General features: G+C 36.6%; 2 protein-coding genes and 1 pseudogene across 3 annotated transcripts in view; 2 read left to right on the top strand and 1 right to left on the bottom strand.

Moving 5' to 3' along the window:
* CPNE4 (copine 4) overlaps positions 1–6023 on the top strand; it is a 412001-nt gene extending 405978 nt beyond the window's left edge. Inside the window, exon 17 of one of the 2 annotated variants that reach the window (XM_039837137.1) lies at positions 4272–6023. In XM_039837137.1, coding sequence (XP_039693071.1) covers positions 4272–4406 — 135 coding nt within the window. In that variant the 3' untranslated portion in view covers positions 4407–6023. The remainder of the gene's footprint in view (positions 1–4271) is intronic. The other variant, XM_039837136.1, reaches the window with a different exon arrangement.
* A 12620-nt stretch (positions 6024–18643) lies between these two features.
* LOC120582482 (uncharacterized) lies at positions 18644–18762 on the bottom strand (annotated as a pseudogene).
* A 5669-nt stretch (positions 18763–24431) lies between these two features.
* On the top strand, positions 24432–61257 carry MRPL3 (mitochondrial ribosomal protein L3). Its single transcript, XM_039837135.1, has 10 exons — positions 24432–24664; positions 25685–25872; positions 26875–26966; positions 28887–28985; positions 35631–35730; positions 37804–37864; positions 48740–48848; positions 56444–56521; positions 56758–56835; positions 60552–61257. Exons 1-10 carry the CDS (start codon positions 24573–24575, stop codon positions 60702–60704), a joined length of 1050 nt encoding a protein of 349 aa, XP_039693069.1. The 5' UTR covers positions 24432–24572; the 3' UTR covers positions 60705–61257.
* The last annotated feature ends 10832 nt before the right edge of the window (positions 61258–72089 follow it).

Below are 72089 nucleotides of genomic sequence, written 5' to 3'. Positions count from 1 at the left end.
GTTTATACAGATAGATAAGCCCCAGGGCCTGCATCAGAGCCTTTGACCTGTGCTTTTCCTGAATTGCCATTTGTTCTGCTGCCTACTTGGGACAGGCTTTAAAGCCAGTATTCAAATAAATCCTGAGCCCTAGATCTCATGACCGTGTAGGGAGGTCATTCACACTCCAGGGCTCCTTGAACGATGAGCTATTGCTCATAACTGTACTGCCACACAATTTTGATTCTCCTCTTAAGGAGTGCTTCACTGTAATTAGAATCATTAAAGAAGCATAAAGTCAATTCTTGGCTACCGAGTTGACTGCAGAGGGAGTTCCAAGTAACGGAAGCAACACCTAATCCCCCTACAGACTCATGGGCAGTGAGCATGTGTGAGGGGTGACTCACCACCATAGCCCACCTTCCACTTGCCCAAGGAGGAGGTTTCCAAATGAAACCACCCATCAGATGAAAGAGATTCACCAAGTCCTCAGATTGTCTACATGTGGACAGCAAGGAGTGGCGTCCTCTAATAACAGTCCCCAACCTTTTTTGGCACCAGGGAACAGTGCTCCTATGAGAATCTAATGTCTGATGGTCTGAGGTGGAGCTGAGGCGGTGATGCTGGCGCTGGCGAGCAGCTGCAAATACTGATGAAGTTTCACTCCCTCGCCCGCCACTCACTTCTTGCTGTGCAGCCCAGTTCCTAACAGGCCACTGACCAGTACCAGTCTGCAGCCCAGGGGTTGGGGACTCCTACTCTATAAGGAAGGAGGTGCTAGGGCAGGCTGAATGCACTGCAGTTGTGTTCATCAATGAATCTTAGTTGCCTGATGTCCAAAGTGGAGAGAAGGGTGTTCTTCCAGATTTTTATGTCCTATCTCATTTTATCAACCAGATGGAAGTAATTACAGACCACCATCCATAACTTTGCCTGTGTAAAGAGGAATCAAAGAACTCACTCCCTAGGAGAATTATGCACTTCCCCAAACCACCCCTTTTCTGCCCCCTACATACCACACACACACACACACACACACACACACACACACACACACACACACATCTATGTGATAAAACAAAGCCACTGAGCCATGCAAGATTCCAGCCTCTACCCCAGGCCTCTTCCTCTTTCCCAAACACTCATGGAGTGCCTTCTCTGTGCAAGGTATGTGCTAGCCCTGGGACCCCAATGAGATAATAAAGCCATGGGTCCAGGCCTCGAGGAATTTACCGGAGAATTGCATGGTTGGGACATAGGTGTCAACAGAAAAATCCCATGCTAAGCAGTCTGTGGGTGGTTGAAAAGGGCTAAAATGTTGCTACAGGACTTCAGAGCAGGCAGAAATAGCCATGAGGAAAACCTCACTGCTTGAGCTGGATATACTAGAAAGGACAGAGCCTTGGTAAGCAAGGAGTTAAGGGGCATTGGCAAAAAGGAAAGTTCGCTTATCAGGGCAAAGGGAGTAGGCCATCGCTCCCTGCCTCTGTGCTACGCAGAGGCTCTAGCTGTTCTGTGGGGGATAAAGCAGAATGCCAGGAGCATATCGTCCACCTTATCTTCATGGATTTCAAATTAGATTTTGACAACCATTTCATTATCCAGACTAATCCGTACTAAATTCAATAAGCCATAGATAAAACGAAAGGTGAGGAACCGATACAGTTCATATAACCTCATAACTCATGAGTTCTCTCTCTTTTTCTGCTCTGCATGATAACTAAGAGATTTTAAGTGAACAGGGCAAAGGCTCTGAGCTATGTGACTCTGGGCAAGTTATTTAACCTCTCTGTGCCACAGATTTTCATCTGTAAAATGGGACAAATGACACACATTGGAAGATTAAAGATGGTGTCTACATAAAGTTTAGCACAGAGCCTGGGCCATGTAGGTGGTTAATAAATACAGCTATCATTATCAGCTGCTTTCACATTTTTGGCCTTTTCCTAACCAACTGATGTCCCCAAGACCTATTTGCTCACCACGACCATGAGCACAGGCATGCAAAGGGATGGGAGAATCGCTTACGAGTGCTATCCAAATTTAATTTAAAAAATTAAATTTATTAACATTTCAAGTTTTAGTTGCACTAGCCACACTTCAAGGGTTCACTAATTGCATGTGTCTAGTGGCCACCATGTTGGACAGCACAGGTGTAGAGAATTTCCATCACTGCAGCAAGTTCTATTTGACAGCACTGATTGGGAACGTTTTCATCTCCAAAAAGCAGCAAATCCATCTTACAGTGGATCACATGACTGGTTCTTAACTAAGAGTGACTTTGCTCCAAAGGGGACATTTAGCAATGTTTGAACACATTTTTCAGTTGGTTTCAGTTGCGGAGTACCTAACTCACATCTAGTGGATAGAGGCCAGGGATGTTGGTAAACATCCTACAATGCACAGGAGAGTCCCCCACGCTAAGAATTATTTGGCCCAAAGTAGCAAGAGAACCAAAGATGAGAAACCATGGATGACATAGGTACAAATATGTTTTTCTCATGTAACTAGTAGTTAGGGGCTGGAGGCTGCTGACATTCCTTTTTGTTTGTTTGTTTGTTTTCAGTGATTTAGGAGTGTCAAGGCCAGCACTTGATTATTCCCTTTGCCATTTACTCACAATGATAAAACAGTTGCCATAGCTCCAGCAATCATATTCTAGTTCAAGGAAGGAAGAGGGAAGGAAAACAAAGCCAACTGTGTCTGTCTTCTTTAACCAGAAAAGAAAAACTTTCCAAGAAGCACCTTCCAAGAAATTTCCACTTATATCTCAAATAATGAAACTGGGTCAAATGAATATCCCAAGATGCAAGGGTGGCTGGGAACTCAAGTATTTGGCTTTCTAACCTCTATATGAGAGATTGCCAGAGAGAAAAGGTGGGAATGACTTCTGTATCTACCTCAACCCTGAGCAGTTATTTGTGCAAGAGCATTAATGGATGCCCAATGTCCAACGTGCTATCACAACTTCAAAATATGAGGGATCACTTCAGAAAAACTCACAGTATTTTCAGTGTCTCTTAGCCTCCTAAAAATCCTGCGAAATGCAATGAATTCTTATTTTTTCCTATTTTGTCTCTAATAACACCAGGACTTAGCAAAGTTGAATGGCTGAGTGACAAGCCACAGAGAAAGGAAAGAGCTAGAAACCAGGTCATCTGGCATTTAGTCCATCTTCTTTCCTTCTGGTTCTTCCTTGAGGAATCTCAAACACTTTTTAACTGGTCACTCTGCTTCAAGTTTTAAAACATTTCAGTATTTATAATGAGGCTCATAGTGAGGCTCGGGCAGTTTTGCTTGTCCAGGGGTTGAGCAGTTAGTACTGAATACCAGAGTCAGAAGACAGCTCTGCATGACTCCAGAGTCCATGCAGAATATCAATCCCTACCTTCCTCTGCCTCAAATCATACAGTGGGGCCAAAATGCTGATAGAATAAGCACTACATTAATTAGCGTAGCGATATTCAAGCCCCTCCATCACCTGGCATGAAGTTAATTTTCCAATTGAATGCCCTGCCAATCCTGCATCCTCAACACACACACACACACACACACACACACACACACAATACCCTTCAGCCCCATCAGATGACTCACTGTCCCTAAAATGATCAAATGCCAATCCCCTCCTCTACATTTTAAAACATGCCCAACCTAAATGCGATCTCCTCCTGGGAGCCTGCTCTGATTTCCTCCAAGATGACTTAGTCTTCTTTGCTCTGGTCACACAATGCGACTCTGGAGCAGTGCTTCTCAAATTTCATATGTATAGAAATCACACAGGCATCAAGTTAAAATGCAGATTCTGATTTAGTAGCTCTGGAATGAGTCCAAGTTTCTTCATTTCTAATTAGCTCTCATGTGATGTGATGCTGCTGGTCTGTGTCATGTTCTACCTCATAGCAGGGTTAATTTTGGCTACACCAGGTTCCTCGTACAATTGTAACTTCCCTAATAGCAAGAACCATAGACCCCATAGACCATAGTGCCTTGAATAAAATTGTCTGGAATTGAATATAAATCAGAAACAAAATTGCAAGACAATTCATTTCACCATCCAACTTTCACCAATATTCAGATGTGAGTAGTTTTATGTTTTGAGACAGGAATGAAAAATATATAATTAGGAAATTAATGATTCATTTTCCAAGGATCTGACACCTCATGCTTGGAGTAGACCCTCGACACATAATGATTGAATGAATGAGAGAGGCTAACTGCTCAGGACAGGACTCTTGATCAGACTGCTGTGGCTAGGTGCCAAAGTCACGGTGATTTCTTCTTCCCTGCAGGCATCTCCAGCTGCCCTGGCAAAGAGCGTGTTGGCTGAAGTCCCAAACCAAGTTGTGGACTATTACAACGGCAAAGGGATTAAGCCAAAATGTTCATCAGAAATGTATGAGTCTTCCAGGACACTAGCACCATGAACTCCACTCACTTTTACAGAGTTCTGAAATACTATTCCTCCTAATATTTAATACTTCTACTACTCCAGTACTTTAAAAAAATACACATTTAAAAATAGCACGTTTTGGTGATTTTTAACTAACCAGCAATTTTTTTTGCATGTGTAGCCCTGAAGCCTGGATCTGTTAAGCCCTTGTATTGTTAAAGACTTTTTACAAACACACACGAATAATTATAATATACTCTTTACATTACAGCATGTCGCCTTGAAATAAAATGGTATCTGTATCCGTTTTTTATACAGGTTTGTTGAAATTTTGCTAAATTTCTTATTATCTTTACACTGTAAAGCATTTTGAAACATTTATTGAACGTTGATAGCCAAAACTTATTTGGTTTTATCTGCTATAGGATGAGAGACTTTTCAAAATGGCAGATGCATGGACTGTATTTTGCATGTTTAAAATAATAATAAAAAAAACACTCACACTGTTTTTTGCAGTTGTTATCTATAATTCACCCCTGCTGAGAATGGTTTCTCTACGGAAGAAGAGGTTTGTCCACCTAGAGGTCGTCTTCTTGACGTGGATCTGGGGCACTTAGCCCAGCACGTCTAACTCTACTGTGCATACAGATCAACTGAGGATTTTGTTAAAAATTCAGACTGTGATGCAATAGGTCTGCATGGGCCCAAAGTTCTACAGCCCTAAGAAGATCCCAGGTGATGCAATGTAGTCCTCAGACCACACTGAGTACTGAGGTTCTAGATTTTAGGGTGTGTTCATAAAGATCATCCAAAACAGGGCAGCACCTAATCTGCTTGAGTATGGCACTTCTTCCCTGCCAGTAGCACAAAGGTCCTGCCTGTCTCTGAGGTGGGAATAGAAAGTAATGAAACTGATTCCGGAAGCTGGATACCCCACATCAGTCTCACTGCTTTACAGTCACACCTCCTCTTTAAACAGACAAGGGAGTGTGCCTCCTAGCCGGCCCCTGCCTTCTCAAAGGAAGCATCTTACACCTTGCATGAATGGTTCCATGTTTATGTCAATCCTCAGGAATGACCTCAAAAAGTCTTCAGTAGAACCACAACAGTGGAGACTTGTCCATAGCAAATGGCCATGCAGTGTGGCTTCCCAGAAATGTAGCCCACCAAGTTGATTTTCCAGATTACTGTGGGGCTTCTTTTTGCCTCTTTTTATCACTTCCAAGGGCAAACTCCATCAGTAGAAATGCCTGGAATTATCATTTTAGGTGGAGGTGTTTTGTTTCTAAATAAACTAGCCAATCTTGAACCAGAAGGATGAATGTTTCACTTGTATAATCTTCTCATGGAGAATGGACAAGTGTTTGCAGGCATAAAATACACAAGGTGGAACTTACTTTTAATCAGAGAGATGGGGAAGTAAATCACAGAGCAAAATAGATCTATTTGTTGTTTGTTGAGGAGGGTGGTATTAACAAGCAAATCAAATGCCTTGCATAATTTCCATGTTACAATTATAGATCCTAACCTTGCAAATACATGTCAGCCAAATGCACAACATTTTGGGAATGATGGTAAAAATGTATGACTGAAAAAAAATCATAAATATTTAAACTGTATTGTTTTATGAATAAATTGGGTACTTACAGAATTTTTTCTAAGAGTTATAGTCTTGTTTCTCTTTTCAAGGCAATTTCCTAGCAGTGATTTATTTCATGTAAGTGACATGGCCTCAGATTAGAACTGGCTTTTCACAGTCCCACGGAAACATGGATCATTGTTTTTAACAAACAAGGAATTAAAATATTTAGGTAGGTTCTGTCCTACAGAAATATCTGGTGATTGTTTCTAGCCCCAAACCTGGACAAGAGTTTCTTCATTTGTGTGCCTAGAACATAGTAAGCACTGAATAGATATTTAATGAATAAGGAGATAACTAATCAAAATGAATAAATGTACGAATGAATGAATGCATGAATGAATGAATACTTGTTAATATACTTCATGTTTGGTCTCAAAGTTATCGTAGATTTAACAGTTAAGTGGCTGTGGCCATCAATCAAAACGATGCACCATGTCACCCTCAAATATCTGTTGAGATGTATTACATTCATGTCAGGACTCCTGGAATCTGTGAGATGAAGTGACAAAGACAGAGTTCAGTTTGCCTGGCAGAACCTATAACTAAAGCCAGACTGAAGCACAGCTCAAAAAGAATAATAAAAATAATAACTGATAATTATTGAGGGCTTATTGTATGCCAACCACTCTTTTAAGTGCTTGTCACATACTATCTCATTTAATTCTCCCAACAACCCTATAAGTTTGGTGGTATTATTAGTCTCATTTTGCAGATAAGGAAACTGAGACACAGAAAGTTTGAGTAACTAACCCAAGGTCACAGAGCTATTAAAAGGCATAGCCAGGATTTGAACACACTCTGGCTCCTGGGCTCAAACTCATATCATCCCCGTTTCAGCCACCATCCTAGCACTATACCTGTGCCCTTGCCATATTAAGCAACAGATTATTAAGAGATTTGAGAGAACGAGCCTTAAAACATGAACTTTGCCTCTATTTCGAAAATTTCTTCTCATCTCATGATAGCTTTTTATTGTGGGTGCTTGGCATCTTGTGATGTACGACATCCCCCTGGGAACAGTGGAGGAGTCTCAGGATACAACCAGGTCTTCCTAACTTCTTGTCATTGAGAAGACCAAGTAGATTGGACACTGCAAATGCAGATGCTCCCAGGAGCTAAGCCATATGAACCACTGAGGAGGAACAAGTTCAAACACAGGAACACAAAGAGTAGAGTGTGGTGAGAGTGGAGGGAAACTGAAAAGTATGTGTCTAAAAGAGGGTGGCTACCACCCAGCTCCAGGGGGCACGCGCGAATGTGAACTCAATGCAGGCAGTCCATCCGGTTTTTCAAGAGAATTGAAAAATCTGGTATTTCACATAAAACTACCAATTTATAAATATGGAAGATGCATTCAAAGTAAACAGTTGTTTTAGACACTACAAGGACCAAACTTTGAGTTGAATGAGAACTATCTCTGGGCTTACGTTGGCTCTGACATCCAAATTCAGAACCACTGCCATATCCATGGCCTACCTTCCATTGGGCCTCAGTGGGCCTATAGACTCTTAAAAATTCTTAAAGACACCAAAGAGATGTTATTTCTGTGGTATATATGTCTATCGATATTTGAGGGATTAGAAATTGAAACTGCAAATATAATGTATTTAGTAATTCATTTAAACAACGTTAAACCATTATATATTATCATAAATAAAATATTTTTATTTGAAAAACCTATATTTTCAAAACAAAAAAAAATAGTGAGACAAGCAGCACTGTGTCTTGCTTACTTGGATTCTCATAGTTGCTTCTTCATTCAATCTGTTGTTATGAAATGATGTTTTGGTTAAAGTATAATGAGAATCTAGCCTCACATGGCAACATAGTTGATAAGGAATATTTTTGGCTTTCTCAGAAAGCTGTGCTTATTCTTTTTACCAAAACTCAACAAAGGGTAGTTTCTTAAAGGTTAGTTGCTATGTGATATACAAAATCATATCAATAAACCTTTCCTGGCATTTTCAATGATTCTTTTACCCATGCATGATTTTGTAACATTATCCATTGGACATTTGGGGAATATTAAACCACCAGTTATTCAGATGTTCCAAATGCTTACATAATTTATTTTACCATATTAAGAAAATCACATTCTTTTGCTATCTACTATCACTGCCAATCTCCTCACACAGTCTTTAAGTGTTGAGAATCTGCCAAATTATGGCGGAAGAATCCAGTTTTCTAAAACTCTAATCTTTACTAGAAAGCTCAAATGTTATCACTGGCAACAAGTGCTGTCAGATGTTTTTCTTGAAGTGACAGACTCAGCTTTATTAGTTTTTCAAGAAAATATCTCCCAAATACACATGTCTGAATAACTCTAGTTTATGTCAGTCTTTCAGGTAAAAGTGGTGTTCCATGAAAGGAAAAAAGAAGAAGAAGCTAGCTAGTTTAGGTCAGGACACAATGGCACATTTGCTTTTCATTGAGGCAATTATTTCAGACTGGAATCCACCAGAAGCACTTTCTAGGGGCTTCGCATTTTGTCACCTAACATATGAAGAGGACCTGAAAATCAAAACTTAATAAAATTAATAATTTCTGTGCTCCATCAAGAACACCTATAAGTGAAACCACAAGCTCTTTCCTGCAAGGGTGTGAGGGAGGAAAATAAAAGCCCACTGGTACACTATGGTGTCCACCTTCTTAAAGTGAGCTGAGACTCCAGTGCCTTTGCACCATCAGCGTGAATGTCAACGCCGTGAAAAAGTCAAACATCTTCGTGTTCTTATGAAAACAGTTTATACCTCACAGACTCCCTGAAAGAGTCTCGGGGACGCTTCAGAAACCACCCTTGAAACTGCTTACTCTAGACCACTTGACAAAGGGCGTATTCGTTTGCTATTTCCACATAAGAAATTACCACAAGCTTAGTGGATTAAAACAACATACGTTTATTATTGCATAGTTTCTGTAGGCCAGAAATTCAGGGAGACTTCACTGGGTCCTTTCAGCCTCGTAAGGCTGAAATCACACTGACAGCAAGACTGGGCACTCTGGGAAAGAATCTGCTGCCCAGCTCATTCAGGCTGTTGGTTGAAGCTGTAGAATTGAGGTCCCATTTCCTTGCTGGCTGTCCACTGAGGAAGGCAGGTGGCAGGTGGGCAGTCTTTACTCCTAGAGGCTTTTCACATTCCTTCTCATGCTTTCCACATGGCCCCCTCCACTGCTGGTGAGTCGAGTACCTTTCAAGCACTGAATCTCTCTGCCTCTTCTGTAGCATCTCTCTGACTTCAACTAGAAAAAGTTTTCTGCTTTTAAAGGTTTGTGTGAGTAGATTAGACCACTCAGATAATCCAGGATTCATTCTCCTAAATTCTATAACCTTAATTACATCTGCAATGTCCCCGGTGTCATGTAACATAACATGCTTATAGATTCCAGGGATTAGGGCTTGAACATGTTTGAAAAGCCATTCTGCCTATCACAGTGGGAAGGCAGGGCATTGCCAGATGATTCTAAAAGGAAATGTGAGGCATTCAAGAACTATAAGGGGGCTGCCTGCAGAGACAGAAGGAGAATATAGACAAAGTCAAGGAGTGGTGGTAAAAAATAATTATTGATTCCATAACTCTGCCCAGGAAAGCTTATTGTAAATCTGTTTGAATATCTCTCCCTTTTCAGTCTTTCAGGAGTTTGCTATGTACCAGCCCTGCCCTATGCATGGAGGTGGGGATGGGGCAGCCAGAGTTAGGAGTAAAGGAGGCAGAAGGAAAAAAATACACTACCTCTGCTCCCAGAGGAGCTCACAGCCTAGAGCTGTCCTCTGATACTAGAACTTTGGAATCCTGATAGGCATATCTTACATGCCTTAATATTTAAGACATATGATATTTAAGAACTTTCTCATGAAGATGTTCTTAAATATTGAAAGTAGAAGAGTGGTGGAGGGAAGAAGAACCCAAGTCTCTCCCAGAAGGCAGAACCCTGTCTTACCTCTGTACTCTCGGGTCCTATTATTGGCACTCAATACATGATCAGAGCATGCAGGGATCAATGAGTAAGAGGAGGTCCCTTCTGGTGGGAGAGGCCCCGGGACATGATAGAACCTCCCTGCAATCTTCTGGGAACCACAGCTGCTGAGCGTCAACAGATCCTGGTGCATAAAATTCTCTTTTTTAACACCAAGGTTTCCAGGCAAATGCTATTAAGTACAATGAACTTATAACAGCTCAAGAGAGCGTGACCGGTGTCTTAAGGTTTATGTAACACAATTACATAATCCAGTTATCACCAAAAAAATTCTCTAGCCTTTCATCAAAAACCTCGATAGAATAGAGTGATGACAATGATTTGAAACTAGACAGAGATGGTGGTTCAAAACATTGTGAATGTACAAACTGTCACTGAATTGTCCCCTTTAAATTGGCTAATTGTATATATATGTTATGTTACATGAATTTCACCTCAAATAAAAAAATGTTCTAATATCCCAGTTTATTTGATAGGCAATTCAGTCACTCACAGATTTGCCTCCCAAACTCATCCTCATTTCCTCATTTTGGGCTCCGCTCCAGGTTCTTCTGATCATCACGCTAAACACCTCCACCACACATATCTCATTAACGCATTCCTGGACTGCTGCATTTTTCTTTAAATTATACTACACCCTCTTCTCCCCACAGGCACCACCATGGGCTCGGTTTTCTTGCTTATTTCCCCAAAATACAGTCAAGAAGAGACAGTAGTGCTTAACAAAGATTTTCTGAACTGAATTTGAACTGAATGAAGGAAATTTTAATGTGAAGGAGATATACTTAACAATGGATACCTTGTTTTGACAAAATGTGTTATTGCAATGATTTATTTACTATTCATTGCTTTTTTTCTCTCCTAATACCTACGAAAGTGGAATGGTACTATGTAGGACTAGTAATTGCTCATAGCTCCTCAAATGTTCTGCAAAATATAATTTATATGGAATCTAAGATTTTATATTGATTTTAAGATGCACCATTATTCTATGTACTGCTTATGAGGAAAGAAAAGAAACACAAAATTACACTATTACAGTCAGTTGCAAGTTTCATCATGATTTAAACAATGCTAAAATGTGGAAAAATATGCATCTGAGAATCAATAAAATATGATAACTTACCTTTTTGTGTCAATATACTTAAACACATACGTATACACATATATATATTCAAACACACACAAAATGGAATGGAAATGATATAGGCTATCCATCAGGCAAAAAGCTGAGAGGGAGTACAATCACCAGGAAAGATGATTATATAGAGATGTTTTTAGCAGGTAGCAAGCTTAGCAGTTTGCTAGGTTACAACTCTACAAAATTGATTCTTTTATGTTGAGCATATTCTATGCCATTAGGGATCCTCCTAAGGCTGCTTCCAGTCTTATACTTTATATACTTCATGATGAATTGGAAAATAAAAATAACAAAGAAATATATTTTTAAATACTAGAATGTCGAGTTTAAAAAAAACATCGAATGCCTTGTTTGCCCCAAGAAGTCATGGATTATAAGATGTATCATTAATTTAATAACTCCTAGGAGAAAAAAACAATTCGTTAAATACATACGAAAATTTCATATTTGCCAACAATAGCCCACATTTATCCCCACAATCCCATCCTCCTTTCTTCTTCTGTGTCAAAATACACCTAAGCCTTTCTTACCATGACTTTAAAGTGTCTTCCGCCATTTGCAGTTATACAGAACATTGCAAAGAAATGTTGAGATTTGTACATGTGCTTGGAACTCTTGATATTTTTGAGTCGTTAGGGTGGATAATATAATTCTGAAGTTTATGCAAGGACACTGAGGTTTTGTATGCATTTCCCATTTGATGAAACTTATAATGGTTTCTAATTTTAAAAGCCCAGGGTGGATTCACAGAGGAACACAGACTGCCACTCCATTTCTGTCTGCATTTGTGACTTCTGAGAGCATCAGAGGCTTCTAAAACTCCAGCTTTGTTGACCAAATGGAAGGGGAGAAAAAAAAAAAAACTTTTCCCCAGAAACTAAATGCAGCTTCAATCCTGGCTTATGAATCATTTCTCTAGGCTTACCCAGGAATTTCTGAAAGAAAAAAAAACAAAATAGATTCAAACACACACTGGTTTCTTCTGGTATGCAGAGTGTCCCTTTCTTTAATGTATCTATGTACACATAGGAACATATATTCATTAGTTTTCACTTTTGTAAAATTGAAAGCAAAACCGAAGTTTGGCAGAAGTCGTTCTAAGATGAACAGACACTATTTCCCCTATTACTGCTCCCATCCTGATGGCCAGGGTAAGATTTCTAAGAAAGGAAATGCTCTCACAGATGATTAAAAGACATGGCATATTTCAAAAGGAAGATCTTTCTTCCTTCTTACATACTGAATAATTTTTCTAAATAACATAAAAATGCTAAAAGACCGTCTGCATTCATTAACAGTCCAAAGGCAAATCCTTGGCAGCCAGCTGGGATCCATTGAGACTGCAATTCCTGTACCACGGAAAGACATGAGAGCACTGAATGTCAAATCCAGGTGGACTGGAGCATGGGATATTAAAAATATGTATATCTACAGGGATAAATTAGGTGGAGAAGATAATTTCATAATCTAAACTAATTCATTTAGAGTTTAATATGAGTCAAATGACTTGAAAGTGACTAAAAATATCATTAAATATAGCCACACCCCAGAAATTACCATCACTTTTGGTCTATGTCTCTTTACTTAATATCCTTATGATGAGAATGAACTTAGCTGAGCTGCCATCCTGCAGATCTCAGTTCATTTTAGGATGTGCATTTTCCATTCTGGCAAGGATAGTTAACAAGCTGGTCTGGTCCTCTCAAAGAAGGCAGAATCATAATGGTAATGAGCAAAAATTTTAGTATCAGGCAGAAATATGTTTCCCAGAGAATTTAAATTTAGTCACCTTCTCTGACCCTCAGATTCCTCATCTATATCTTAGAGTTCTTATGAAGACCTAAGGAGATAATAATTTTAAAATGTTGAGCTCAATGTATGACATATATTAAGTGGCCTATAGAAGTCACTATTTTTAGCATAATCAGTAAGTTGTATAGTCTAGAAGACAAAAGCATGGCTTTAAAAAAATAATGAGAGTAAGCAGAAAACAATGTAAAAACCTACAGCATTTGATAGCCTTTGTCACAGTGACTAACACTGGTAAACATGTTACATGAGCCATGCCAAGTAATCCAAACTCAGGACATTTGCTAGAGCTCTTAGGAGAGGGTAACTCTTCTTTGATGTTGCTATACTATGAGGACATGAATCTGTGTGTGCAGGAAGTCGTTCTGTCACCTCACGGGAATGAAGTCAAATTGGAGGAAAGCAGAGCTAAGACGCAAAAAAGGAAAAGGCATGAGATAGCATCTCGATGACTTCAGGGCAGGCTCTGGATCCAGCCTTGCCTAAAGCTAAATCTACCACTGGAATTATCAGCCACCAAAGTCCACAGATTTCCTTTTCACTTAATTCAGTTGGACTTCTGTTGCTTGCAACCAAAGATTTCTGACTAATGTAGCTTGATCTTGGGCAGAGAGGAAAGATGGTAAGGCAGGGGTAGAGGACGGCCATGCTACATGGCCATTCCTTCTCTACTCCCACCAGCCACAAAGAGAACCCATTCTCCTGACTTATTTCCAGTCACTGAACTCTTATCTAAATTAATAAAATTAATAAAACATTTTATTGTAAGTATTCTGCCTTATGACCTTGGAGAACACGTTCATCTTTGATACTTCTGTGGGATTCAGCATGTAATAGCATCTGACACATAGGATTTGAAACATAGAAGGTGCTTGGATATTTGTCAAATGAAGCAAGCATGTTGACCATTCACTGACCTCTACTTCGCTTCCTTACATGAGATGGAAAAGAAACAGAAGAGATACAAACAAATTGTTTCTATACTGAATAAAAGTATTCTGGTTGCCACTGCAGGAAAAGAGCAAAAGAACAGACAATTATAGAGTCCTCTTCTCCTCTGCCTTTAAAAAACCCACTGTGTTCCTCCCTGATATTCTGTATCTACCACTTCTGACTATTTCTCTTAATGTCCATTATGTGATGACCCACTACATTTTTCATTTCAGGATTTGGAATAAGAATTTAGACTTATATGCATGAAATGATGGAGATATTAAAAACAAATCTCTCTCATATTTTTGGAAGCAGGAGGGAAATAGTGATTAAGGTGTTCTCTAAATTTGCTAGAAGACTGAGCGAGGGAACGGAGGAAAGTTTGAGGGAGAATGGTTTCTTGTTCCAGAGGCTAGCTTCTCTTTCCTCCTCAGAAAAGTCCACCATGCTTTCGAGTCCAAGAAAGCATCCATTTTAACTAGCACCTTTCTACTGCCTGAGACCACCCAGCTGCCCAGTACTGGGAGGTTCCCCTGTGCTCATGAGAGAAAGTGCCAAATTGAGGTGACAAAGTCAATTTTCCTAAGAATCAATTTCTGATATATTTTATTTTGTCAAGTGACCAAGTCCCAAATTCCCTTTTGCAGAAGAACTTGCCCACTCAGAATGACATTTTACATTCAGACATTTCCAATCTAGTTGATATTTCACTTTAAAGATCATTTCCCCCCTATTCTTCTGGCCATAACTTAAGCAGGAAGAACATTTTATAAATAACTTCTGCTTTCAGTCACCCAAAGCAGCAAACCTAAAGACTTGGCATCATGTAGAGTGGGATCAACAGGGATGGGAATTAGGAGACCCGGGTTCTCAATTAGGAGACCAGGCTGTACTAGGTCTATGGCTTTACTAGGGAAGTTTACGAGGTACATAGTCTTGGCCAATTGACCTAACCTCTTCTGGCCACAGTACTTTCCTCATCTATTGTTGTGGGGATTACATAAAATAATAATTACCAAACACTTAACATTACACCAGACACTATATAAATGGCTCAAAAAGTAATTTATTATGAGCATTTTCATTACTATTACAACAGTTATGTTATAACAGCAGTTTCTTTCCCAGAGAACACAAGTTCTCTCAAACAAATTACTATTCCCATCGTGACTGACACACTTGAAGGAAACTATTTTCCTTTAAGGCAAAGATTGCAGAGCCACACCTGGCATTCCCTGCAATGTTCCTGGCCTGGGGGGTGTGAATTCCAAAAAAGAATGAAGAGATGGAAGGAAGAGAGGGGAGTGAGCTTCACAACCACACCTTATCTAGAAAGGAGCCGCGGATGCCTGATTGTGGTGATGGTGGCGACGACGACGATGATGATGATGATGATGATGATGATGATGATGATGTTTTTAAACAATGAAAATACTACTCTTGCATATGCTGTATTTCTGTAGTGTTAAAAGGAGATCGGCAAACAGGGACCCTAGAGGCCAAAAGAAAGACGAAGATTGCCTAACATTTCGTTAGGAATTTTGTACGATTACATCAAGATGTAATTGCTCATGGAGAAAATACCACTAAGAAAATTAGAAAAGGATGAATTGAGATTTTTTTATAATTATTGTAATATCTAATGGAAAGTAAATATAAATATTATTAACAATAACAGTAGTCAGCATTTTTTTCTTACTACGTGCCAAGTACTGTGTGAAGCACTTGATGTATATCGTTTCATTTAATCTGTACTGTTGCCTTATGAAGGAGGTAATATTTTATTATATTTTACAGATGAGAAAGCTCAGAGAAACTAAGTGATTTGCCCAGGTGCATGGAAATAGTAGCAGAGACAGGATATGAACCTAGTTTTCCCCAGGAGGAGGCAGAAGGAGCATATCAGTGGGCAAGACAGAACCCTTTTCCTTCTGTTAGACATTTGGCAACCCAAGTTCGGGCCTCTTCATGCAACTTTTGGTTCTGGGTTTACCTCTACTCCAGTTGGTGTGGTAATTCTGGCTACTCAATATTTCAAATCAGATTTCCATATGTTTTGATTTTTTGATTACTGAGGTATAATTCATATACCGAAAAGTTTTCTCTTTTAAAGTGTATATTCACAAAGTTGAGCAACTATCACTACTAAAACTTCCAAGTATTTCTGAAGCTCTTGTTATAAATGTGGGGCTTCTGGGAGAGCTGAAGAAATGCATTATACCGTATTACCTAGCTTTTAAAGAATTTGCAGTCTTGTCGAGAAGATATGGTTTATAAACTTGAGGCCTCACACTACTTATAGTAAAAAAGAATAATACCATGCAAGCACATATATGCAGATGGTAAATGCTAAGAGAAAAGAGGAATTAACAGCCAAGGCTAGAGATGGTGAGGGAATCCTCAGAGACGATCCACGCCTAAGGCAGGTGTGGAGATAAGGGAAAATTGGAAAAGTGCTGTGAGCAGGGACGGTGTCAGATGCAAGGAACTCTCAGGCTAAATTGCCCAAGTGTTAGACTCTTGCCAAGAATAATTATTTGCCCTACTGAGAGACTGTCTGGGACTTTGCTAAGAAATAGAAAAGAGATTAGATAAAGCCAAGTGATTTCAGCCAGAGGATTGCCTGGTCTATTTGCAGGTAATTTATATAATAGTGACCAGCAGCTCTTCTCAGAATTTGGGTGTGACACTCATTGGTTTCAGTGAGATGTGTGCTTTGTGGAGCGAGGACAGCATTTGGCCCTTGGTTGGAAATTCCTTCTTTAAAATGCCATTTTGTTCCACTTTGAAATAAAGTGGGAGTGAAAGCCATGCCCCGTGATGCTTCATGGTTAATAAAACTGCAAAGGCATTTCTGCCTGGGCATTAAAGATTATTTTAAGCATCATCTCCTGGGCTCCTTGGTTACTAAGGGAATCCTGTCTCAGCTCAGCGGCACCGACAGGCGAGTTGCCATGACGATCCTGCTAGGCCTGGTTGGAGTCTAAATAACACAGATGCAGGAACCACTGTCACTCCCTAACTCTCGGGCAGTCTGGCGGTGCCCTCCCTACCCCTTGCATTTTGCCACTCCTCCTTCGAAACCCACCTCTGCTGACCACTCCTTGCCACTAGGGGTCATGGGCACAGCTGGAAGGGCACTCGGGGTCAGTGGCTTACCCTGTTTGATGGTCAGTCTCTTCTGTCCCAGAATATGTTGTGCATGCTGGGATATATTTAAATCCTCTTGGGCACATACAGTCTTGCAAGCCTGATCTTTGTCTCTTTGAATAGAGGAAATACTAGAAATTTGCCAAGAAGCTGCACTAGGAAGCAGAAAAAAAGCTGGAATAAATCTTGTTTTCTTTCCTATAAACCATCCAGACAATCCAAAACACTGTGCCGGGTAGGTTTGTTAAGGTAGTCTGCACTGGTCAACCCCTGCAGGTACCTGGATGTAGTTCCATTCTTCTAAGTGGACGTACACATGGTATATGTGACAAATTATGTTTTCTAAATATGGCTATAACCCCGTCTCCCAGACTATGTGCTCTTCAATGTGACTTTGCCATGTTCATACTGGAGGGTGGGTTTCTATACCTTCCCCTTGAATCTGGGTTAGCTTGTGTCTGAAGTGAAGTAATCCCATGTGATTTCTGAGGCTAGATCATAAAAGGTAATATAGCTTACACTTGGTTTTCTTGGGAAGCTTGCTCTTGGAACGCAACCACCAAGTTGTGAGGAAGCCCAAGCAGTCACATGGTGAGACCACATAAAGATGTTCCAGCAAATGACTTATTTGGGGTCCCGGCTGATAGGCAGCATCAACCACCAGATATGGAGTGAATGAGCCTTCAAATGACTTGACCCTCCACTTGACATCATCCCTCCCTGATCTTGGAGCCTTCTCGGATGAAGCCCAAACATCATGAAGCAGAAACAAACCATCCCCACTGTGCCTTTTCTGAATTCCTAACCAACAGAAACCATACAAAAAAATAAAACTGTGGTTGTTCTATGCTCAAAAGTTTGAGGTGCTTTATCACCCAGCAGTAGTAGCTGGAACCATATTCCCTTTACTAAGAATGTCCTTTCTCTACTCTGCCCCTGGACACTCTTATTCTTCCCTCAAGGAATAATTCAGATGTTAACTCCTCTATGAGTATCCCATCCAGGCACTTTGTACCTACACCTGTATTTTGGCACTTACTATATGGCTGTTTATCTCCTCTATCTTGCCTGCTACACAGTAAGCTCCTCAAGGACTGAGATTGTTTTGCCTTGCTGGTTTGAGGTAGAAGCAAAATAGTAGAATGGAGATTTTGGAGTCAGATCGTTTTAAATTCCAGCTGGGCTACTTACTAGCTAAGTGGGCAAGTTACTCCTTGAGTTATTTTATATACGATTACATATGTAAATTGCTGAACATATCTATTATTATTGTCAGGAGCAATTTTGATGGTATCTGTTCTGAACCCAATGCCTGGCATTTAAAATGCCCAATAAATAGCAAATATTATCATTATTATTTTATTATCCCTGTATTTAGTGCAGTATGATTCAAATTTATTTGATTATTCAACCAATATCTGTTCAGCACCTATTCTGTGACAAGTACTGTATATTTTATAGCTGATATTCAATAAATATTTTTAAATATATGGATATACAAAATAATGCAATTGGCAATTGATTGGATTTTTTTTTTTTTTTTAGGCAAGGCAACCCTTGGTTGACCTCACAGATTGCTAGGACCTTGTCAGCTTACAATCCCTTATTGTTTTATTTTTTACGCCTACAGCACCTGGTCTTCCTAGGTGGTCTCCTATCCAAGTACTAACCAGGCCTGACCCTTCTTAACTTTCAAGATCAGATGGAATCGGGCTTGTTCAGGGTAGCATGGCCGTAGACTGACTTGGAGTTTTAAAACGAGGCTTCATACCAAAAATTCCTTTTTCTTTAACTCAAGTAAATTTTAAAATAGAGCAGTAATTTTTTTTTTTTTATCTTTATGTCACTAATGGTCCAAAATCAAGGTCTGTTTATTCTAGAAGTTACCAGCATTTAGAACTTTAGGCTAAAAGGTTTATCTTAGTTTTCTATTGCTGCCATAACAAATTACCACAAACTGAGTGGCTTAAAATGATACAAATTTATTCTCTTACAGTTCTAGAGGTCGGAAGTCCAAAGTGGATCTTACTGGGCTAATATGATGGTGTGGCAAGGCCACATTCATTTCTGGATGCTCTATGGGAAAATTTATTTTCCCACTTTTTCCATCTTCTAGAGGACACCCACGTGGATTCCTTGATTGGGGAACCCAACCTCCTCCCTTCCTCCATTTTCCAAACCAACAATAATAGCAGACAGAATCCTTTCCACCAGCCAGGAAGTTTCTTCAATTTTAGGGGCTCGTATAATTGCATTTAAGCTCTACCCAGATAATCCAGGATAATCCTGAGTGCCTTTGCCTTAATCACATGTGCAAAGTCCCTTTGGCTACAGCAGAACACTTTGTAGGTTCTAGGCATTAGAATGTTGATACCATTATTCTGCCTTCCACAAGAAATTGCACTAAAAAGACTGGAAGGGGCCTCATCTGGACAAATCCTACTCCCTTACCATCTCACAGATGAAAAGACAGAGAGGTGAAGTGATTCAGTGTCACACTGCTAGTTAAGTTTAGAACTGAGGCTGGATCTCAAGTCTCTTGACTTTGAGTCTAGAATTCTGGAATTCTACTGTTCCAAGTGTGGTCTGCTCACCAGCAGCATTTACATGACCTAGAGTTTATTAGAAAGGCAGACTCTCAAGTCTCACCTCATACCTATTAAATCAGACTCTGCATTTTAGCAAGATTCTCAGGTAATTCTTTTGTATATTTAAGTATGAGCAGCACTGACCTGGGACATCACAGAGCCTTCTGTTTCTTTCCTGACTTGAAAGTTGTCTATGATTGAATGAGAGACTATCTCAAGCAGTTTGGCCTGATTGTTCTCTCTTGAGCCCTATTGATCCTGATCCAGACTAATCGGATCACTAAAGATGCAGACTTACCACTACCATCCCCAGTCCTTGTTTATCTGGGACAACCTCTGGATGCCAAGCTGAGTGTCCTGAAATTGTGTCATATGACTCTCTCTTCTTGGGAGAGAGGTAGTAACAGGGCTTTGAAGACTTGTACTCAGGAGTCTGCCTGCTTGGGCTCAACTCCTGGCTTTGCCACTTACTTAAAGTCTGTGACCTTGGATGAGCTGCTTATTTTCTCTGTGCCCCAACTTCTCACACTGTAAATAAGGATGAGAATAATAGTACCAACTTCATAGTTGAGGAGTAAATGAGTTAATATATGTAAATCACTTAGAATCTTCCACTTAGCAAGAGCAATGTGTTAGTTATTTCTCATTCTTCTGGGACCCCTTCCAAGTAGAATCAAAATCATAAATGAACTTAGTCTCTAGGAATTTCTCAAGTCTGTATCTTCTGGGATCAGAAGGGATACCCTGACCATGGTTCCAGGTGACAAGAGTATTCACTGGTCCAGTGCCATGCTCCAGCAATCAGAACTACACTGGCACCAGAAGCTAGACCAGGGAGAAGGGGCTGTCATCCTTGGCTGAAAGCTTTTGGTCTTCTGGCATGTGATGCTCCATTGTCTGTTGCTAACATTTTTGTTCAGTCATCAAAGAGCTTTAAAAAAATGCACATGGGTCTAATTACATAAGTTTCAGAACCATTCTGAATACAAGAGAGGGGAGCAGGATGCTAAGAAACTTTAAACACATCACTACATGGCCACGCTGCATTTTAAAAGGCTTTCTTAAAGCCAAATCTATTTCCTTTCTGGTCATCGCTTGGAACCTTAAAAGCTAGCTCACTTAGGAATTTATATATAAGCATTGTGCTTTTAAAAACATTATATTAAAGTTGAATATTATAATTTGGTCTTATTGGAGGACAGTGAAGCAGAATTCATTTTCTTACTGAATGAGCATCTATGGATTTTGCAATATGGCCTTTTAAGCTTTCTATTCCAGCCAGCCACAGACTCTCGAAGTTCAAAATTTCTTAAAGTTCATTTTATCTATTTCCTCATCCAATATTTGACTCACCTTCATAATATCTCTACCCATTTTTAAATATGCTCAATTCTCTTTAGAAAAATGGAAGAAAGCCCAGGGTAATTTAATGGTAAAATTCTAAATTCACTTTAAAAATATTTTTAATTTCAAGAATAAGGCATGTTATGAACTAAGAGACAGCATAAATGAATATAAAATGCAAATTAACCAACAATGAAAAATTTATTATTCTGCGATAAACCAATTATACCGGAAATACTGCAAACATTATAAGAACTAACTGAAGAGCCTAAAGGCAGGAACACATAGAGAGGACATTTCCAATAAACCCTTGGTTTGAGATCTACTCCTTTTATGATGATTCTATTTTATTGGATATGGCTTTAGAAATTCAGAAATGCAAGTATTCTTAATGTTTTATGTAATAAGGAGAAGACTTATTATATCATCTTTTGGTCTGAATTAGAGGAGTAAGAATTATGGAATTGGTACAGTAAGTCCTCACTTAATGTCGTTGATAGATTCTGTGACTTTAAGGGAAAAGACATAAAATGAAATCAATTTTTCCATAGGCTAACTGATATAAATAAGAGTAAGTTCCCACAACATCTCATCAGTGTTATAACAGGAGGACGTTATTCAAGGACCTGCTTTACTAAAAAGAAATCTTGGTGGTTATTTTTGTCCAATAAAGAATTGAAGTCCCAGAGAGGCAAAATGGTATCAGGGTTCCAGGGCCTAGGGCAGTCTCTGAAGGATGAAATCAGAAATAATGGGAAGCTTGAGCTCAGTACCTAATCACCTGAATGAAGCCCTGGCTGGGCCCCTCAAGAACAGGGCCTGGCTCTTGCCAGTTAGTAGCATACAGCAGTGACAGAATTAAGTATGATGACACCTCACAGCCCCAGTTCACAACTGAAGACATGTCCTGTATAAAAGCAGACTAAGCACATTTTGCTTTGATTCAATTCAATGCCTGCTGAGTGTTTCATTGACTCAACATCCCCATTACAGATCAGGAGAGATTCGGCACTAGGGGCAAAGATTAGTCTGAATGACTGCCTACTCAATCCTCAAAGACCACTGTGAGTGTTGCCTTATCGGTTTTCCTCTTCAGCAATAAAGAAATTCCAGTGCAAAGATAGTAACATATTCGTCATAGATAATCAATGAAACAAAGTGGCTAAGAGCACAAGCTCCATGGTCATAATACCAGGATTTAAATCTTGGCTCTACCACTTAGTTGCAGAGTGATCTTAAATTGTGTAATATCTCCGTGTTCATTTTCTCAACTGTAAAAATGCAGACTATTATAATATTATCACATGGGATTGCTATTAAGATTAAGTGAGAAAAAATACTGAAAGAGTGAAAATGAATCCTCTTAGTAATGAGACTGCAGTGTTCATACTGTAATGTCAACACAATATTTCTAACAGACCATATACAAGGCCACACTACTGCTATAAAATGACTAACAGTTCCTTCTTCTGAGTGATTTCTGCTTTCTTTTTAATTAAATCTATTGGAATAAAATTACACAGGTTTCAAGTGTAAAATTGTATAATACATCATCTATATATTGCATTATGTGTTCACCACACAAAATCAAATCTCTGACTGTCGCCATATATTTGACTCCCTATATCCTTTCCTATCGCTCCTCTTGCCCTTTTCTCTCTGATAACCACTAAATTGTTGTCTGTGTCTATGAGTTTTTGTTTGTCTTGTTCATTTGTTGCTTTCGACTTTATATTCCACATAAGTGAAATCGTATGGTTCTCAACTTTTTCTGTCTGACTTATTTTGCTTAGCATGATATTCTCAAGATCCATCTGTGTTGTCTGATTTCTGCTTTCTTACCAATATCATCTCTGGTCTCACTTTGTTCTTCTTGCTTCCATAACAAAATTATTGAAATGTGCAATTGATGGACTGCCCTTGCTTCATTCATTTCAAAACAAGTCCCTGCTTCCCTGACACCATCTTAAAAACACCCAGCATAAGTCTAAATCTTAGAATAAGCCCCTCCCTCTCATTCCTATAGAGACATCCTCAGGTGTACATACTCTTTGGCTTTAGTAAGCTAATTAAACTTAACCTTGTTTGATTTCAGGTGTGCTGGCGGTCTTTCATAGGCTTTCACCATACTGAGCACTTACTATAACATACTGTATGCACAAGAAATGCTACCTATTGGCGGTAGTAAGCAAGTCTTTGTTTTCCCCAACTTCTTCATGTAGTATATCTCAAGACATGTTTGTTCAATGAAGGGCCATACATAAGTAACTAGGAAGCCATGCAGCACAGCTAGGTAAAAGAGATGTAATTTTTCTGCCAAAGTCCCGTGTTATTTGGAAGTTCCAGGGTAATTGAGACAGTAATTGATGCAATTGGAAGAGCAAGCAAAGCAAAGATTTTGAAGTCCAAGTAGTAACCAGGAATTGACCATTGCCTGGAACTTTTAAAGCAGGTTAACCATATCTCTAAGAAAAAGAGGGAATTAAAATAGCTAAACTTTAAAGTTATTGTTTCTGAATTTCTACAAACACCTATTTGACAAATGAGGAAATGAATTTTTGGAGTAGTGGAATGAGTGCCCAAGGTGCTCACATGATTAGTCTGGGTATGGAACCTAGGACAAGGACTTGTTTGTACAAAAGGTATATTAGCTACCTATTGCTGTGTCACAAAGGACCCTCAAACTTAGTGACTCAAAATAAGAGTAATCATTTATTCTCTTTGATAATATCTTCTGGTTAGGAACCTGTGAGTTCTTTGGCTAAGTGGTACAGGCTCAAGGTCTTTCATGAGTTGCAGTCATATGAAAGGTTGCCTGGGACTGGAAAATCCACTTCCTAAGTGATTCGCTCCTGGGCTGGAAAATTGATTCCTCTTCATATGGGCTTCTCTACAGGGCTATTGAAGTGTCTTCAGGACATGACTGCTAGCTTTCCCCAAAGGAAGCAACCCAAGAGACCAAGACAAAAGTAGCAATACCTTTTATGACCCAGCCCTGGAAGTCACACATCATCACCTTGGCCATTCTAGGTTAATACACGCCACCCTGTTTCAATGCTGGCTCTGCCCATCTGCCAGATGAGCTATTTTAGGCCAGCTCCAAAATTTTCAATCTGTGTTCCCTCATTTATAAGGGAAAAATAATTTCCTTTCAGGGCTATTTTGAACTTAAGCCAATATAAGAATATTAAGCGCTGCTTAGTACAATGAGCTACGCCACAAAAGGCATTATCTAGAAGTGATTTCGCTTCCTTAAGAAGCCTGACCCTAGTACGCGTCTAAAGTTTAAACTCCAAATATCCTTTTTTTTTTTTTTTAACCCCTTGAGAGACGACTCATTCCCCACCCTCCCCACCCTAACTCGAATCCAAAGTCGGACTATTAAGAAGGCAGAACTCTAGTTCTGGGAGCTGACCCCGGTGCCCGGAGTGCATTGCGGAACGGACCGGAAGTAGCTGTCGCGCTCTTTTTCCGTCCCGGATCGCTTCGGCCGACAGCCCGCAGGACGGCTCCTAAAGGGGTCGCGGCGGACACGTGACGGCAGCGTGGGGACACTGTGAAAATAAAGCGGCGGGGTCCCAGAAGTGTGGCGACCCGACCCCTCTCTCCCGCCCCTTTATGCTTGGTTGGAGGCTGCTGGCTCAGGCTGGCGCCCAGGTCCTGGGCCGCGGCGCAGGGTACCTGGGTGCTGCTCAGAGCTCGGGGAACAGGTGGGTGTGGGCGAGAAACAGGGTTTGGGTGTGTGGTTCCTGCAGAACTGCGGCTTTAAGCAGTGGCATGATCTGGCACGGAGGAGTCTGCTCTAGATGGAGGAGGAAGGAGCTGTGTCCAGCTGAAGTATGGAAGAGTAAGGAGCGTTACTCTAAGGAAGTGCCCTATAAAAGACTGAAAGAGTGATTTTGTTTTTAAGGCTTATGAGCCAGCGACTGACCGCGAGCATTACCAACAGCAATAATATCTGCCAGTTAGCATTTTCTATGTACTAGATGCTCTTTTAAGTATATTAGGCACCTTAGCTCATGTACCCTCACTTGAGAAAACTATCATGTTTTACAGATACTGTAAAACATAGTAGTACCATTATTCAGTTTTGCAGATAAAACGAAGGATTGGAGAGAAGAAACTTGCCAAGGGTCACTTAACTAATAATTGAAAAATTGGGACTCTAACTTCAATCTACCTGATTACACAAGGAAGACAACAAAAAGCTTTACTTCTTTTCTGCCACTATGTGCAAATATTACCTCCTTCCTGACCTCAGGCCCATAAGGTCTTTTTTGGCTGTTAAGCTAATCAGCGATCATGTCTTTTATGGATCTTTTAAGTTTGTACATCCGGTTTCTTCACTCTGAGCGTAGGCCATGTCATTGCAGGGAAGAGGTGAGCTTATTAGAGAAAGATCAGCATTCCATGTTCTGCCACTTCCACTGGATATGAACTATTAAGGGACACGTTCAGATGAGTCAGTGACTTCTGTGTCTAGGAAGGAGTTTTGTTCAAAAACTGTTTATCCCAGAGGATAAGATGAAGAACTTTTCCTCCAGGGTAATCATTAACAATTAAAATGTGAGCCCCATTATTAGAAGGAACATGAGGAAGAAACAACTTGCACAGACTCCATACCTTTTCCTAAGGCCCTGAGGACACTTTCTAATTTATGTGACCTCCCTTCCCTATATTAAATAGGGAAACTTGAATTGTGATTTGTTTTCTAATTTTTATTTTCACAGAACAGATATCTGGCTTTTGATTAGAAGTCTCCATGGCAAGATTGGTGGTACTTGGTGGGATGAGCATCTTTCTGAAGAAAATGTCACATTTGTTAAGCAGTTGGCCTCCGATGAAAATAAAGCCCAGTTAGCAAGCAAACTGTGTCCTCTGAAAGATGAACCATGGCCTATACATCCTTGGGAACCAGGTAGTTATTTTGTATATGACGAGTTCTCATAATTTGTGGCTGGCACATTCAGAATTATAACTATTTGATAAATTTATCATCTCTTGAATTTATTTTTCGTGTCTGTTTCTTTGTGGTTTGGTTTGCAAGTTTATTTCCAGCATCCTATTCTGTTAGTGAATGTCTGATGACAATCAAGACTTCCTAAAGAAGTTGTTTTGTATGTGAAAGGAGAACAATTCTGCATACATTTTATTGTTTCCTTCAGAGAAAAAAAAGAATACAAAAATAAGCCAGGGAAGAAAAGCTAAAAGAGTATGTTCTAAATTGTAATGTGTCACACAGGTGTTTTCAGTTGAGATATTTTAGCACTCCAGATTTGCCCAGCGTAACCCCAGAATCAGCTCTTTGTACCTGGTAGAATGCTAAACCCATGTGTAGATGAACCAAAAATAAAGCCTTTCCTGTTGAGAATGTGGTATCTGGTTGGGGTTTATTTTAGCAGTTGAATTGTATAGTGGCCAAATGTTCTTAGTGGAGCAACTTTATCAATTTATGTAGCAAATCTGAGTGTCATGAGGGAGGCCAACATATTTTAGCAATATGACCACTTGTGTCATCCCAATAACCCCAGCTAACTTCTTAGAATTTAAGTATAGATGTTTTCTAGTTAATAAGGTCGGATATAAATTGATACTAGTAAAGCAATACATAATGATGGATTTGTCATGCTCTCTATTAGCATTACTATTTTAAAACCAGAATATTTTTAACTATTTTCTTTATTTTGCACAGTTCTCTTATATTTGTTACTTTTATGGAGATTGATTGAGTACCGATATCTTAGGCATGGTTGAAGGTATGTCTGTAAGGAACATTTGTGTTTTTACTCTATGAATATACCAGAATGTTTCATATCTGCCTGCTCCTTATATTGAAACCACAATTTAGAAATACTATTGCTTGATGTTGGCAAATAGTGAAAAAGCTTATGTTAACCTTTATTTACTTTTCAATTGCCAGGTTCCTCTAGAGTAGGCCTTGTCGCAGTGAAACTAGGCATGATGCCTTTATGGACCAAAGATGGTAAAAAGCACGTAGTCACATTACTTCAGGTAAGAAACAGGAATCTGTACATGTGCCAAGATCTATTTGTATCCCGAAACGTTTGTATGCTGAAACATGTAACTGTGTGGTGAAAATAGAGTAATGTTGAGCATAAATAGTAATAAAAAAAACTTTACTTCTCATGGTTTCATTGAATATTCTCAGTCTTGCCTGAGTGGTGGCCTTCTTAATACTGGCATGGGATAACTGAGGCAATTAATAAAAAAAGATTGTAAACTAGCTTCTCACAGATCTAGTTTAATTCATAATAATAATAAAAAAAATCTCAGTTCCACCTTATTTTCATTTATGGAGATTTTTCAACTCCAAATTACAGTTTTGATCTCTTTGTTAACTCAGAATGTAAACTTTCTAGCGAAGTAGCATTTTGCTCTCTGAGATAAGGTAAACTCTAATGGTTAAGAATGTGGGCCCTGGGACCAGAATGCTTGGCTTCAAGTCTTGGTTCTGCTGCTTCCTAGCTGTGTTTTTTGGAGCATTGTGCCTCATCTGTAAAAGATATAACTTTATTCTGTAAAAGAAATAGTTACAACCTACCTCAAAAGGTTATTGCGAGGATTGCACAAGATAGTAATTGTTAAACACTTAAAAGGTAAAACATGTTAAATGTCCAATAGATGTTAGCTGCTGTTGTCTTTATCATTATTATAGAAAGACCACTGGTAAAGTTAGGAGGCCATCATTCCCCAAATCACTTTGGACAACTCAGTTCATTTTGGGGGTCCAGCCTTAGACAAGTGATTAGGCAAGTGATGGTAATAAAAATGAGAGCTATTGCACGTAAGTGCTTAGACTGCTAATAGGCACAGGGAGCCTATGAGCCTTAGTAAATTTTTATTGACTCTGAATGGTCAAGGATAGGATTATAGTTTTCTGGAACTCTAAGAACCTTTGGGAACTTTCAGTAATGACTGGTGGTATTGTAAATTGGTATGACCACTTCAGGAAACAATTTAATATTATGTGGTAAAGTTGAGATGAGGAACCTCATAGTCTAGCAATTGCATGTTACTAGAAAACATAAACAGGTGGGCACCATGATAACTGTACAACAGTATTTATAGCAGTATTACTTTTAATACTCCAAAAGTAGAGGTAACACAGTTGTCTATCATTAGTAGAATGGGTAAATAAATTATGGTGTGTTCGCATGATGAAACGCTGGATAGCATGAAAATGAACAGAATAGAGCTACCACAACAATGTGGATGAACTTTACCAATACAATCATGAGTGAAAGAAGGTGTGGAAGGGTACATATAATCTGATTCCATTTAAATAAAGTTTAAAAGCAGGCAACACTAAACTACATTATTAAGCAATACTTTCAAAGGTAATATAAAGAAAAGTAAATGATTACCATAAATGTCAAGAGTAGTGGTTATTTTGGGGCTGTGCTTCTAAACTTTAATGTGCCTCAGAATCACTCAGAGGGCTTATAAAGCACAGAGATTCTGATTTAGTAGGTCTCTGCTGAGTCTGGGAACCTGCATTTCCACCAAGTTCCCAGGTGATCCTGATGCTATTTATCTGTGGACCATGCTTTGAGAGCCACTGCTCTAGGGGTTTTTTGTTGTTGTTTTTTTTTGTTTTTGTTTTTGTTTTTTAAATGGAGTGTTTGGGAAGAGACACACAGACATTTGGGAGATTTTGCTTCTTAAATGAGTAGTGATTCCATGAGTATTTTCTCTATAAATACTCAATTTATTATATGTTTGTGTGTTATGCACCTTTTTATGTGTTGTATTTGACACTTTTTTCCAAAGGTTATCTGTGTATGGTGTTAAATGAATGATAAGTAACTTTAGAGAATTCCTAATTGTCCTAGGGCCTCAATGTGGCTGGTATGTAATGTTAAAATGTATCTTGGCACAGACTTAGTTTTATTTAATATTTGTTTCTTTTAGGTACAAGACTGTCATGTTCTAAAATATACTCCAAAGGAAAACAACAATGGAAAAATGGCAGCCCTAACTGTAGGAGGAAAAACTGTGTCCCGTTTCCATGTAAGAATATATTTTCATTCTTAGAATAGTACATTTCATTAGTTTCAGATCTGAATTCTTTAAGTTCTGAGCATTTTCCATAGCCACAAACTTACGTTTATCAATGAGGTAACTTGTGGATTTGAGAGAAGCAGTCTAGTAGATCTACGAAGCCCAGGAGTCGTAGAAACTGAGTTTGTCCCAGTACCTCCCCTTGCTGTCTGGAACCAAGTGACTACCCTATAAAGTGCAGTATTTGCCATTTATAAAATGAGAATAAAAATACTGCTTATGTAAGAGATTTGTTACCAGGATTACATGAGATTTTTCAAATGTGCCTGGCATGTGATAATAAATGGTACCTATTTGGTTATTTTGTTGTTTTATGTTTAATTTCAATTTTTTTCTAAATTGTTTCAACAGTTGACTCCAACAGCTTGTGAGGGTTAATTTTGTATATATAAGAAGGAGCTTTCAGTATTTGAGAGAAAGCGGTATACAAACCCACATCAGATTTTTTTAATGAAGCATTTTTTCCCAAGTAGAATACTAATAGAATACTGAGTTTGTAGTTTAAATTTGAGAAATCTGCACAATTAGTATCCTTTTTTGGATCACTAAAAGCAGAGCATACCTTTCTAGAAATAGTGATGGTTTTTACTAATGTGTACTAAAACATCTTTAGGTCTACTAAAATGTTACTAATTTCTAAGATAAATGGTTTTTATTGTAAATTGTTTATGAAATGAACATAGGTGGAAATTAGGATACAACTTATACTATGCAACTTTCAAAACTAGCAAGTGCCTATTGTGTGTCTCCTGTTTCCTTATCATAGTTAAATTTTATTGAGCACTTATTATATGCCATGTACATATCTATTAAGCCTTTACATTTATTATGCCTTTACATCTACATAATAAATGTAAAGGCTTAATAGAAATGTAACTTTTTCAGCCTCTGAGGCTAAACCAGGGCCACCCGCTGGTAAGAAGTAGAGTGACAAGCAGACTCCAGAGCCTTTCTTAACTGTGTCTTGATATCCACCCTCTGGGAACACATAGGCTAGTGGGGAAGAGAGACAAATAAGTAAGCCATCTCAATATAGCACAAGCACAGAATGGGAGATGGCAAATCCTGTTTGGGCAAGTCCTCGGAGATTTCACAGTTTGGAGACCAGAAAGAAGAATATGTTAGATGCATGCCAGAGGGAATGGCCTCTGCAGAAGCAGAGACGTGGAAGAGTTACGTATGCTTGGAAAAAGTGTTGTGTGTCTTGATCTTGGTGTGCGGGGCCAGTGGGGCAAGGTGGCAGAGGTGTGACTGTCAGGATAGAGGACTAAGGAGTTTAGACTTTTATCTTCTAGACGCCAAGGAGCTTTCTGAATTCTTTAACCAGGGCAGTAACATGGTCAATTTTTTATCTTTGTTTACTAAATCCTAAGAATCTGGATGCAGGGAGGACATTCAGAGGGTTGTTTTAAGCACTAAGGGAGCGTTGATAAAGGTTTTTGAACCAGGGCAGTTGCATTGGGCTTGGAAGCAGCAGGGACATGTAAAAGACTGGTGAGTTTGAATGTATGGTGAGAGGACTCAGGCATAGAGCTGTTTCTAACTAAACAACTGGGTCAGTGCTTATGCTATAATCAATATGGACAAGGAAAGAGAAACTTTGGAGGAAAAATGTGTTTGAGGTGTTTAGAGAAAATCTAGGTGGAGTTTTTCTATAAATAATGATATATTGATCAATAAATTGGTAGTGGTTGAAATCATCAGATTCTTATATTTTAATAGGATTATGGGCTATGTAAGGCCTGTCTTATAAGTATTACTTAGCTATTTTTTGCATATTATGGTAGTATGGTTTATTTTTCATTAAGGTTTTAAAGCAGTTTCTGTTCTGCTATTCTTGACAGTTTATTGACTGATAATTTCAGGGTTCAAATAATTCCACAGTAACTAAAAGGACAATGAGATAGTTATGAAAACTTTTCTTAAAATGTCAAATGTTTGCATTTATAACTGTGTAAATAGGTGCCAGCCTTCACCTGAATCATGTGAATAATTCTTTGGTTTGATAGATACCACTGTTTTCTGATTGATTGTATTTCTGTGTTTTTGTTATGGCTAGCACCGTCATCTTTATTTTCATTACCAATTGTGTCTACCCACAACTTTACAGCCTCAGTATTTGTAAATCAAGCTTCATATAGGGCTAATCCATTCTGCTTCAATAGATCTGTAAACATTACTTCCTCATAAGTATGAGATAGCAGAAAAACAAGTGGGCGTGTGATCAGAAGAGCTAAGTTCTAATCCTAATTTCTGTCATTAGCTTCTTTATTCCACCTTTTTGAACATCCATTTTCTTACCTCTGAAAACGGAATTGGACTTGATGGTCTCTAAATGCTTTCCTAGTTGTAAAAGGTCCCACTTTGGTTCTCTAATAATTTTCTTTTCCAAAACAAAACAAAAGCTCTAAAAAAAATGTACTTGCCAGCCTAATTCATACTGTCTTACTTAGTGATGAAGATGTCTAACAAAATTTTATTAACAATACTAATAGCTAAATTATTACAGAAATGATAGCTCCACACTTTAATATTTGGGACTCTGATCTACATGTTTTAAGCTTTATCTCTTCAATGAATATATAGCACAGCAGGTGATTTGGATGCTGTATTCTTACGTTGTGGGTTTTAATCCACTTATATAAACTTTTTAAACTATCCAGTATAGGTAGTGCTACATAGGCCCTTCTTATTCTTCTAGAGATAAATTTTCTAGGTCCAGAAGACATATATTACAATATTAAGAAAAAGTTTTGTCTTCGAATGCCCTTTCTTCAGAATGGTATGTGAAAATGAAGTTTTAGAATTCTTTATAAGTAAAAGTTTGATTCAGAAAGGAAAACAATTTTCAAAACTAAAAGTATACAAACTTCCTCTTGCATATTGTAACCCTCAGAGAAACTACAAGTAGATTGATTATAAAGAGTTTGTTTTATTAAAAGAAAGACCTATGAATGAAAAATATCAAATAGTTAAGCATTCTAAAATAAATTGATTAAATCAATTTTACTGATAATGAAGCTAGAACTGTTATTTTAATCTAAAGAATTTATGCTTCCAAGAAATTAGACTACTTTGCTTCTACTATTTTTGTACCTTATTATAAATAAAAACTGATGTTGGTACATAGTATTTTTGAATAAGGAAGTACAGTGGCCTTAAAAGTTGATTAAATCATTTCATCTTAGGAGCAGAGAAGCATTTTCATTGTGAGAAGGATAATTGCAGAGAACTTTGAAGAGGAGGAAAAACACAGTCTCATAGATGGAATTATCCAAGTGTGACATTGCTGTCAGTCTTTTAAATTGCCTTTTGAAATTATTTATTTGGAAGGTTAAAAAAAAAAAAAAGCCTCTGTTACATTACTGCTGGTTTCTACTCATCTTGAGCTTTTGTTTTTTCACACAACTGATACCTAATTAGTTTTATGATATTTTGACTTTAAAAGAAAAAAATTAAAGTATTCAATTTTAGTGAAATTGGAAGATAACTATGTATTACTTTTTTTTTAATGTCTCAGACTATAGTTATTTGAGTCAAGATGTTTATCTTGTCCATTTGGTATTACTGAAACACTAAAAGATTTTTCAGAAGCCTCCTGGTATATTTAAAAATTGAAAATAATTAAATAATAGGCTTTTTAAATCACCAGGTAAAATGCATGAATGTCAAAAAATAAAATCGAAGTCTGTTCTAAAATTTAAGAAATCTGAATCTGATATACCAGGAAAATAATTTTGAGGTGCCATATTTTTAAATGAAACCTTTTGTGTTTGCTCTTTTTGTGGAAGTGAGTATGACTGAGGATGAAAAGCAAGGGCCTTGATAAAATGAAGTTGAATGTTAATCTTAGATTCAGCATGTGGGAAGTGAAACCTTAGAGAATGACTGGAACAAATTTATGTTTTCAGCCTTTTGGAGGAAAAGATAGCTTCTTGAGGAAATTTTTTTGAGGTACAAAACAAACTTTTGTGGACATCCAAAGCAGAGCTGCTCATCATTTGTTGCACGGTCCCACTTGAGGGCTCAAGGGAGATTGATTCCCAGGAGGTTGTGGACTGATCCAGAAATTCAAATTCTGTGCCTAAAGGCCAGCACCACCCAATTTCATGTCAACTAAAGACAGCCTGCTCAGTAAGTTATAAAGGGGCACTCACAGCCCACATTTTAAACTGAAATTAGCAAGTACCTGAAGTTTGCCGCATAATCAAATATTATAGTCTGCAACTAAGTCTAGCCATACATATACTCCATTGGATTTTGTGGGGAATGGTGCTTTGTTATCGGTATATCATCAGTGTTATCTTGAGCTGATTAGAGTTTTTCAGTTGCTGCTATTTTTGCTTTTTTGATTACAAATTACTGTTGTTTTATTATATAGTAGTTTAGTTTCTTGTAGATTTATCCTGTTTATTGTGATCATTATTTTAGGCCTATAATTTTTTAATAACTAGATTTAAAGATAGAGGCCGCACACTCTCAGGCCACAAACGGTGATGTCGTGTGCCAAGAACTGATGCAGCAGCAGTAAGAGTGGAAAGATAGGGTGACTTGGAGAGACAAACCAGATCTTTCCTCAACCTCCTGTGTCTTTTTACCATTCATTTAGCTCACTTTTGCAGAGACTGACTTGCTCCTGTCCTTAGTTCTAATGTTACAGACACAAGTGAATAAACAGATGCTACCATCCAGATGCTCACAGGCCAGCAAGGATACAGGCATGCACATTTTGATAAATATAAGGTAATACGGATAATAATTGAGATACATGCAAGGTCTAGAGGTAGCATCGATGAAAGAGCAATCTACTCTAGTAAGGCTGCCCAGGGAGAGATCCAGACAGGAAATATCACTGGAGCTGGGACTAAACATGTATTTAACTAATTTTTAATGAGCTTTAGAATTGCAGAGTGGGGAGGAGATTATAGGTTAAGAGACTGGCATAGGCAGCCACAAGTGGTAAGCATATGTAGAATACCATAGCTCATGGGGGGTCTGCTGGTGCTTCATTTTTGATTAGAGGGGAAGTTGAGAAGAGGAAACAGCAGGAGGATAGATATACCTATGTTGGCTCAATTGTCATTAAAGAGGCACCCTTCACATCAGGAAATATAAAATGGTACAACTTTTTTGGCAAGTCTTACAGCAATCTATATAAAGAATCTTAATTAAAAAAAAAAATACCCAGGACATTGTGGTAAGGAAGTAATATGTCCATAAAGTTTTCTATTCAAGGATATTTAAAATAGCAGACAAAAAGGTGGAGGTGGAGGGGAAAGAAGATGGCAGGACCTACCAGGAGCTGGAGACAGCAGCAACTAAAGTCTCTGCTCTCGAAAAGCTTACATTTTGGTGGGATTGGGAGTAAGACAAGGAGGCTGTTTCATAGAAGATAAACAATTAAAGATGAAGAGAAGTACTTTGAAGACTAATAAAGTAGGCTAAGGGGATTGTGAGTGACAGAAGGTGGTGCTGTTTTAGAGTAATCAGGAAAGGTAAGTTGATGTTTGGTTGGAGCCCTGAATAAAGTGAGGAGCAAGTCATACACAAATCTGGCAGGAAAGTATTCCAGGCAAGGAGAATACATGTAAAGGACCTGAGGCCATTGTTTAAAGTGTTCTTGGACTAGTAAGGAATGCATTGTACCTGAAGAAGGGTGAGCCAAGAGAAGAGCAGTTAATGAAGTCAGATTGAATAGAACCTCGTAAACCATGGTTGGGACTTAGGACTTGATGCTGCAGGAGATGGATGCCACTGTAGGGACATGATGTAGCTTGAGTTTTAAAGGAAATATGCCAGCCTGTGGATGGAGAACAGACTAGGGGGTCAGGGGTGGAATTTTGGAGACTAGTTAGGAGGCTGTTGAAATAATACAGGCAAGAGATGGTTGGGTGGGGTGAGAGTGAGAAGTGGTTGATGTGGACTGTATTTTTAAAGTCTGCAGGGATTGCTGATGGATAGGACATGGAATGTGAGAAAGAAGAGAGTCAAAGGTGACCATAAGATTTTTGGTACAACAGAAGTATGGAGTTGCCATTTATTGAGATTTGGAAGACAAGAAGAAAGCAGGATGGGGTGGGGGATGGGGGTGAGTTTAACTTTAGACATGTTAAACTTGTGTTGCTGTATGACATCAAAGTGAGATACTGAGTTGGCAGTCTGGACATATGAATTTGTAGTTTGGAATAGAATTTGGGATTGAAGTTAGAAATGTGAGGTCAGTAGCATATGAAGAAACCAAGAGTAGTTACTGGAAACCAAGTGAAAGTCTTTCAAGGAAAGAGTGGTCACGTGTGCCAAGCTTTGCTGATAGAACCAATAAAATTTGTATTGACCATGGAGTGGTCAAATACTAGATATGAGCTGCACTAGATATGAGCTACACTGTGCGCCTGGTTGCATTCTACGTGTAATGGATTATAGATAAAAATCTCACCTTCAAATAAGAAGAGTAGGGTGCTCTTTGTTCATTAGGAGAACAGAGTGCTCTTTGATTTGTTTTCTGGTGTGTTAATAATTTAGTTTAGATCTCTGTGCATTAAACTTCACCTTTAGTATTCAATGTGTTACTTATGTATGCTGCTTTTTCTTTAGAAATCTGCATCTATATTGGAATTTTACCAAGAACTTGGATTGCCACCAAAACAGAAAGTTAAAATCTTTCACATAACAGATAATGCTGTAATTAAGCCAGGTAATCTGAGTTCAAGGATGGGGGGAAGTAAAAATACCCAAATATGTGATTTGTTTAATGTCAGCCCTTTCAATAAAACTGAATCCACAATACATTTATTTTTAAACATAAAATAATTTCTGATTTAATTACTAGGGACAAAAGTCTTTTTCTTTTTTCAGTGAAAAGAATTGTAGAGAACTTTTTGTTTCCCATCAGAGAGGGAGAAATGCTTTTGTTTTTAATGTACAGCGAGTTTTACATTTGAAAAGTCACGCCAAACAAATACACTGGCTTTTAAAATCTGAAGTTTACTGTTTGTAGGCTGGCATTTTATTAAGTGGAGTATAGCTAGACTCTTCCTGAGATATAAGAATTTGAAAAAATATAGCCCAAAATGGGAAAATGATTGACTACAGCACCTCCCTCGATGTAAAGATCTTACTTAAAAATTTCAACGAATTTAACCTAATTCATGGAATCTCAAAAAGTGAGATTAGGCAATATGATTATATTGGTTCATATAATGAACAACATTTTGATATCCTTAAACTTCAGAAAAGCTCTCTAAATCTCTTGAAATTGAGTTTTAACAAGTAGACAGTAGAAAGATGTTTTGAAATTTGGTATTAATATCTTAACTTAATTTCTTGCAGTAAAATACAACTGCAGTGGACCGTATTAATTGGAGTGACAGAGGGTCAGCCTTGATATGTTAGAATGAAAGTATTTTTTGAAGTGCACATTTTGCAATTAAATAGAATTAAACTAACAAATGTAAAAATTAAGTCCACATTAACTTTTGCTGTAGCTCAAACCACGTGAAATTGTTGTTTTTGTGGGTAGAAATAGTTAAATATCAACAGTTCAGGTTGTTTAACCTTATAGAAATTCATTGTTAATCTCTCCTATTTTTTCTTAATTCCAGTGTTTTCTCTGCCCATACAAATTTAGGTTAGGTCCTACCTTAAAGGATACTACCCTCTGAAATTCTTTAGCACTTTACTCCTTGTTATACTAAGCAGGCAGCTTTCCATTACGTTCTCTAGTACATTAGATCCAGCTTTTTTTTTTTTTTAAAGAAGTCTCTTACTTGATGATGTAATGTTAATTCTTCACCTAGATAATAAATTCTTGAGATCAGGGCCCATGCCTTATAATACTTTTGCATTTCTAACTTTACATATTACAAGTTCCCTATAAATATTTAAAGATTAATTGCCAAATTAAATAGTTCTCGTGTTAATTGAAAATTTATATAAACAAAATATTGTGACGAGCTTTGAGTTACAAAATTTCTTTAAAAAACACATTTTCCAAGTGCATTTAAAGTAAGATTTAATTTACATACAACTAGTTTTGGAAATGTTAAGTATATAAAATTAGGGGAATCTATAATGGCAGTTTTTTGGTATTACAAATTTCTGGGCATATCCTAGGATAACTATTTTTATTGAAATAATGACCAATCTACCAAAAATATGATATATAGGGCTTATGATATGATATGGATGTCATACATAACATAATTATTACCCAGAAAATGATGGGCCTGTATTCAAATAATTCAAGTTTCTATTTTAGATATGTTATCTCCAATGAGTAAAAAAGATTTTATCTAGTCCCAACATTTTTTATTTTTTTATTACATTCTGAATTATTACATTTTTATTATTATCTGAAATAGGAAATATACTTTGATTCAGTATATTATTACTCACCCAAATAACCAGGAATCATCAAACTCGTGTATTTACCAGTAGGAACACTGTTATAGTATTTGCCCATCTCGGCTAACACATGTTGACTGCTGTAAAGTCAGCCAGCCATGGTCTGTTGGCTCATTCTAGCACTGTGTCCCTCATACTGGGGCATATTGTTCTTTAGCCATATACAGTCAATTAAAACATGTTTATTGAACAGTTTTATTATCTTATAGTTGATGTTTCTAATAACTATAATTGCAGAAGAGAATCTCCTACCGTTTTTGAAATCTGATAATCTGAAAGTCTTCCTAGATACTGTTTATGTTTAGTGAAGTTGTTTCTGGGCAGACAAACTTTATAATTGATTTTTTGTTTTCTTTTCATAAAGGTACTCCTCTTTATGCTGCTCACTTTCGCCCAGGACAGTATGTGGATGTCACAGCCAAAACGTAGGTCCACATAATAGGTTTTCTTTTCCTTTTCTTTTCCTCATATATTAAAAAGTCAGTGAATAAAAGATAAGTAACCATTTTTCTTATTTATAATTCTAATCTTTAATATCATTTACTGTATTGGTTTTTAAAATGCATTGAATTAGTTGTATGTGAAGAGTTCACATTAGGTTACAGCTTTTAAACTGAGATGAATGCTTTTTGAAATGGGACTAAGAAAAAGGTCACATTACTTAGGTTCTTTGTGGGCTGGGCCCACTTTTGTTTTGAATACCAAAGACTATATACAGTTCGGTGGTAGAATACATATGCAATGCTAATGGAGTTCTTTTGAGATTATTGTATAGTCTAGGAACTGGTGGTTCTTTCCAGTTCTAGGAAATAGTTAAATTAGAAACTTTATACCATTTGTGATAGTGGTTGTTGTGCTTAAGGTTTTGTAACTATTAAAAGCCTATTAGAATCTGGAAGAAGAAATAGTATTACAGTATAGGCCTCTTAAGTAGCATGGCATTATCCCTCAGAACCAGATAAGTAAGATTTCTATAAGAGCAAAAAATTTTTTATACTTAAACAAGGGTTTAATTTGGTAGAAATCAACACAGAATTGTCACTCTAACAGGAATGCTAACTTTCTTTGGGCAGTGGTAATATTGGTACTATAATTTTTTTATACTTCGCCATTTATCAGATGGCTTAAGATAAGTTTAGTACTGGCTACATGATCTCTAGGAAACATTTAGATCTTACAGAAGTAATTTTTCAAAAATCAGTTGAGGTTACCTCACTGTGGAATGAAGTAACTGAGCCCTTATATATGTTTATGTAGAAATTTTTCAGTATAGGCTATTGGAATCCACATAACCTAGGCTAAACTAACTCTAAATATCAGCTCTTCTCCATTCCTGTTTCTTTTTCTATCAAGACAGATGATGATTTTACTATATCTTTATGTGCCTCAATTTTCTTTTTGTCATTTGACAAAATCTGCTGCCTGTGTTCTGGGAATATTCTGACTAGGAACCATTTGAAAGTGAGCAGTGGTCCACAGTTGCTCTGGGATAGAAATCCCAGTCAGTGTTATGATCAGTAACTGAGCCAAAGCACCTTTTGTCAGAGGAAACCTGATGAGTGCCAGCATCAGTTTCCGTTATGCAGTCAGATTCATTTTAATTTCCACGTTATTATTGCCTACTTTCAAATGTGGGCTGTTGCAAACAGCTTCTAGGTGCCTTTACCTTTGATTAGCTATTTAGAAGTGGAGTGAGATAGATTGATGGTAGAGTGGGTCCTCTTTTTAGGGAGATTGTGAATCTCTCCCTTTTTTTCCCCTACGCAATTGTCATGGGCTCTTTTCTACTTACTGGGGCCTCGAAAATCACTGGTTGCTTTGTAACTTTGTTTATTCTTTCTTCTCATCAAGAACTCAAAATATTGGCACTGTAAAGCTTTGATTTGGTTAATTGGGGAGTGTGTGCTGTGAATCAAGATTATTTTACTTTTTAAATTTTTAAGTTATTACATATAAATAAAATACCTCACAGTAATTCTTGAATTAATACACAATTAATGTTGCGTGGATTCTGTTACACATTTTATAGGATATATTGGATATTCCAAAAAGCCCTGCAAAGTCAGAGGCCTTTGTTAGCAGATGCCTTGTGACAGGATTTTTGATGGGATTTGAATTAGAGCCTAGCTTTTCAAATGCCTGTGCTCAGTAAATGCTTTCATTTCATATGCTACTGTCAGGTTTCCTTTGCTTCTTAAAAGTTATTTTTTAAAACTTCAGCCTTCTTCTTGTGAGTATAAAGTGGAAGGGGAAATGTGTTACTTTTGTTTTGTGTTTTAAGATCATATACTTAGAAAACAGTATTATGTAAAGCCCTGTGCTAGCCTCAGGACTGGATAGCTGGTGAGAGCTAGGAGAATAACTAGCCTTGGAATCTAAAGTAGTTGACATCAAACTCTGGAGAATGGAGGACCTTCATTTGAGAAGATCCTCACTGTGTAACAGTTGGCGGGAGGGTTACTTTCACAGATGTGTGCACTGAACTCTGGTGTACATACCTTTACGTGGTATTACCTGAGATCAGAATGAAATGGACTTTATTTGAGCTTTCACTAAGTGTTTCCGATGACTATAGCTCTTGTAGCTGGCATATTATTACTGCCTCAAGATGTTCGTAAGTACTTGTAAATTTGTAGGCCTCTGTCCTTCTCAGGTGGAGCTGTTTTGAATTCCTTCTGGCTACAGCATTGGACCTCAGCCACATACAATCCTAGTTGCTGCTGTCTCTTCTCTGCCATTGACTTCACCGGGTGGCGGGGATGGGGAGTGGTGTTGAGGAGGGGTGGAGAGGGTGGTGTGTGTGTGTGTGTGTGTGTGTGTGTGTGTGTGTGTGTGTGTGTGTGTGTGTGTGTGTGTGTGTGTGTGTGTTTTCATTTGCCCATCTTCTTGATTAGTAACCCTGTTTTACAGTTGCAGAAACTAGAGAAAAAAATTGTGTAGTGACATGGTTAGATCACATGATGAAGGATGTGGATTTATAGGCTAGAGCATTGCTTGTAACACTTGAGTAGGTCTCAGAATCTCCAGGAGGGCTGCCGAACAGATTACAGGACTCCAACTTCCTCCCATTTTCTGTTTCAGTGTATCAGGAGTAGTACCTGAGAATGTGCATTTCTAACAAGTTCTCAGGTGATATGGATGCTGCTAGTCCAGGGACCACACTTTGAGAGCCACTGGGCTAGAGAGTAGTCAAGCACTCATCAGTGGAACCACTTTTCCTCTCCACTCTTTCACCCAGTACAGAATCCTAGTGCCCCTAATTCTAATCAAATGATAATACATTAATGTCTGTTTTAAAACAAACAAGTTTAATCAACCCAGTTTCAAATAACATCAATAAAACTGAGCCTGTTTATTACTCACATTTTAGTTAGTACCTTTTAAATAGTGGGTGAGATGGGGCGTGACTGTTGATTTTATCCTGAACATACAATGTTTAGCCCATTGTTAGCAGAAAATGGAAACTTGGTCCCTTTACTAATTGGCTTCATCAACTTCTTTCCATTAGAAAAGAGAAAAATCTCAATCTCTAATTGAATTCTTCATTTTTCTTATGTTATAATTATATTTAATTGTAAAATCTATGCTTGTATTGAATGTTTCAAGTTTTTCTACCTTCAATTTTAATTGCTGGATTAAACATACTGTAGAAATAACTAAATAAGAAAACTTAAAACAAAAAGAATACTGTCTAATTTAAGAAAATAGTGCTAATAGAATCCATCTACTTCAAGAATGAAATTGTTTGCAGACTTTTTTTTAAAGTGACCAGTGACCAACAGTAGCATCCTCTTCTTGAAGACTTCCTTAAAATTTTTAAATATTCCTGCACTGGGAAATCTACTTACATTGAAAGATACGTTGTGTTTACCTGTGCTGGATTTGATTATAATTCTCTACATAAATAAATTTACCAGTGTCACTTTAGAATGTGAAGTAAACATAGATTGATCAGACTTCATTTTAATTTTTACTTTTATACGAGTAATAGTTTTTTATGGTCTGAGAATACAAATTCAATTTATGTTACATGAGAAAGATTTTTTTCACCTAATATATAAAACCATTCTAGCAGAATAATTTTTTACAATTTTATTAATAGATCATAAAACTCAGTCTTTGAAATATGGCAGTTTTATATAATTCATTCTAAATAAAAATTTTAAGACTACCATGTATAATGATGTGTTCCCCACACTACAGCCACCACCATCACTGCACCCTAGTACCTTTAAAGTTTATAGTCTTATTCTGTAATGTTGACTATATTCCAGTGTCCAGCTTACACAGTTTGAATTTAATTTCATTTTTAATAAGTTACTTTGTTCACTAGTTTTTCAAAGCAGTAAAATTTTAAGTGTGTTAGTGAAACAATTTTCAAAATTAATTATTAAACCATAGAAGAAAATAACCTCTAGAAAAAATCATCTTAAATCAGTCAGAATGAACGTCTGTTTCAAGATAAAGGCTAGAGTTTGGAGGGTGGTGTTTTGGGATTATATTTTATTGGTTTTTTTCCTTTAAAATTTTTTTATGTTAAGCATCTATAATTGCCTTTACAAAGAAGCATTTTTTAAAACTCAAAGTCAGTAAAATGAAGGCCTAATTGGGGGCAATATAGGGAGTAGCTAAAAGCACGCATGCCATCTGTTTCTCAGTAGCTCTGTGGCCTAGACAGCTTTCTTAACCACTCTGTTGCCTCATGTTTAACATGAGAATAATTATAGCACCTACTTCTAACCATTTGGTAAAGATCGAATGAGATAATACACAGAAAGGTCTTAGCTCAAGGTCTGGCACAAAATAAATACTCGGGAGTATTGGCTACTATAACTATTATTGATATTACTGCTTTTTGATTTGTTTCAGATTTTAAAAAGAAAAAAATCTGTTTTCTTCAATAGGAAATACCTTTTTAAATGAATAAAAAACATTAAGATATTAGGAATTCAGCCGTGTTTTCTAATGTACCACGTTATTGCCTTCTTACTTTAGACTGTCTTTGGTGTACCTTTACAAAGCACTAGGTAATTTTAAGATTACATACTACCTGCTACATCTAGACTCTACAGAGTAATGATGATGCCCTTGAAATAGCTTCATGCCTCTGATTTGCTAGATATTTTTATATTTTTTGCTCTATTTCTCAAGAAGCAGTATGATCTGGGATGAAAGTATGTCCAGATGCTTCCACTTACCAAGGATTTGACCTTGGCAAGTGGTTTAACTTGTCTGGATTGAAATTTCATTATCTTTAACATAAGTGTGTGGGACTAAATGGTTTCTAAGATTCCTTTCAATTCTAAAAATCTGTTTCCAAAAAATGATCCCTTCAGTTTTCCAAAAGGCATAACTCAGCCTTATCTATATTAATGAAGAAATAATACATAACAGTAGAATCACAGCACATGGCAATATGGTTTTCCAATCTACTGAAAAAAAGGATATGCTGTAGACCTTCGGAAAACTGTTAATGGGTTATTCGAAGGTTGTTTTTTTGTTTTTTTTGTTTTTTCAGAGAGCAGACTGAACTCTGGACAGCACATGTGTTCTGGATTTATTTAGGCTAGCCAGGAAATGCTGCCTTTTATAAGAGGATTCAAAGGAATCACTGCACACTTGACTCTTTGTACTGTTGAATGAGCTAGATTTGATGTCAGAAAGCTGTAAGCAGTGCACTGTTAGCAGTCACTTGCTGATAGAAATGTTCCCAGATATCGAATGGATTTTATGGTTTTTAGACAGAAATGGAATACTTGCATTTCAGGCTATGCTGTCACAAACTCATCTAGGGAGTAACAGCTATACAGATATTTCATGCCAGCTTTTAACTATATATGATGGAACGAACAAAGCAACTGGAAAAGTCTGCTGTGACTTATTCGTGGGCTCAAGAGCTATACATCACTGATCAAATAGGTTTAGACAGCAATACCAAATTGGGTAGAAGTTGACTCCCAGAGTTTGTAGGGATCTTTGGTAGAGATGCTTTATCCTTGAGATGAGTGGAGATGAAAGTAGATAACATCTGGGTGAATTTTTTGAAATAAGAAGCTATAATTAAAGACTAAAATGTTTGGTGCCATATTAGTTCATCATAAAGTAAAAACTAATGCTCATGGAAATAGTAAATTTAATTGATAGAGCCTTTTATATACATATAATTTAGTAAAAATTGTCCTTTATTTATTTACTGAAATTTTTTTATTAAAATCTTCTTGGGTGGTTTGAATCTAGAACATAACAAAGGAGTGTTAAGTTATATGCTACAAGAAATTCTTTTGATTGTTGGTTTGGACATTTTGGCTAGGAACTGACACGAGTCTCCATTTCCCTGTGTTCCAGTGTAATGTTTAACCATAGAGAAGCTGGTTTTAAATGAATGATTTCTTTACCTTCCCACCCCATCTCCATTTTCATTTATTAAATATAAAAATATAGCCTGATCTTGGGGGCATCCTTAGAGAAGTCAAGAGTCCTCTTTTATTTAGTACTCAATTACTGGTTTTCTGAGAGATTATGTACAAGTCACTTAAACTTTTTACAGCATTAGCAGCTGAAGAAAGAAAGTTAAAGCTTAATTTGGAAATGGTTAGGATTGAAAAATGTATTTCCAGTATGGATTTTGGTTTTTCTAATAAGATAAATCAAGTACTTTACAGCTGATGCAACATTTGATGACAGACATTTTTGGTTCTTTTTAATGGTAATTGTGGAAAGATAGACAGTGTAGCAAGAAGGATGTTTGAGGCAAAGGGAATAAAATGAGCACATGGAAGAGACTGGCATATTTAAGAATTCATAGAGTAATCTGCTACAAGTAGATCTGTGATGGACAGTGTTTGCAAAGGTAGGCTAGACCCAGTTATAGAAGGCCTTATATACCCCAAGCTAAAGAAACTGCTAAGGAACACTTAAGATTGTGGTTTAGTTTGTGTGCTTGTTTTTGTTGTTGTTTCTGTTTTGTTTTTTAGAGCAGGAGACAGCATGTATGATAAGCTTATTGTATTGAGAATTTCACTCTAGTGACCATGGAGGAGGATAGCTTGAAGAGAAGGAGGTGATAATTTTCTGTTTCTGAAACACCGTAATTGAATGGCTGAGGTACTTCTGGTTAGATATGGTTGGTACATCTGTAGATGATAGCACAGTACTTGCCAGAGGGCAAGGTTTATGGGACTCCAGCTTATTAGTAATAGCTTCAGGGGTCAGCAGACTTTTTCTTAAGGGTCAGATAGTAAATGTTTTAGGTTTGCGAGCATTAAGATCTCTGTTACAGCTACTCAGCTCTGCCATTATAGCTCTGAAGCAACCATAGCAATAAGTAAATAAATGTGCATGGCTGTGTTACACTAAACAAAAACAAGTGGCCAATGCAGGCCATATTGAGAAGTTTAAACCATAGGGAGAAGAGAGTCGAAGTCAGGACTGTAAGATCATCTTTTCGTGTAGCAGCAAGGGGAAAAAACTTCTCAAAGAGTATTAGGAAGTATGAAAATGGGGAGGAAATGATGATTAGGGGTGGTGGGGAGGGTGTAGAAATAAGGAGGGATGGAGGACAACTCTTCTATATTAAAAGAGACTATAGAATTTTGCATACTGGGTATTGTATATTATGGAATTAATAATTTTTTAGATTGTGATAATGGTAATGTGGTTTTGTTCTTAAAATGGAATCTTATCTTTTAGAAATCCATACTGAAATATTTATAGATGAAACAGTATCTGGAATTTGTTTCAAAATAATCCATTGGAGTTGTAGGAGAGGAAAAGAGATGAAACAAAATAGTCCTTAAGTCGATGATTGTTAACCCTGGATGATGAATACATAGGGATTCGTTGTACTAGTCTCTGCTTTTGAATATGTTTTAAAACTCTATACTAAAAATTATTTTAATAAAAGACTTTGTATTTGGGAATTAAGGGATTAACCTCAGAGTAAGTTCCAGAGAACAGTTGGAGAGATAGATAGATTGCAGGTGTTAGATGAGAGAGGGAGGAGCAGTTTACTTCCCAAGAAGGAGAAATAAAAATACAAAGGAGAGAAAAGATAAAAGAACCCAGTGATGAGGGAAAGACTCAGAGATGAGAATTTTGAAGAAAATTCTCAGAGGACTCAGAATGAATGGATTTGAGAGCATTTCTCACCTCGTGGGCATTTACAAGTGTATCCAGAACCGTACAATCAAAGGCAGTTACCCACAAAATGGGGGAATACTGATGGGTTCGCATTAAAACCTGTATGTCTGCTGGTAGACATTTGGGCATTTATCAGAGCGTGTCAAGGGAATGAAACTCACATAGTAATCTCTAGAGATTTATACAATACAGTTGGAAACATTAAATTATGCATTCTCTTCTGCAAGGGTCTTACAGTCATACCTTTAAGTCTCTCTTTCCTTTAATACCATCTGCTTAAACTTTTATAAAAGACATGACCATTATACAACATTCGGAAACTACATTTCAAAATAAAGGAAACTTATCATTTTTTCCTAAGACACGGCTATAACCAGTAAATTACTCTGACTTTTCTAGGTTGGGCACTAGGCTTAAATAATGCATAATCCCTGCTCTTTATGAATTTAAAGTGTACCAAGGAAATGGACCAAGAAACAGGGCAATAAAGTCTCCTAAATTTAAGTAGTATCTCTGAGTTTGTTGATGAATTTTTGGTTTAAAGTATAAATAAATGCTCTAAATAAATACATTTTTAAATATTTTCTCAATTTTCAGATGTTTCACTAAATTTGGAACTTTTTACATTGTGTTCTTTCTGATTCAAAATTTCCTTTATTTGATTTTCTGCTGTCATTGACTAAAAACAGCAGAAAAAGGAGTGGGAGAAAAAAGCACGTGCATTATGTGTTGTGTATCATTTCTAGTAAAATGAAGGTTTTATTTTATGTCACCTATGAAAACCTTACATTTGAAATGTCCCTGGGTATGCTAAGCATAGATTACTTTATTTTGTTTGTTTTGTTCTCAAGTTGGGTGACAACTGAGAGGAGCAGTAGAATAGATACCTGTACTACCTACCCATTTATCAACAGGTGCACTCCATTCTCCATAATCTGAATTAAGCCAATAATTTTTCATGTTATTTATATTTTATCTTTTTGTTTAAAAGTTTCTTATGGAAGAGGTTCTCATTGTTTCCGGTATAACAACATGATAGATCTTAGAGCTAGATTAAAAAACAATCTAATTAGCCAACAGATAATTAGCACTTTCAGCATATCATTTTCATCTTATAATCATTTACTCCTAAAATGAGCAAAATTATCTTCTGCAATTTACTTGGCATGTGCTTTATTGTGCAAACAGTCATACTATCTCTTTTTACGTAAGAGATGAATCAGTTTGAGAACTCAGAAGGTTCTGGCAAACTTTCTACCCACAATGGCCAGTGTTAGAATATGATATTGGTAAAACATGTTCATTTTAGATTTAGCGTTGCCAGACTCCTCTCTTTTTTTCTTTGGAGTGCTATTTGCCAAACAGCATCATGGGTTCAAACGACCCTTTAGGTATTAAGTTTCTAAAGCCAAATTTCAGTAAAATATTTGATTATCATAGTTTTTCTTCCTAGATATTCCTCTCTTTGCAAAATGTTTTTTTCATTTAATATATTTCCATTTTAGATCTTTGATCAGGAATAAGTCTTTGAGGTGAAAAAAAAAATATGTATGTACAATAAGAGATGTGTTCAGTTGATAAATATGAAAAAAGGGGTGTAAGCTACATTAAACTTTTCATGTACAAATAACTTTTGACCTGTGATTTGCTACTATCCAGCTGTTAGGTTCTACACATAGTTCATATTGTTTTTATGTTGAATTTTTGATTTATCTAAATCAAACTTATTATTCCTATGGCCTTCAGTCCATTACTCTCTGATAATTCTTTATTAAATTCATAGCAGAGTCCTTGTGGAAATAACATGGTTTTCATAATCTTTTTGTAAATAGCCTGAATTATTCACTGTGTATATAATAATAGTTAGCTTTGTTAGGGTTAGGAAACATGACGTTAAAAATATGTTGACATATTATCTAGTGAGAGCTCGAAAAAATGTTCATCTTAAGAGTCTATAAAAATATGTCTATTCCAACTTGCAATTCATTCTAGCCCTTTCATTGTACCATTTGTACTGATATATTTGACAGTCAGAGATAGACTTTAATACTACCTTAAACCTTAGTTTTATTCACTGTCTACCTGCATGGCAGAATGTTTCTCTAGGCTGGCAGACTTTCAAAATAGAATGGTTTTGTTTAAAAAATGAAATATTATATTTTAAGAAATTGTTACTCTCTGTATTTATTTTCCATTAGTTTCCTATTCAAACCTTAAAACCAAGATCCATGTGGTATCTTGTGAAAGTAAAACATTCAGCATTTAGGGCATTATATTGGTTTTTTTTAGTGTTCTGTTATGTTAGTTATCTATTGCTGCCTAACACATTACCCTAAAGTATAACAGCCTAAAACACAAAAATTTATTACCTCACAGTTTCCGTGGTCAGGTATCCCAGTACAACTTAGCTAGGTACCTCTAGCTCAGTGTCTCACAGGATGCAGCCAAGGCATCAGTCAGGGCTGCAAACATCTCAAGGTTTGACTTGGGAAAAATTGCCTCCAAGCTCACTAACATGGCTAGTTCCAAGCCTCAGGTCTAGAGTTACTGGCCGAAGACATCCTCCCCTCACAAATCTCTCTATAGGGTAGCTTTTCATGGGCAGCTGGCTTCTTTCAGAGCCTAACAAGCAAGAAAGTGCCAAAATGGTAGCCACAGTCTCTGTAACTTAATGTCAGCGGTAACATCTCATCACTTTTGCCATAGTTTATTCCTTAGAAGTGAATTGCTAGGTCTACCCTGACTCAAGCGGTGGTGATTACACAAGAGCATGGGTACCTGGAGGTAATGAGGATCTTAATAGTTGCCTGCCATATCTCTCATGAGTACTTTGGAACTTCTAGAAATTTACCACTTTTACTATGTGGTTTCATTAGAATTATGATGATAAAACTTTCTTCAGACTGAACTCCTTTTGCTTGGCTAGCTGTTGTCTCACAATCTTAAATTAATCATTTTATACAGAATGAGAGACTCTAGGAAAGGGTGCAAACCAGGTCAGAGATAAAGAAATGTTCTTTTGCAGTTGTGCTTGTAGAACCTTTTCTAGTTATTTAGATAAAGTGCTTTGTTAAAGCTCTAAGGTACTATCAAGAAAGTGTACAATCGGGAATATTTTATTCTCTATTCATTATGTAAATTCTAATGTTTATCTTATTCAGTATTGGTAAAGGTTTTCAAGGCGTCATGAAAAGATGGGGATTTAAAGGCCAGCCTGCTACTCATGGTCAAACAAAAACTCACAGGCGACCTGGAGCTATTTCAACTGGTGTAAGTATAAGTTAGTGATGCTCTTTTTAATGCTAAATAGTCAACTTCTGTGCATATAGTGCTTTAGTCTGTCTTTGAGATCAAGTTACATTATTTTAATCTGACTCAGGTGGGTCTAGTACTTGTCACACTTTTATGGGTGCTGGACTTATTTACTTTCCAGAGCCAAACTTGAATCATTTAGTTATATCCTACATACTTACAGTTAGTAGTCCCAGTGTTTTTCTGCCTACTTTCTTATTTCCATCTCTGTCTTTCATCCTACACTCTGAAGTCAGCTGCAAGAAATCAAGGATGAGAATGCCCTTCTATCTGGCCCACTGGTTCCTTCACAGATATTTTTTTTATTTTGCCTTAAAAGAGACAGCTGGGGAAAATTGTCAAGGCTATTAAAATGGTGCAGGGGGAAAATGGTAGAGAAGAAATGGAGAAATAAACAGTAAGTGCGTAGAAAATGGAAGACTTTTTTTATTGCTAATTCAGTCCTATTCTCCCAGAGATATAGCATGAAGAGCTGGGGGAGGGAGTTTCCTTTGGAGCATCAGAGTAAAACAAGGTTAATCTCTAAGTATATATACACACACATACATATAGTCATTCTCCTTTCATAAGAAATACAGATTAAAGCTACTCTTGAGTCATTAGTTTCTCAACTAGTAGATTGTATTATCCAGCTGTTGGTGGGAATACAAAATAGTGTATCTTTTATGGAGGAGAATGTGCCAATATCTAAAAGAACTTCACAACAATCCTACTTCTAGGAATTTACACTAAAGATATTCTCCCCAAAATATAAAAATGCATTTGCATAAAATTAGTCATTGCAACATTATTTGTAATTACACACATAAATGCTCATGTCTAGGAATTTCGATGAAGTGTAGTACATCTCAGTAGAATTCTATACAGTTGAGAAAAGAATGAGAAGGTCATTTCTAAATGATAGCATAATTGCCCAGATATATGGAAATGTACATATTATCTGCTTATTTTTGCAAAAAGAAGAACAAGAAAGATAAATCAGGAACTAATGAGATTGGTTACCTATAAGGGATGGGTGGGAACAATATGGAAGGACTTAGAAGTGGCAAGAGTTACACTTCCCTAGATACATTTTTTTGTTATACTTCTCTTATTTGGAACCATGTTAATGTTTTACATATTTAAAATAAAATAAAAAACAAGAATGAGGGAGGAATCCATAATGGAATATAATTAGAAAATGAACCTAACTGTTTCAAATGAATAACATAACCACAGTAAAGGGCTGGGAGGGACTAGGGGAGAAGAGTAACTCAAGTAACTTCTGAACACAGTAGTTGGCTATATACCCTGACTCTAAATTTAAAATGTGCTATGCACAACTGTTGAATTCTAATTATGTTTTTTATTTGAAGTAGCATTAGTCAGCAGTTCTGAAATAATTTTCTATGAATTGTAGGATTGAATATATAAGTAAATGTATTGATAATGGGAGCCAAAGTTTCTCACTATTGGAGAAGGGTGTTAAGTTATGAAAAGGAAGGAAATTAGAATGGACTCTATAGTGTTGAATTTCAATTGTAGGTATCAGTATTTATTTGTTACAGGTTTATGTAAAGAAAAATATAGATATTTATATGGATGTATACATATTTATGTCATAGCTCTGTCTGCTGAAAGGACCTAAAAGCAAAGATATTCCATAGCAATGAGCATACCTAGAGCCTAGATCTTAGTTTTTAAACACCATTCCCCACTGAAAGAAACTGGGACTTATTAGAGAATAGACTGATTTCATGCATGGGGTAAGAAGAGTACAATATGATTCCTTGTCAAGAAATCAGGGAAGTGCTTTATAAATGATAGTACAATAGGCAGTAAACTCTTTGATATTGCTCTTAGTAACATTTTTTGGACATGTCTCCTTGGTCAAGGGAAACAAAAGAAAAATAAACAAATGGGTCTATATCAAACTAAAAAGGTTTTGCACAGCAAAGAAAACCAACCATCAACAAAATGAAAAGACAACCTATTGAATGAGAGAAGTATTTGCCAATGATATATCTGATAAGAAGTTAGTACCCAAAATATATAAAGAACTAATACAACTTAACTCTGAAAAGACGGTCTAATTAAAAAATGGGCAGAGCACCTGAGTAGATATACAGATAGCCAATAGACATAAGAAAAGATGCTCCACATCACTAATCGTCAAAGAAATGTAAATTAAAACTGCAATGAGTTATCACCTCACACCTGTCAGAATGGCTATCAGAAAAATCAACAAACAAGTCTTGGTGAGGATATGGAGAAAAGGGAACCCTCGTGCATTGTTGGTGGGATTGCAAATTGGTACAGTCACTACAGAAAATAGTATGGAGGTTCCTCAAAAGATTGAAAATAGAACTGCCGCATGACCTAGCAATCCCACTTCTGGGTATTTACCCAAAGAAATTCAGAACACTAATTTGAAAAGATATATGTATCCCTGTGTTTATTGCAGCATTATTTCCAATAGCCAAGATATGGAAGCAACTTAAGTGTTTATTGATAGCTGATTGGATAAAGATGCAGTACATATATACAATGGAATATTACTGGGCCATAAAAAAAAAAAAGAACGAAATCTTAAAATTTGCAACAACATGGATAGACCTAGAAGGTATTGCGCTAAGTTAAATAAGTCAGATAGAGAAAGACAAATGCCATGTGATTTCACTTATATGTAGAATCTAAAAAATAAAATGAACAAACAAAACAGAAGCAAATTCATAAATACAAAGAACAAAGTGACAGATGCCAGGCGGGAGGGGCATTGGGAGCTGGATGAAAAAGGTGAAGAGATTAAGAAGTACAAATTGGCAGTTTCAAAATAGTTTTTGGTTTGTAGAGTACAGCTTAGGGAATATAGTCAGTAATATTGTAATAACTATGTATGGTTTCTGGTGGGTGCAGGACTTATCAGGAGGATCGCCTGGTAAGTTATATAAATGTCTAACCACTATGCTATACATATATATGAAACATTATATTGAGTGTTGATTGTAAATGAAAAAAATTTTTAAATGGCACATGAAAAGGACATAGGAGCCTGCTAAAATTAGCTCCCACTTGTAAAAATTGAGACAGTTTGATCTGAAAACTTAAAAAATGATAGTAACACAATTCACGGAATAAACAGAATCAGTGAGTTCACACTGATAAAAATAAGGAGAGTGAATGGGTAGATTAATAAATGAGAGAAAAGAGATTACTCTTTCTTACAATATAATCCCAGCTAAAAAATGTAGAAGAATGTTGGAGTTAGAATTTCATTTTTTGACAGCCATAATAAGAATAATTGATTCAGCCAGGAATTATTAGTGGATGCTAAAGCAAGTGGTGAAAGCTTGTTTGGAGACTAGTTATTTACATAGACCCAAAACAAATTGCCTATTAATTATAAAGGAAAAATAATAACCTTAACCTTAAAGTAGATTAATCTAGGGAACACATCCTTAACTAACTAATCAACATTATACATACCAGTAATTGGACAAACCAACATAATGTGCCTCCTGATATGATTCCAGGAAAACACATTATCACTTCTACAGTGATCTCTATCAAAAAGGCATCACCTGAATCTAATCACAGGGAAATATCAGACAAAACCAAAGTAAGTGGTATTCTACAAAAAGCTTGTAGCCTTCAAAAATGTCAAGGCGAGGAAAGGCTGAGGAGCTGCTCTGGATTTAAGGAGACTAAAGAAATAAGACTATTAAATGTAATGTGTAGTTCCAAAGTCGATCCTGGACTTGGAAAAAATAGACATAAAGAACATTATTGGGGTAATTGACAAAATTAGAATGTGGACTGTAGATTAGATAATAATGTATTAAATTTTCTGAGTTTCACAATTGTGATTATATAAGAGAATATCCTTGTTCTTAGGAAATACACACTGAAATACAGGTAGAGGAACATCATGTCTGCCACCAAATTTCAGATGGTGAGGAAGATGTGCATATATAGAGAGTGAATGGTAAAACAAAGGGCAACATGTAAACAATTGGTGAATTTAGGTAGGGTATAAGAGCTTTTTGTATTATTTTTATAGCTTATAAATGTGAAATTTTAGTCATAAATTATAAAAATAAAAAGTTACAAAGATTGGGTAGATCATAGACATAAATATAAGAGCTAAAACTATGAAACTCAAGCTTCATAGTAAATCTTCATGACCTTGGGTTTGGCAAAGCCTTGGATATGACACCAAAAGTACAAGTAACAAGAAGATGTAAGTAAATTAGACTTTATCCAAATTTCAAACTTTCATGTTAGTTATTTGTCATGAAATTAAACTTCATAAAAACTTTAAACTTGATGGTATTGTGCAAATAATACTGTCAAGAAAATGAAAAGATGGTTTACAGAAAAGAAGAAAATATTTGCAAATCGTATATATAAGAACTCTTATAACTTAATAGTAAAAAAGATTAAGTGTAGGCAAAGGATTTGAAAAGACTTTTTTTTTCAAAAATATACAAATGACCAATAAGAGCATAAAAAGATCCTTAACATCTTTAGCCATTAGAGAAATGCAGATTAAAATTACAGTGAAATATTACTTCACACACTTGGATGACTGTAATTAAAAAGACAGGTAATGTTTGCAAGGATGCGGAAAAATTGGAACCCTTATACATTATTGGTAAGAATATAAAAATGGTGCAGCAGCTTTGGAAAAGGGTTTAGCAGTTGCTAAAAATGTTAAGTGTAAAGTTATCATATGACCCAGCAATTACACCCCTAGGTATAGACCCCAAAAGAAATGAAAACGTGAATATAATGACTTGTGCATGAATATTCATAGCAGCATTATTCATAATAGCCAAAAAATGGAAACAACCCAAAGTTCGCTTCATCAGTTGTTGAATGAATAATTAAAATGTGGTGTATTCATACAATATTATTTAGCAATAAAATGGAATGAAGTATTGATACAAGCTACAACATGGATGAACCTTGAAAATGTGCTAAGTGAAGGAAGCCAAGCACAGTAGACTACATATTTTTGTTCTTTTTTAAAAAAATTAATATATGTATTTTTTATTTTTAATTAATTTTTTTTGGTGGCATTGGTTAATGAAATCCAGTAAGTTTCAGGTATACAATTTAATAGTAAGGTATATAAATATTGCAATGTGTGTTTCCCTCCCATAGTCATATTTCTTTCTGTTACCACATATTCGACCCCTTTTACATCACCTACCTCCCTCCTCCCCTTTCTCCCCCTACCCTCAGGTAACCACTAGGCTATTATCCATGTCCATGAGTCTCTGTCCTGTTCGTTTGTTGTTTTTAGGTTTATATCCCACATATAAGTGATATCATGTGGTTTTCAACTTTTTCTAGCTGGCTTATTTCACTTAACATGATTACCTCCAGGTCCATCCAGATTGTTGCAAATGGCAGTATTTCATCTCTTCTTATGGCTGAGTAATATTCCATTGTATATATGTACCACAGCTTCTTTAGCCAATCTTCTATCATAGGACACTTCGGTTGCTTCCATGTCCTGGCCACCGTGAATAATGCTGCTATGAACATCGGTGTGCAGATATCTTTTTGGATATGAATTTTTAAGTCTTTGGTGTAAATACCCAGTAGAGGGATTGCTAGATCATATGGTAGGTCAATTCTTAGTTTTTTGAGGAACCTCCATACTGTTTTCCATAGCGGCTGTACTAATTTGCAGTCCCATCAGCAGTGTATGAGGGTTCCTTTTCCTCTGCATCTTCTCCAACATTTGTTATTACTTGTCCTGTTGATAACAGCTATTCTAACAGGTGTGAAATGGTATCTCATTGTGGTTTTAATTTGCATTTCCCTAATAGTTAGTGATGATGAGCATCTTTTCATATGTTGGCCATTTGTATGTCTTCTTGGGAGAAGTGTCTGTTCAGGTCCTCTGCCCATTTTTTGATTGGATTCTTTGTTGTTTTGTTGTTATTGAGTTGTATGAGTTCTTTGTATATTTTGGATATTAGGTCCTTGTTAGAGGTGTTGCTTGCAAATATATTTTCCCATTCAGATGGTGTCTCTCTGCCTTGCTGATGGTTTCTTTTGCTGTGTAGAAGCTTTTTAGTTTGATGTAGTCCCATTCATTTATTTTTGCTTTTACTCCCCTTGCCTTTGAGATCAAATTCATAACATCCTCCTTAAGTCCACAGTCCATAAGTTTAGTCCCTATGTTTTCTTCTGTGCACTTTATTGTTTCAGGTCTTATATTCAGGTCCTTAATCCATTTTGAGTTAATTTGAGTATGTGGTGATAAACAACAGTCTAGTTTCATTCTTATTATATGATTCCATTTATGTGAAATGTCCATCCTAGGCATATCTGTAGAAATGAAAGTAGATTGATTAATGGTTGCACAGGGCCAGGGGAAGGGAGTGGAAGTTGAGGGAATGACCACTAATTGGAAATTTCTATATGGGATTGATTAAAATGTTCTAAAATTGATTGTAGTAATACACAACTCTCTGAATATGCTAAAAACTCTACACATTAAAGGATGAAATGTGTGGTTTGTGTATTATATCTCAATAAAGCTTCTTAAAATTAGGCATGTAGAAGAACTTTATAACTCAAGTTAGTTATTTCTCATGAAGTAACTGTTCTGGTTGTAAATACTTTAATGATTAGATAGTAAATGCCTTTACAGTCCTGAGTTAGGGTATACTTATAAGGAGATGTAAATTTAATTGAGAGGGCAGAATTGTTTTAATAATGTAATGTTGAGCAAAGTGCTTATCACAGAGTGTATCTGTAAAATTAATAAGACTGATATGATACTTTGTGTATAATATTCAGAATCATTTAAGCTGTGTTGGTTGTCTGTTAATAAGATGAGCTGTTTCCACTGGGAGTTTTGCCTTTGTTGTGAGAATAGTAATGCAGAGTTTTTATATTACAAGATTTCATGTGTCATGAGAGTTTTTCCCATTTTAGATATAATTCAGAGTTTCTTTTTCAGCTGTAAAATTTTATTCATTATTAAAGCCAAAATCAGAGAGACTATGTGAAGCTGTTTGATTTATGTGAATCAGAGACAACCAGAGCTGGACAAACAAACTCAGTATTCTGATAACTCTGTCCTTTCTTTAATCATTCTGGTGAAGGAAAGTAACATCAAAAGCAAGGGTGGGGGAGTAGGACCATTTCAGCAGCAGTCATGTGAATGGAGTCCATTAACTCAGTTAATACAGAAGATTAGTGAAAACAGGCCAGGCAGTCAATTTTTTTCTTTGAATGGCAGTCCTTTATTTTATTTTATTTTTTTACTTCTTAACCAATATTAGCTCAGTTGTCACTCTCTTGTTTTTGACTTTTTCTCCTAAATCTCTTCTTAATCTATTTGTTTTGTTCCTATAATCTAATTTAGATTAGATTGCCCCTCTAGGGGTAAATATGTCTAAATCTATATTTAGTTCTTTACTGGGGCCTAGCAGAATTCGGGGGTAAATGAAACATTTGGATAATTCCTATCTTAGTCTGCATTTTGGTTTGATCAGTACTGTTTGAAATTGAGAGTATTTAAATGTGCTAATTTTAGTTCTCTTATTTAGGATGTTGCCAGAGTCTGGCCTGGAACTAAAATGCCTGGAAAAATGGGAAACGTAGATAGGACAGCATTTGGACTGAAAGTAAGTTTCTGAAGTGGCTCTTTTTAGGAGTGGTTAAATTAATGCCTAAATGCAGAGGCACCAGAATTATGTATTTAATGTGTGTCTGTTTAGTTAGTTTGTTCAATTTGATATTTAAACAATTTAATGATTGCTGTAATAGCTTTTACAGTTATTGAGGAGTGGAGTATTACGTGAATTTTGTGTGCGTTCTCAAATTTTTAACTGTTAAAGTTTGATTTCATTTCTTGCTTTAGGTGTGGAGAATAAACACAAAGCATAATATAATCTATGTAAATGGCTCTGTACCTGGACATAAAAATTGCTTAGTAAAGGTATGTATAGCTGTGATTATTTTCCATCATGCGTGTGGATATGAGTAAAATTCTCCTTTGACCTGTAAATGTAGCTTGAAAATAAGAAGCTGTTTTTTTTTTGCTTTTTAGTATCACATGAGTAAGAAAATTACACAAAATAATCTATAATATATGTCTATAAAATGAACCTGCAAAAAGGGTAGGACCAGTAAGCAGAGGCTCTTCGGCAGTATTAAGAGGAGATTAGAATAATATTGCCAAAATATCAGTATATCTCTGTCATTCCAAGAAAGGACTTTTTAGTTTTTTAAGAGTACTTTGAAAGGAACAAAAAATACATGAAGTAGAAATTAAATGAGTCAAGAAGAAAGGTGATTAAAGGTAGACATTTAAAAGAGAGATTCTGTTATTATTATTATTATTATTATTACTAGCCTGCTCTGATTGCACCTTTGTTTTCCTTAAAAATGCATGTTCATTTTTATGTTCAAAAATATAAAGTAACAGAAGAAAACAAACATGTTGTACAAGATAGATTTGAAGAAAACTTCGAGCTCTCAGAAACTTATTTCCATCAAATAAAATACAAAATAAATATCCTGCCTCAGATTTAAGCCAGTGTAATATAAAGAGATCACTTTTGAATTTTGAATCTTCCATTCTGAAAATAAATTTGTAGTATAAGTGATAACAAGTCCTAGAAATATATTTTTCATTAATTTTTCAACAATCATAACAAAAATAGCTTGACACTTAAACCTCAGATTTTTTTAATTCAGTCTTTCTGTGTATGCTTTTTCTTTCTTAAAGTAGGTTCTATTACTAGCATAAGGTACAGTATTTGTTTTAATCTTACAGTAATTAAAATTCTCTTTCTGGCACTTTTCACTTTTTGACTGAATTATTCTCATTTTTCTTAAAGAAAAAAATACATTTGATGAATATTCTCAAGGTTTTTTTCGTTTTTAAGTTTGTAGGTTTTTAGGTTTCAGTAGGTTTCCAATCTCCAAGTGACCCAATGTCCAAGTAACTACAGTGACAGTCGTTGAAGCCAGCAGGTTGTCACTGTACTTCTCACAACATTTTATCTTCATAATTCAATGTATCCCTACCTCCATATTTCAGATTTATTACATGTTATAAATATCACAACCTAATAAAAGAGAAAAAAGGAAAATGATTATTTTCCATAATAAAATTATACTGGATAGCAGATGAATTTTTAAATGATGTCAAATCCTATCTTCCCATATCCTTCATACACAGCACTAGGCTGCCTTCCAGCTAACCTTTTACTGCTACTGCCACTTCTTAGCAACCACCACAACACCTTCTTTGACACCAGTGGGGATGAATAGGTCAGCTGTCTTGAAAAACTTTGATATGTACAGCGATTTTCTGATCTGGTTGTTATAAACAGTTTATAATCAACAACGTTTATTACTCAGACTTTTTACTCACCTCAGTAAAAGATTACTTCCAAAAACTCAGTCAGCTCTCTTAATGGATGATGGCTTGCTTTCACTAAAGACAGTCAGAAGGTACATCAAAGGCAATTCCAAAAGAGGAGTCCAAATGTATTTTGAGAAACTAACATCAGAGAAGTGTCTAGTCCATTTTGAACTATTAAAACACTGGTGAATATATTTTCAACAAACATTTTGATAAAGAATTCATCTTGAAAAAAAAAACTTTGAATTATGGCATCTAAACAACTTGTTTTTTATAACCTTAAATGTCTGCCTAAACATTAAGATGAAGGTTTGGAGGAATGTTTTGTGAGCTTGCGTTTTAATTGTCAAAAGTTTGGCATATTTTTTGAGAACATTCACCCTGCTTTTTCCATTTTTCCAGGTGATTGCACAGCAGGTGAATAAGTCCTCTTGCCTAAGGAGAATGAGGCACTTCCTGCTAGACAGGCAGCCTCATTAACATCCACTCACCCCACTGGCGCTTTTGCTCCTTCAGTACACAGCTGCCCAATAATTTTTTTTTATTCTAAAGTTAGTCCTAGGAATAACTAACCTGTGTAATTAATGTAAGCTTTCGTTATCGTTGTTTGGATTCATTAAGTGTATTAAGGGAACCTAAAGAACTGTCTACAGCGTAATGTAGTTTGTGTTATTAAATACCACTCATGTTGCTCACCCCTAATTTATAATTTAAGTTTATTTTCAAACGTGCCCATTTTTTATATGCCATACCGCTACCTTTCCTCAAAGAATTTGAACTGATTTGCCAATATACATAAATATAAAAAGAATGAGATAGATTGTAGAAGGGGTCTTGGTGAAGGCAGAGAAATAAAGCTGGGATAAGATTAAGCATACAAAAATATGTGACTTAGAGTCTTGTGTGTTTGTTAAAGGTGGACTACAAACTTTTGGCTCCAACCATAGAGCCAAAGTCATCAGTTATGTTTCACATTAATAAATTATAGTACTTGGCATTTACAACTGGAATATATAAATATTGCTTTGTCTGAAATGTTCCTTAGATATGATAGACCTATAAAAATATAAAAGTAAGAATTCACAATTATGACTAAATATTTACATTTATCAAATTAGCACAGAAAGTTTTGCTGTTAGTTTGTTTTTTGGGTGTTGATTTCTGAGACAATTTAAATTGGTAAGAATATGACCTTTTTTTCGCCCAAGCTAAAGTTCAACCCAAGATTAGTAAATTGGAAAAAAAATAAACAAGTTTATTTTCTCTTGGGCAATTTATGGATAATTTTTTAGAATACTTGTAATGAAAGGGATTAAAATAGATATTTTTTTGTACTTAACTGTGTACCTAGTACCTAGCAGCTGCGTACTTATTTCAACCAAATTATTCATTTCTTATTGCCAAAGTGATTATGCCTTATTTTACTCTGTGTATAATTACATGTAATTTTTTTTATTTCTCCCTGAATGAAGGCTGTAGGATAAGTCAAAAGCTTTAAAGATCCCAATGATGTTTTTCAAAAATAAAACCCAACATTATATATTATATCAATATCTGTACTATTATTTGGTTTATGAATTTACAGATATAATTAGAATATTTTTAGAATATAAAGAGTTAATACAACTATTATAAAGACTTATGGGTTTGTATTGTTTTTTTGCTTAATACCATTCTGCCCTTAGCATCTAAATGAGAATGCTACTTGTTAAATATGTTAATTTCTATAATAAAACTTGATATTTTTGATTATGTTCTTATAATTAAGACTAATAAAAATAGTAGGTAAGTTTTATCCTCAGTTCAAAAAATCTATGATAGAAAATAAAATAACAAAAATAGATAATATGAATAGATAAAATCAATAATTAAGTAGATAGTAATACCTCTTAGGTATATAGTTTATATCAGATTTTATATTTGAGAAATCAATTTGGATGTAACTGATATTTAAGTAGTAATTATAGTATATAATTTATCCTGTTGGGCAGTTCTAGAAATATATAAGTTATGGATAATATATAAATCGATTAATCAGAGCAATTTTCTTCTAAAATAGTTGATTAACTCGAGGAAAACTGTATTTCTGTCATTGGATTAACTAAACTTATTGTGATAAGAATACATCGAGTTCCTTTTACTTTATATATAAAACAGTTGTTATTCACATTAGGAAATATAGAAATAGGGATTCTTTGATTATGAATAATAAGTAAAACAGACTATCTTTAAGAAACTTAATTGGTTGCACTTATTAATATGATCTTTGCTTCCTCCCCCAGATCAAAGATTCTAATTTACCTGCATATAAGGATTTCTGTAAAAATCTACCATTCCCTACATATTTTCCTGATGGAGATGAAGAAGGACTACCAGAAAATTTGTACGATGCAAATGTGTGTCAACCCAATGCACCTTCTATTACATTTGCCTAACCTCACTGGACATGGAAGAACTTCATATTTTGTGAGCTTGGATGAGACAGAACAGTAATATAATCAGGAGTTATATTTTGCTTTCTTAGTCACAGTAGTATCACATTTGTCATGGTTGTCAAGGGCATAAATATATCATTTATTCCCCAACTGAATTTTGTTTAAAAAATTACCACATTAAACAAATCAGTTAAGTAGATTGGATATGCCAAAATCAAATGGACTGAAAGTTTGCAAATTAGCAAAATCTTATTAACTTATGGGCTTCATTCTTTCTTTACTACGTATTTTTCAGATTATCTTAAGATGTTTATAAATTTAACTTCTTTTATTAAAGATCTGTCTGTCTTTGTTGTGGAACAGTGGCAAACCATATAGGGACTATGGTGTAACCTATTTAGATAATAAAAACCACTTCATAAAATTCATTTTTATCATTCTTCTATATTTTGCAGCCCTAAAGAGAGATAGGAAGTGAGATTTTTATTAAAATTACAGAGACATAGATGTCATAGTTAAAGGCCTCGCAAATACAATAAAATCATGAATTATGGATTCTGTTTACACTTGTTTTAGTTGACCACTCAGCTCTAAGGTTAAGTGGAATCGTTTTTCCTTAATGCCTCCCAAAGAGATTTAAAATGGCCTGGGATTGTATATTCAACACACTTTTATTAATCACCTATTACTGGAAATATTAACAACCCCTGGGTTTCTCTTCATTGTATGAAATTAAAATGTATTTACAGTGTCTACTTATGACAAATAAGCTTAACAATGTTAAGTATAAGCAGGCCTCATTTTACTGGATTTGCTCCAGACCAGATTCCTGAAGCCCCACAGAATTCATTTTAACTCCATATGTTTTCTGAGATTATTCATATGGCCACCCAAGAGATTTATTAGCCGTACGTTAGGTCTCCTCATGAGTTCATGGTAACTAATGGATTTTAAAGTTTTTATTTATACTCCATCTCATTCTGTTAAAGATTTGTAGAAATTGACAGGAGACCCATGCAATAAAATAGTAAAGTAAAGGGAAAATATCTAGGGTGATATAAATCAAAATAGGTGGAGGGTTAGATGGACAGGCTATGTATGATATGCAGATACTTGGTTTGGTTCAGAGCTTCCTGGGAACCAAAGTAAAATAAGTAACATTGATCTGTTACATATTTTTCTTTAATCATAAGTTCCATAAGAGGAATCATTTTTATTTGGAGTAAGTCTTGATTACCATATCATTTTTTAATTAAAAATAAAAATAACATCAAACTAGAAATTCCTGAACTTCTTAAAAGATAAGCAAACATACTCAAGGGTAAAATATTAGATGCATTCTTGTCAGAGAGCAAACAAGGATACCTTTATTTGTTCTATTCAGCAGTGTTCTTGGAGGTCCTAGCCACCACAAAAGACAAGAAAAAGTGATTATATAAATATTGGAAAGTGAGAACAAATCTCATTATTTTAAGAAATATGATCTACCGAGAAGATCAAGGACAATTAACTGATAAGCTATTATAACTAATAAAGTTCAAAAAAGTGACTGAATACAAGGTTAATATACAAACATATAATAACAATATTTAATTGGGAAATTTTATGAGATGAAAATGCCATCCACAGTAGAAATTTTCAAAAAGTTACCTAGAAAAAGAGGCTAACAAGAAATATGCTAGAGTCTTACTGGAAAAGGTAAAACTTATTGAAGGACGTAAAAGAAAAATAATGGAGATGAATAGGGTGATGAGAAAACAATTTTGTAAAGAATTAAATTCTATTTTAAAAATCTGAACGGAATTTAACATAGAATTGTTCAAACTGATTCTAAAATTGATGTGAACATGTAAATTTAAGAATAACCAAAACTTAAAATGATACCCATTAGGTATGCCCCATACTAAGAGATTTATACCTACTTAACTTTGAAATTCAGAATACTGTATTCCTTAGTTCTCCTCTAATGAGCTACATTTGATCAAAAGATTTTAATGAATTTACAGATGACTCAAGTTTGCTGATAAAGCTGTGGGAAGCAGGAAGCAGCTATGACGTTGCAGGACAAATGAACAATAATTTCTGGGAGAACCTCGTTTCTCAATAAAGTATCTGCAGAGGTAGAGAAGGGAATCATAGCATCTGAAAGTAGCCAAATGGCAAAAGGGAAGCAAGGATCAGATCAGCAGCCGTTTGCCCAGGATATTTTGAAGAAGGCAGAGAGCCCTCTCCACTAAAGAGCCTGCCCCAAATCCACCACCATTTGTCTCTAGAGTCTGCAGATAGACTGGAGGATTACAAATGTGAACCCTATCTTCTAGAGCCAGATAAGGAACGAAGCATCCACTCCCACCTACCCTCATGCACCACCACCCACCACCCCCACCTTTACTGCCAGCACCTTTCTATTGAAGAGAAACTGAATACCGCTACTGCAGACTTTTTTGATGGCCCACAAGTGTCCTAAGTTATACTCTGCTGAGCCAGGTAGAAGAGGAAGAAGCCTTCCCTAGAGCTATGGAGTATATAAGCCAGAGTGTGCCTGGTCCAGCACCAAGCAAAACACTTGTAATTTGCTGTGGAAGAAACTTGGGTCACTGTTTCTGATTACAGCCCCTGTTATTAAATGTTCACTCCAGGAAAATGGAACTGCCTATGAAGGATAAGAAGTACATGGTCTGGACTTTGGCCTGCTCACCTCTCTTTTTGGAGCCCATGCAATAATAATCGTTTACTCCTGAGCAGTGGTGGCATTGCACAGATGTGGAGGCAGTACAGTTCTCGGCAGTGCAGCCCACTTAGGTCCTGATTTGGGCTTGAACTTGACTTACTGTTTAAGATTTTATCATAAAATGGGGAACCTTTTTGAACCAAATTTCATTTAAATTAGACATTTTTTTTCTAGTCTTATTTTATACTAGCTATTACTTATAAAATAGGTAAATACTGAACCCTATATAAATTCTTTAGGCCTCAGGAAGGCCAACTGGTCAAAGCACAGCTGCTTTAAGAGTTACACTAAGTCTCGGTTATCCTCCTTACTTTCCAGGACCCTTACCTTCCTAGGGAGCTGAACCTGAAAAATTGATTAGTCCTGTTTCCCCAGTGGACTCTGGCATGGGGTGAAAATTGGATGATGACAAGCTGTCAGACAGTAAAATGGCAATGAAAGTATTTCTTACATGTGGCAAATGTAAGGGTATAACTTGCAAGTAGATTGAACATTTCAGAATCAATTAATAGCACTTTTTGTAACCGTTAATGCTGAGATACAGATCTTTTCAACTTTTCACAAGGGGTAGAATATAAGGATGACTCTTAGAGCTTATTTCCAAAGGTGAATTTGTGAGTGGAACCTGACTGTGTCTCATAATATATAATGAAATACATACAGAACTATGGGTTTTTCTTTTTGATGTAAAGAGTGTACATACATTAAAGCGCTCATTCACGTTTCCTGATACTGTGGGATAAATTCCACCAGTCTGTGGCAGTACTTGTTTTGCATTCAGAAACTTATTCTGTTCCTTTTAGTTATCAAAACAACCCCTCTTTGAGAGAGAGGAAAAAAAAATGTCAAATGAGCCTGTCCTATATTCAGCAAAACTGAACTTTGGTCTTAAGTCACCGCCCACAGAGATACCACTGGCTGTGTCAGTGAAAACCCATTCTGCCAGGAAAGAGCAGCATTCAGATTGCTGACACTGGATCTGTTGTTTGGACCTCTGAGATGTACGCTGTCATATGAGTATCTTCAAATATTCTTGTCAGAGTAGGAATAGAATGCAAAGGCTTCTTGTGGCACTGAGCCTTGCAAGTTAGTCTAGCCTGCAGGATGATGTCCTACTAGCTACTTTGCTCTATGCTTTTCCATGGCTGATTTCTTTCTTTTGGTAAAATTTGGAAAGTGCCCGTTACTGCTTGTTTTGCTTGCAAGTCTCTACTTTGGAAGTTCTCCCCACTCTTACAGAAATATGGCAGGGAGAATGGATGTGTACTGATTATCTCTATTTTATAGTTTTATAGTGGAACCCTTTAGTGATGAGGCAGGGCATACTGCCGACACCAGTTTTACTGAACTAACCCAAAAAGAGCATTTAAATACAGAAATAAGTTACCATGTATGAGGCCCCCACCCTGGGCAAACATCAGGAGCTTTACTCTCATATATTACTTCATGGCCACCTATTTCCTATAGGAAGCAGTTCTTCACACAAGAGTTTACTTGACTAATAATAAAGTTTCTACTGCTTTCAGGAATTTTCTATAAAGTTGTCTTTACTGCAACAGACACTTCTCCTTCCATTTCCAGTTTTATTGCTGTATCTCCTATAAAGCCTCATCTGCCAGCTTCCAGTAATAATTCCTGCCAGATTAGGTGGGAACTTGGCCCCAGAAATGACAACGGTATCTCAAAGCATGCTTTACAAGACAAATGATGACTGTCATCCATATTCTGCCTTGAACGACTGCCTAGGATTCCCTGAAATGAGCGGACCCAATTAAAGTGCCATTGTCCCCTCCAGAAGACAGCCAGAGTACCAAGTGTGCAGGGTTGCCAGCCTCCTTTTCATCTGCTTTTCTGCTTTTAAATGTTTCCAAAGAACCTACAGCAGTCTGTGTCATGTATCGTTTTCATTGTTTTTAGATTAATGGAGGTGACCTGTTCAAGTTAGACAAGCCAAATTAATTTCAATGACTGCAACCCATAACACCATAAAAGCAAATAAATGATTTTAACTCAGCTGGCCAAAGAATCTTTTTGGCATGGGAGATGTGTAATTGTTCCTTCCTGGCATTTGACTGGGAGAGTGAATGTGACAGTTGTGATCTTGATTCTCCTAAAACACTTTATACGAGCATCAAATATGCAATAGGCCATTTAGAAAGTGTTGTTTTTAAAGAAAAAAGATAAGGAATTCATCAAATTCTGACACTGCATTGAATTTGCTTTATTTGAGAAGGCGCTAACTAAACACTCCATCACAAAAGTCCTGACAAAGATGCATGGATGACTATATTAATGGGACTGTATTAGAATGAACAATAATAAATGGCTTTCTTGGGCATCCAACATAAATTTCCTTATCTAAAATGGTATGTTTAAATGAAGCAAAGATGGCATCGGAACTGTTGGCTGACTGTTCATTTTTTTCTGCTAAGTACAGAAACACAATGTGATGCTTCACCTCACAAAGGAGTTCTGGTGCTTATAAGGAGGGTGCTCCTCCCCTCCTCAGAGTTTTACATCTGCTAGTGACAGCCAGCCGGCTGTTAAAATATCACCGTAGATGACAGAACTGAAGTGACTATCCACAGTGGAAATAGATATTAAGAAAAAAGTGAATCAAAGTGGAGGAAGTGGGCAAAGAATAAAGAACTGATTCAAATACAGTAAATAAGGAAAGATCTATAAAAACTCTATAGACTTTTTCTACCTGTGAAATTAGAATAGGCAGCATCTCTCTCTCACTTGCATGGTTCATTTCTCTAAACAGTAATCGATGAAGACAGAAGTGCCATGGGAAGAAGGTTGTGATTTAATGATCCAAAGTCCTTTGTGAAACACCACTACCCGTGAAGAGAGAGGCTCACTGTTGGGTGGCCCAGAAACCATTGAGATATACATTTGTGACAAGGCCCACCCAAACGAGAGGATACAGGAAAGTAATTCTCACAGAGGTTCACAAAGGCAAGTCTTACCTTCACCTAACACAGGGCTTCTCAACCTTGGCTGCACTTTAGAACCAGACTGGCTGGGAGCTTTTAAAACCACAATCCAATATTCTTAGAATCTCTGGGCCCCAGACATCAGTATTCTTTGAAGCTCTATAGTCAAGATTCAGAACCACTGGCCTAAAACAGTATAATATCTACACAGGCAAATCATGTGTCGCTCCCAGTCCAGTTGTTTGGGAACCTCCCGAAAGCAATTCAAGTTGGGAAAATTTTATAGAAATGTAACAATAGTAGTGTTTTGTATGTGTATGGTACTTTATATTATAAGGTGTTTTTATGTTCTCGTGAGAGTAACCTCCTGGGAAAATGCTTAGCATCCTGCAGCACTATAGAAATGTTCGAATCAATCCTGTGAGATAATTGAGAAAACAGCAGAATGAGAGGCTGGGGACTTGTGTAGGGTCTCACTAAACAAGTGGCTAGATGAGCTTGTACTAAAATCAGGGCTCTTGACTTCCCCATATCTCTCTCCAAAACCTGGGTTTCATGATTATCTTCAAAGAGCACCATAAAATATTGATAGATTTGGTTTCCTCTATTATAAACTGTGATTTAACCTCATATACTAATTATATTAAAATTATTTTTAGGTTGCTTTAGAAATATGTTGCCTTAGGATCTCAACTCAGTGATAAAATCACAAGTGAAACAAGCCGTCGATTTTAGCTTGTCTGACGTTTTCAAAGTTTGTTGTCAATATTTGCTGATGTATTTATGATGCTTGTCCTACACCTGCAGCAAGTACCAAAGGTTTAGAAAACATTACTAAGAAGAAAAATTGAAAATGGAGATAATTTTACCAATTATTTGCTTATGATGCAAATTGGGATAAATCAAGATTCCAATCTTTTCATGGCTGAATGCTTTAGAACAACTCCAGAGGAGATGATGTGGAAATGAAGAATCTTGAGTGAAGGGTGAAATTGCACCAGAAGATTCTTGAGCACTTACTTATAACCAGTAAATCCTTTCTGTCAGGCCTCATCCGGGTCTCTCTCATAACTTGAAGTTAACAGAACTGCATGGTATTTATTGACCACCCACTAAGTGTCAGGTGTTTTATACACAGTTTCCCATCTAATTCTCAGCCACACTGACAGGTAGTTGTCATCATCTCTATAGATGAGAAAATGGAGACTAAGATTATGTAACATTTCCAAGTCAATACCTAGTGAATGGTTGAGCGGGGCCAAGAACTGAAGGGTGCTTCTGGACTCCAAATTATATATTTTGGGCAGAACCCCAGCTTCCAGTCACCCAAGTTCCCTAACCATTCTGATGGATACCACCGAAGAAGCCCTCTCTTCAGCTATACCTGTAAACATGGTTTAGACAACTTTTCTGGGAAGCAGTTTCTCCCTCATATCCTAAAGAAAAGGTATGTATCATGTCCCTTAAGTTCTCCACTTCTCACCCTTTCTCCCATCACTTAAGATGGGATGAGAGTTGAAAGAAGACTGGTTTGCCAGAAAGAGGCCTGGTGAGAACTGGATAGGAGTGAGTGTGTGAGAGGAAGAGCTGGCCTTGAGTGCAGGGCCATTTATCATTAAACTGGAACTTTGGTTGATGCCACTTCTATTTACAATTGCATAAAATTGCTCTATAGGCAGGACTACCTTCACCAACCTCAGAGAAGAAGAGGGTTGAGTGTGTATTTGAGGGGTAGGGTGCTGACGAAGGTGAATAGAAAGTATGAATGGAAACTTCTGCGCTTTCACTCCAAGTTGCAAGTCAAGACAGTCACATTACCCTCTCAGCCAACTCCAAAATTATTGTTTTGGTCTGAGCGAGGGTCTTATTCCTGAATAATAGATATTGATTAGACCTGCAAATAGCATCAGGCAGAGATTCAGAGAAAAGAAATCCTGATATTCTGAGGTTTCAGAATATCAAGGAGGTCATACAGCTAAAAGTGCTGAACCAAGTTTTTTTTATAAATAAGCATCGATTCAAAATTTAATTGAAGAGAGAACTCTTACAGCTTTTTAAGGCCAATGTTCCAATTTTCTCTCCATCTAATGAGGTGGTAAGGAGCCTTAGACAGGACACATAGGCAACCTTGGCCTCCGTCTGCCTTTTCACGGACAGGAGGCCTATGAAGAATATTTGTAGATTAGTCATTTCTCTTATCTATTTGATATGTTAGCTGGACCTAATTTATCAAACAGAAGGTCAACAATCCATCTAACTTTAAGAAATCTAGCGATTCTATTCTTTCACCATCAGGCAGAAAGGTGTCTGAGCTTTTTGGAATCTGGGTGCTCCCTAGGCGTGGAGATTCGTCATTCCTTTGCTGGTCTCTGTGTGGAATTATTTGCCTGCCCAGGGTAGGAGTCCTCTTTGATACCTCCTGAGCTCTTGGTTTGTTGATCCAGAGCTAGTTTCCTGTTCTCACTGAAATGATAGAGATGCTCAGAGAACCTACTGCATGAATACAGAAAAATTAGGAAAAAATCATTATGCATCAATCGTCCAGTTTGATTTTAAGAGGACATCAAAGAAAAGGCATAATAGATTTTTAAAACTTAAAAAGAAACTTTATTTTGTATTATAAAAGTAACAAATTTAGAAAACTAAAGAGAAAAGTGTTTCATGATCCCACCTTGCAGAGTTATTAAGACTGATGACAGCTTCTAGACCTTTGCCTATATATGTGTATGTGTATATAATAAATAGGATTTACCATGAATGTTAATTTATAACTTTTTTTTCAGTTGATAATATATCTTTTAGCATCTTAAAGTTTTTTGTGTTTTTTGGGGGGTGTTTTTTTGTTTTGTTTTGCTTTGTAATTGGAAACAGTCCTACGATGGATGTTTTTATAGCTAAATCTTTGTGGACATCATTATTTTCTTAAGTAAATTACTGAAAGTGAAATGACTAGATCAAAGGATATGTAACACTGTGTTGCCCCTCAGAAAGATAGTACTAGGTTTAATGTGTTCAGAATCTCTTCTATTTACTTGAGACAAAAATGTCTGGTCCCCCACTTCCTGACATCAAGTGTGCATGGGCTTCTCCTCAAGCAATCACCCACTCACCAGTAATTTCTCCCCTAGTTCCAACTAGGGATGTTGCTGTTATTCTTTCCTTTCCCAAGTTCCAGAGAGAGCAATGCCCACCCTTCCTTTATTTCACTTTTCTCTTTCTACTCTTAAGATTAGGTTTGTCATCCTGGTGAGCCAAGCAAGGTCCCTTAATGCCATCTTGGAATTTTCAGAATCTCTGGGAAGTACTCATTCCCTGGGTGGAGTTATTAGGCCATTGTGTGGAAAGCAGGAAGGAATGCAGAAGCACGTATCACTTTAGCTCGTGGATAATAAACGGGCCCAAGTGTCTCCGTCAAGAGATGGCTAGAGCCCTGGGAAGAGTGTGCCGTTGCATGGCAAGGAAGGAAGGAGGCCAGCTCCACATGGCCTGCCTGGTAAGAGGTGATGTTTGAGCTGACAGTGTCAGAATGGTATTAACATGCTTGACAACCACAGCTGTGTGTATCTGCAGTAAACCATCTCTGTGAGACCAATAGAAGGCAGGTGATTCAGTCCTCTTGGGGAATATGTTAGGAAAATCCGTATCTTTCCTGTCAAAAGAGTATGATGCCTTGAATCAGTAAAGGAAGGTATTTAATCCTTTATGTGTCTCCACCTTGAGTCCCCGAAAACAGAGTAAAAGTGAACCCGGTTTCTAATTCTCTCTTCTCACTCCATCTTTCCTCTCCGTGTAGCACAGCCTTTAATATTTAGGTCTATAGTTTCAGGTATATACAGTTCTACTATGTATGTATGTGTCTCTTATGGTAGGGATACAACCTTTTAAAGGGAAGGAGGATGGGAAGAAGGAAAGAATGGGGATCAACTGGAGGATTTTGTGAGCCACTAATTTGAAACTGAACTATGAGTCTTAGATTTCACTTAAATACAGGAAAGAATTTATTCCCTTCCATTTATCTAGAACAAGATGAGCACAATAAATGTTTATTAAATACTTGTGTACTGAAGGCAAGTTCGGGAGTTAGAAAAACACTAGAGGTAGTGTTTCCAAACGCCTGTGGAAGGAATGGAAGGAGGGCTGGAAGAAATGATGAAGGAAAAAGGAAGGAGAAATAACCGATGACCTGGGAACAGCTCTGTAAACCAGAGAGTTAGCCGAAGTGATTCTAGATCACTACTGGGCAGAGACACAGGCTGCTTCTCCCCACCAGGGGTATAATGCTTGCTTTGTGAGGTCAGGTGTGGTCTGACAGAATGACAAGTAATCTAGGTCATATCCCAGGATTTGACGGCTTCCTAAAAGGTGCTGAGAAACTAATACAAACTAAATAAATTTGCCAAGCACATCTTAGTCCCATTCATTGTCACTGATGATGACAGAGAGAACCTTTGCCGAGAGCGGGGAGAGGGAGAGGGGGCGGTATTGACCAGGAAGGAGTTCATAGGAGCCAGCTGTGATGTTGGGAATGTTTTATGTCTTACCCCTGTGATGGCTACATGAGTGTATATGTTTATATGCAAACATTTACTGAGCTATTCACTTAAAATGTGTATATTTACACATATTATACCTCAATTAAATTACGTGTACATTTTTTTTTTATGAGAGTCGAGAGCAAGTCGTGTATGAAAGGATATGAATGAAAGATGAGGGATGTAATAAAATGATACCAAGAGAAACACTTTACAGTTTGCCTCAGAACTTTCACAGCACGAAGCAGGTAAACTATTCTAAATTGCCATGGAACTGTGCCCACTAGAATGATAAAACTCATGCTGCTGTGTATGCTCCTAACAATTTAACTTCAAAATATGTATAATACATTTGATTTATATATAAGCAGGTGCAAATAGAATTGCATAGGAAAAATCACAAATCCATAATTATAAAAGAAAATTTTAACACATCTCTTTTATCAGGTATGTCAAACTGATCAAAGAAGTGGACAAAAACCAGTAAAGACATAGAAGATTAGAGCAAGAGGATTAACAAGTTTAATCTAATGGATATTTAAAGAACCATTACTTCCTGGCAGCACAAAACTCCCTTTGGGCTCTCTTAGGCGTTAATTAATATTTTACTCTTCCTGCAAGATTCATTCCAGCCTTATGCTAGCTGAGGATCCTATCACTTCTGCCTTTATTGCAACAGTGACAATAATAATAGCTAAGATTTATTGAACCAAGAGCTAATTACTTTAGGCCAAGAGCTAATTACTTTAACTGTCACCTAATTTAATCTTCAAAATAACTCTCTAAGGTTGTACTTTCAGAAACAGGAGCTACTAGCCCCCGTATGACTCTTGAACATTTGAAATGTGGTTGGTCTGAACTGAGATGTGGTATAAACCTAAAATATACTGTGGATAGTACCCCTCGAAAATGTAAAATACTTCATAAATAATTTTTATATCTACCACATGTTGGACACAGACAATTTTATACACCAAGAGAAGACAAGGCTATTCTGTGACCATGATGGAGCCAGACAAAAACAAGATCACTCTGAAATTGTATCTGAGCACAAACAAAACAAGAACACGATCCACACCATAAAAAATGACCAAAATACCCCCAGCCGAGGGTACCAAGCCCAGCTACTACTAATGACTACTTCTTCATCAATTACAGCTTTTTATCAATTACAGCTTTGTTC

This window comes from Pteropus medius, unplaced genomic scaffold, assembly GCF_902729225.1.
Source record: "Pteropus medius unplaced genomic scaffold, Ma_sr-lr_union100, whole genome shotgun sequence".
Classification (NCBI taxonomy): Eukaryota; Metazoa; Chordata; class Mammalia; order Chiroptera; family Pteropodidae; genus Pteropus; species Pteropus medius.
Note: the sequence above shows the minus strand (reverse complement) of the source record. Positions and strands in the feature narration are given on the sequence as shown.

Excerpts from the sequence above, each read along its gene's own strand:
- MRPL3 (XM_039837135.1), top strand. The coding sequence starts at position 24,573 with ATGCTTGGTTGGAGGCTGCTGGCTCAGGCTGGCGCCCAGGTCCTGGGC. Across the intron at positions 28,986-35,630 it reads AAACTGTGTCCCGTTTCCAT|AAATCTGCATCTATATTGGA; the intron begins GTAAGAATATAT and ends CTTTTTCTTTAG. Across the intron at positions 35,731-37,803 it reads TAATGCTGTAATTAAGCCAG|GTACTCCTCTTTATGCTGCT; the intron begins GTAATCTGAGTT and ends CTTTTCATAAAG.